This window comes from Mixophyes fleayi, chromosome 3, assembly GCF_038048845.1.
Source record: "Mixophyes fleayi isolate aMixFle1 chromosome 3, aMixFle1.hap1, whole genome shotgun sequence".
In the NCBI taxonomy this organism is placed as follows: Eukaryota; Metazoa; Chordata; class Amphibia; order Anura; family Limnodynastidae; genus Mixophyes; species Mixophyes fleayi.
Genome location: NC_134404.1, coordinates 333332580 through 333404668, shown reverse-complemented (window position 1 = coordinate 333404668; position 72089 = coordinate 333332580). Strand labels below are relative to the sequence as shown.

General features: G+C 41.8%; 2 protein-coding genes across 2 annotated transcripts; both read right to left on the bottom strand.

Moving 5' to 3' along the window:
- Positions 1-31121: 31121 nt before the first annotated feature.
- MTARC2 (mitochondrial amidoxime reducing component 2) lies at positions 31122-44767 on the bottom strand. Its single transcript, XM_075204283.1, has 7 exons — positions 44402-44767; positions 41430-41603; positions 38577-38742; positions 36138-36278; positions 34438-34502; positions 34283-34354; positions 31122-31709 (listed from the first exon to the last, which is right to left on the bottom strand). The coding sequence occupies exons 1-7, from the start codon at positions 44629-44631 to the stop codon at positions 31583-31585; spliced, it is 975 nt and encodes a 324-aa protein (XP_075060384.1). The 5' UTR covers positions 44632-44767; the 3' UTR covers positions 31122-31582.
- Positions 44768-46062: 1295 nt separating this feature from the next.
- On the bottom strand, positions 46063-61836 carry C3H1orf115 (chromosome 3 C1orf115 homolog). Its single transcript, XM_075204280.1, has 2 exons — positions 61385-61836; positions 46063-50358 (listed from the first exon to the last, which is right to left on the bottom strand). Exons 1-2 carry the CDS (start codon positions 61688-61690, stop codon positions 50236-50238), a joined length of 429 nt encoding a protein of 142 aa, XP_075060381.1. The 5' UTR covers positions 61691-61836; the 3' UTR covers positions 46063-50235.
- Between the last annotated feature and the right edge of the window lie 10253 nt (positions 61837-72089).

Sequence of the window (72089 nt, the reverse complement as noted above, 5' to 3'; positions counted from 1 at the left end):
AGTTTCAGTAGAATGTTGGGGGCGGAAGGGTGATTGCAGAGAGTGGAGAATGGAGTGAGAGGAGAGAAAGTGAGACAGGCGTTTGTACACTAATCGCCCAACTAGTTTGGAGGCAAAGGGGAGGAGAGAAATAGGGTGGAAGTTGGAGAGAGAGGCTGGATTGAGAGATGGTTTCTTTATAATAGGTGAGATAAGCGCATGATTAAAGGAGGATGGAAATATGCAAGTGGAGAGAGACAGGTCGAAGAGGTGAGATAGAGGTCGGCATGCAGTGGTGGAGAGGGAGCGGAGAAGTTGGGAGGGAATAGGTCTGAGGGGATAGGTTGCAGGGTGAGATGATGAGATGAGTGTAGAGACTTCATCTTCAGCAGTTACTGGGGTGAATGAATTAAGGGTGGATTGGGGACTGTAGGTGAAGGTGGGTAGAGTGGGTGGTGTGTCGGTGGTACTCCAAAATACGAAGCTGGGAACCCCGACACAAGTGAGCAGGACATATTGAGGGCGAATATTGAGGCGCACGACGTACTATTGTTTTCGATACCTTATTTTCCTGACTTGCAGTGAATGCGATTAAGAAAGAGGGCGGCCCCACAGAATGACGTCCGCATGGACGTCGACAGTAATGTTTCTACTCTTGTGTGTGTGTGTGTGTGGAATTTTGTGTGTGTGGAATTTGGCATTAGGAAATATCTTGTCGAATGGTGTGGATTTTTAATTTGAAGTAGGTGGAAAAATCATGGGCTGTGAGAAAGGAACTGGGGGGAGGTGCAGGTGGGCAGAGAAGTGACTTGAAGGTGATAAAGAGGCGAAGTGGGTTAAAAGACTGGGTGGATATTAGAGATTTGAAGAATGTTTGTTTGCCAATTGAAAGGGCAGCGCTGTAAGATGAAAGGATGAATTTATAGTGGAGGAAATCAGGATAGGAACAAGATTTCCTCCAGTGACGCTCTGCAGTGCGGGAGCACTATTGCAGGGAGCGGGTCTCTTTGTTTTGCCATGGTTGGGGTTTGGATCATCAGAGACTGTATATGGTAGATAGAATTGCATTGTCTAGGGCTGAGTCAAGTGTTTTGTTGTAGAAAGAGGTGGCTTGATTAGTGCAGGACAATGCAAACATAGGAGACAATAGTGTTTTAGTGAAGATGGAACATGGATAGATTTAAGGATATATAGGCGTCGTTGTGTCCATGTGGATTTAGGTGCAGTGGGGAAGACACAAGGAAAGGTGAGGCTGAAGGAAAGGAGGCCGTGGTTGGAGAGTGGGAATGCTAAATTGGTGAAACTAGAGATGGAGCAGTAGAGGGAGAAGACAAGGTCAACGGAGTGTCCATCACAGTGGGTGGAAGATGAGATTCACAGGGAGAGACCAAAGGAGGAAGTAAGTGAAAGGACTTTAGTGGCAGAAGAGACAGTGGAATTATCAACGGGAATGTATAAATCGCCTAGTATGAATGTAGACAGGTCAAAGGATTGGAAATAAGTAAGCCAGGCTGCAAAGTTGTCAAGAAATTGGAAAACTGAACCTGGGGGGCTATAAATGACGGCAACACAAAGGTAGAGAGGATAAAATAGACAGATAGTGTGGACTTCAAAGGAAGAGAATGAGAGGGAGGGTTCAGAGGGTATGACTTGGAAGGTGCAGCTTGGAAAAAGTAGAATGCCTACTCCACCACCTTGTTTGTTTCCGGGTCTGAGGGTATGGTTGAGGGAGAGTCTCCCATAGGAGACAGCTGTAGGGAATGTAGTATCAAAGGAGGTGAGCCAAATTTCTGTAATGGCCAGGGGGTTGAGGGATTTAGTGATGAATAGATCATGGATGGATGTAAGCTTGTTATAAACAGATCTGGTGTTCCATAGTGCACAGGAGATGGGAATAGAGGGTAGGGGAGATATGTGGAAAAGGTTGATGGGTTGCAAGTATGGGGTGGACAGAAAGGTTTGGGATGGAAAGAGGAGCGTGAGCAGAGAGAGGTCATTGTACGGGGTCCAGGGTTAGGTGAGATTTCACCAGAAGCCATGAGAAGGAACAGAGGGGAGTAAGAGGACCTACAAGGAGGATTTGTGGGTGTGAGGTTTATTTCTGTTTATGTAGGCTGGTGAGTGTGATGGGTGCAGGAGACAACAGTTCATGTGTGCAGACTAGCGAGGAGGGAAGTAGTGAAGGGGAAATCATAATAGGGGAGGGAGAACTAGGATAACGGAGAAAGAAGAGGAGTTTGAAGAGAAGTGTGCTAAATAGGAGACAGTGTATATTGAGTAGGTGCACAATGGAGAGATGTGAATGAATGTGTATTATCTGGGGTAACAGTGGAAAGGAACAATTAATCCAAATGGTGCAGGGCAATGGAAGAGTGGAAGGGTACTTATCTGCCCCCTGATTGGGGTTAATGGAGTAGGCAGTTTCTGTAGCTCTGACATGACGAAGTCCAGTTGGGTGCAGAGGGTCCAGCAGCCAAACAGAGATGGCAACAGCAATGACAGCTGAGCTCTGTGGGTCCTACAGCTGGACAGAGATAGTAGTTCAGTAGATCCTAAAACTGCTCTGTTTTGGGTATGAAGTCGATCCTCAGCACTGCTGTGACATTCGCCAACAGTATTCAGAAATATCCAGTGCTTTATATTTGCAAGAATAAGGAAAAGTGGGAGCTTGGTCAAAGAGCTCAGCCAGGATACAGCTTACTCCAACTGCCCAATCACATCTGTATGACTACAATACTCAGCTGTCTGTTTGTCATTTGCAGAACTTAATTTGCTACCAATTTAGCAATAAAGCCTCTGGCTGAAACAATTAGCTAGTAGACACTGAAACAGCCGTGTTCCCAAAGAGGGCAGTGTGTGATTGGATGTAAGCGTCAAGGTATCTCCTCACATTCAATCACGAGACCCTCTTTGGCCAAGAATGTCCATTTCTTAAATCACTCCCAGCTAATAACATTAGATAATACAATAGGCTGGAAGTAGAAAAACTCCTTAATGTTTTTCTTCACCATTTTGTTGTAGTGATTATTTTTTTTTCACTGGGGCTTAGCACAAAGTACATTGTGTAGTGGACAGGTAGTGCAAAATGTTAGTGCAGTGCAAGACATTCCGTGGATCTAAACCTGATAGTTGCGCCCATACTAATGGGCACAGGTTTCAGCCTGCACTGAATATACCCCTTGTACCCCAGTAGCTGTGTTGAGAGTTGTAGTGTTATTTATTTAATATATTGTACTGTTACACCATGTACTGACTTGTTGTTTGCCTTCATGTGACATCCTATAAATAAATATTATTAATAATAATAATAATAGATTATGTGTGTGTGTATAGGGTTTTATATTTTGTATTTATATTATCTATGTATTATTTTCTTGTATCAGAATATACAAATTCATGTTGAAAGGACGGTTTTTAAGAACACATTAAACAACACCTTTATACACAACCCAGCAACATGTGCTGCATATCTCCGCAGTCTACAAACACAAATATTCAACTCAGACATAACTAGCTTTAAGCTGAAATAGAATTTATCACATTGTCTGTATTCGAACAGACTTTTGTCTCATACCGCAGATACACAGAGACGTTTTCCCCCGACCCCAAGGAAAGAGCTCACAGCTTAATCCCATTCACTGGAAAACATTCCTAGTGTTTATCAAATTGATGTAATGTTATACAAAGTTGTAAACCAGGACAAGAAGTGAATCATATATAACCAGTCTTCAAGCAAAAAGCTGTGTAATCATAGTTAATAATGCCATAGTTTAGCCATGCGGTAGACATAAACTGTGCAGACGGTTAAGAACATAATATAGTTACGTATTTTCAGTCATCAGTATTTATGGCGTTTGTCTTCAGCTCCGAGAATGAGCTTTACATTGAGTTTTGTTTAGGAGGAGTTTCATGGGCTACATAACTCACAGGCAACATCAAAGTCCCCACTAAGTAACCAGTTGGAATGATTAAAATACCACCAAGGCATTATGGGTACTTCTGCGGTTGCCTAATGAACGCGGCCTCAATGAGTCTGATGTTGCATATTTAGCTAATTTATGCTCCAGTAAAAACGTTCCAGATTTGTGGTTAGATACGGCATAAACTTATTTAATGTGGGAAGTGACTAGACCATTAGTCATCGAAATATTGCAAGAATAATGTGATCAACTGTTTGAAGTCATTTAATTTAAAGATGTAGCGTTAATTATTATTGTTATTACAGTGATTTATCGTGCTCCACTGAGACGTTATTACACCTCCATTATTTACCCTTGTTGTGGCTTGTGATGAGCTGTGTTAAATATGTATAACTGCGAGGGCTGTGATTAGTGTTTGCCTAGAGCCCACTAGCAGGGCCGGGAAGAGGGGTTGGCAAGAGAGGCAGTTGCCTTGGGCATGACAATGTTTGGGGGCATAGGTGTAGCACCAACATATTTCATCACTGAATCTCCTCCATCATCCATGTGTTTTCTGAGTCCCTCTAGGTGCTTTTATCTACATGCGTCCTTCTCACATCTATGTAGGTGAATGACAGGGTACACATTCAGCGCACACAACGTGAGGGAGCGGGCACACACATGTAGCATTTTTTTTAGGAGACATGCTGCGGAGGTGGGACTGAAGACCCTTGTCCGCTAAGGGGGAATATGGCTTCTATGAGGGTCAGGATTTCAAGAGCCCCTCCTCCATCTTTGGTGGATATTTAGACTGTTATCCCCCTAAGGAGATTAAGGGTTCTGGGGAATGAGGACGAACTGGGCCCTTTCCCTTTTGGGAAGGAACCAAAGAGCCGAGCCCTCAGAATGCCCCCTAACACTGGCACAATCATGGGCATTATAGGCAAACCGAGGGGGTTTCCTAGTGCCTGGAAACCCCCTCCAAGCCTGGGGCACTGTATAATTGAGGTGGCTGGACCCTGCCCCCGCTTCACACGGCTCTGCTTGAAAAGGGAGAGCTGCGTGCACCTAACAGTAGTGCACGCAGCATTGCCCATGTATATTATGGAGATAGGAAGAGCTGGAGAGCAGGGAAGCACTGTCTAAAATTATAGCCACGCCCCCACGCATGCTGGTCACGCCCACTGGCGGCGTGGTGTGGATACCCCCTCTACAAATCCTGCGTTTGCCCCTGGGCATGCCAGGATTCTTGGGCTGTAGACCTATTCAGCTAATAAAGATTCTTTTATACAATTCATCATAGAACTCGATATATTACAAGAGTTAGGAGCCTGGCCAGTGGGTAAATACAGGTGAATTGAGAAAAGTTGGCCAAACACACCTAAAAAAACTCTGATGCTACAAAGTACATTTACAAGGTCCACAGTAGAGCTTCACAGACCGTTTTTTTTCATGGTACCGTTATTAATTGCTTTCTTTTTGTTTTAGATCTGTGATTGTCGGACTGCCTGTGTACATGTTTTAAGCTAAAATGTTTATAACATCCATCCACTAAAAATCCCACTCTTGCCTCTGAAAATAACGTATGATATAGGAAGTAATAAAAAAAAATAGTTCAAAGTTTTGGAAAGCTTTATTGCTGCTGGAGAAGATCAATATCATTATAGGATTCAGCTGTCTAGGACAAGACCTTTAGCAATAATCTTCAAGACACATAAGCTGAGCTGTCCTCACGGTATCCAGTATATTCAGTTTAACACCATCTATAAACCATTATGCCGTGGAATATAAGGCTGATATTTTTCCATGAGAGGATATAAATGGCGCTCCATTATAAATAAAAAAAAAAAAATAGACCAGAGATGGTCCCACATATTTATTACAGGCCTGACTTAGAACAGGGAGATACAAAGCTTTCATCTGCTGAAAGACTAAAACATCTGAGCTAAGACAAATTTCTTTGCAAATGTATTTTGGCTGCGTACCCTGTAGCAGTCTCCGTCCTAATTTCTTAACTTGTCTCTGACACTGTACACTGACACTTGTGCTGGATGAAAAGTACAAAGATTGGAAGTAAAAACTACCGTATTTCCCCATGTATAAGACGCACCTTTTTCCACCAAATTTTGGGTCTAAAAAAAGGTGCGTCTTATACACTGCAAGCGCTACTTACCTCAATGAAGAAGTCGGCACCTGGTGTGAGGATGCGAGAGATGAGTCCCCACTAATCAGCTCCAGCCAGCTCCAGCGTGTCCCCGTTATTCAGCTCCAGCCAGCTCCAGCGTGTCCCCGTTATTCAGCTCCAGCCAGCTCCAGGGTGTCCCCGTTATTCAGCTCCAGCCAGCTCGTGTGTCCTCGTTATTCAGCTCCAGCCAGCTCCAGCGTGTCCCCGTTATTCAACTCCAGCCAGCTCCAGCGTGTCCCCGCTAATCGGCTACAGCGTGTCCCCGCTACTTGGCAGAAGGACCTTTAGGTCCTTCAGGCGCCTCCCACAGTCTCTGAGCTGTCAGTCACTTCTCCCTGCACAGTTCCGATGACTGCCGATTCCAGCGTGTTTGACAGTAAGCTGCACAACGTTAAAATTAAGGTGCGTCTTATACATGGGTGCGTCTTATACATGGGGAAATACGGTACTTTCTATCTTTCGCTGGGGCAAATTTAGCATATAACATCTGTAAACGTATTCGTAGAAAAATGTAAGAGCAAAATCTGACTTTTTTTATAAGAAATTATTAAGGGTGTTGTCCGATGGGCGCTACGAAGGCTGGCGCTTCCAAAATAGAAGCGATTGTGGTACTAACACTTAAATCGCTTGGTGTTGACCCCCTGAAGTGAGTGGGAGGCACTTATCCCTTGTCAAATGGGAGCAATTAAGCTCTGAAAACGCTGAATGCAGCATTTACTGATATGCATCGGGAAGAAGGCTATTTTTTCTCTGCTGGTTAGAAGCTCAGCTTTTGTGATCATTAGACCTGGTTATATAGAGAGAAGACTGAACTGATTCTGCAGTCTTCAATGTTCTTTAGATTTTAGAAGTTCCGAGCTTGCTAATAAAAATGCTAAGCTCCTGCTGATAAAAAGAACCTCAAGATTCCATCTCCACAACTTCTAACTGTCTCCATTTAGGTAGGACAGTCCAAGTTTGATGCCCAGTCGACATAATAGTCAACACTTTTTCCTGCCCACCATGGTGTGGGGGCCTCTGGTGAGCGAGTGTTGCCCGCACCTGCCTCTGGTGTGCACAGCACCTCAAGAGTGCGGAAGAGATGCATATCAAAGCTCACCAGGTAGGGTTTTCATTGAATGGCCCATGAAGGTATTAGTTCTGTCATCATATTTAAAGCTTATTATTATTTATTGGTGGGGTTTTTATTTGAACTATCTTGTTTGTAATACGTTACCACTGTGCTGCTACCCTGTTCTTTGTTTAGATTATAGTATTCCTATTTTTCACCCATTAAACAATGTTGCTATTGCTCACACTGACACCTTTAATTCCAGATATACTGGACAGCTTATAAATAACCCAGTGTTTTGCTGCCCCCTGGTGAACACATCATCATCAGCAACATTTATTTATATAGTGCCAGCAGATTCCGTAGCGCAGCACACCCTACGCTTCATGGTGACATGGAATGAACTACAGTTTCCATCACTTCCTGGAGCAGTGCGCTCCGCCAGAAGGACGCAGAAGGAGGAGTAGGGCGGCCTCTTGCTCTCTTGGAGACCAGTCAGCAAAAGAAAGGAGCCAATTTCCTGGGTGTTTGTATGCAGAGAGAGAGAGTGAGTGTTTCCTGCTGTAGCCTATACTGCTGAGTGCTGCAACAGTCAGGGGAGAGACAGTGTCTCTTTCTGCAGCCTATACTGCTGAGTGCTGCAACAGTCTAGAGAGACACAGAGTGTCTCTTTCTGCAGCCTATACTGCTGAGTGCTGCAATAGTCTAGAGAGACACAGAGTGTCTCTTTATGCAGGTAATACTGCTGAGTGCGGCAACAGTCAGGAGAGGGAGAGAGCCTGAGCTCATTCACTATTGGACCTGACTTCCATGCTGTCGGTTTGGATGGAGTTAGTCACCACCCTCTCCCACCCAGTAGCCAGGCTCATTGGAGATCAGCAGAGCTGACTTACTAATCTATCTGATGAGACCAATTGACACTCCAGAACAGGCCCAAATGGCTACCATACTTGTCAACCTTAGCAAACGCCCTCCTGGGAGATCCCGGTGGGAAGGTCAAGTGTGTAGTGCTCATTGCCACGATCACGTCATCATGATGTGCCAAAACGACGCAATTCACAGTGAATCACATCATCGAGGCTCACTCCTCTAACAAATGGGGTTGGCATGCTCTTGTGGGAGTCTGGGAGGACTTCCCTAAATGCGTGCGGACATGAATTTCATGCAGTTGTGTTCATTGGCGTAAATCTCGTTCTGGCGCAGATCAAATTAACACAAGATACATCAGGCAAATGGACTTATACCCAAACATGAATAAGGTCCATTCTGTTGACACGGTTACTAACCTTCATTATTACTATACTGATTGCGGAAAGTGTTATTTTTCAGCCACACCGATCCTCATCCGTCATTCCTGATCATATAACATGTCTTTCACTGCATACACCCTAGTTTATCCCATAGAACACAGACACCTTCAGGCTTTAATATATTTGCAGACTGTGTGTTATTGGGCAAAGGACTCAATCTCCTGATTGTCCCTAGACAGACCTTGCTGAAGGCACCGAGATTAGACCGATCATGTGCCTTCACTACCACTTCAACCCAACAAGCAAACCAAGGATTACAGTAAAAATGGCTGATGCAGAGTTAGACGCACCTTGCAGAAAAAGGAAAATACATAAAAAAAGACAAATACATAAAAAAAATTCTGTTCCGTCCAGTCAGTTAGGTAAATGAAAGAAACTTCATAATTTTTTTAAAAAAAATTACATTTTGTATAATGTTAATATTAATCCTCCTACCAGATTCATGAGGGATTATTACATTACACATTACAACCAGCAGCCCAGTTTTCAGGGGCGGCCAATGACGAGTTCCCGGCTAGTTTGTACAACATGGAGAAGTAGACGGGGCTCGGCCTCTTCTGGATGTTTTTGCAGTCATCAGTAAAAATAAAAAACGGATGCAGAACCACCTATGACTCAGGTAACTTGGACGCCTTCTATTCAAACCATATATTTATTTTATAATGTATTTAGTAGACTATATGTAGCATGTTTAACAACTGTCCCAATTTACGTGGGACAGTCCTGATCCATGGATCTTCTCAGAATGGGGTCGTGGCTGGCAGCTTATTTGGCAACAGTTTTGCCAGGAAATGTTGGGATGTATGATAAGGCATCATGGGCATAACTACCAGGGAAGAAGGGGCAGCAGCCGATAATAGACCTGGCAGCTGGTGGGCATTAGTTAGCTCCCTGCTGTGGGACTAATAACACCGCAAGTCTTTTGAAGCCCCAGAATTTGAGCTGACATTTTAGGACTCTAATATTAAATTCTGTTTAGAGGGTAAGGTAACTGTTATTCCCTTCCCTTCTGAGCAGGAGCTGCAGAGCAGCAGATAACAAAAGGGGGCAGGTAATTGCCTGGTGAGATAAATGGGCGGATTCACTGTTCCTCATTAGAAACTTTGGAGGCCCCATCAAAATTGTGCAATGGGGCCTACAAATTTCTTGTTTCTCCTCCATATAGCATGCAATTGTTCAGTTACATGCCCTTTAATGACTCTCTTTCCACCCTCAGTTCCTGCCCCAAGATCACAATTCACCCTCAATTTGCCCCCATCGACCCTCCTCCCTTCTAACTCCTCCACTTCCCTTCCCTTACTACTTACCAGCTCCTAGCTTATCGCTTTAACCTCTCCCTCTCTTCTGGTACCTGCCCCTCTGACTTCAAACATGTTCTTATCTTCTCTTTTCTCAAGAAACCAGCTCTCAACCCTATCTACAACCCCATTTTCCTGCTCCCCTTTGCTGGCCCACTTTCTCTCTGTCCTCTCTCTCTCTTCAGGCCCTCTATAGTCTGGTTTCCGCCCTCTTCACGTCTTTTAAACTGCCCTCCCCAAAGTGACCAGTGACTTATTGCTCAATAAGTCAAATAGTCACTTCTCCTTTCTCATACTACTTGACCTCTCCATCGCCTTTCACACTGTCGATCACTCCTCTCTACCTCTGATCTCTGCCTCTCTTCCCCTCTCATTACGCTCGATTTCTCCTATGCTGCCCCCCTTTGGAACGCCCTACCCCACCTCTCTCGACTCTCCCCCCAACCTACAATCCTTTAGACACTCACTCACCTTTCAGTGCTTGCCTTTGCTACCACCTCCTGTCCATCACCTCCTCTTCCTTTGCCCACCATCTCCAATTGTTTAGTCTCACTGTCTCTCACCACCCCTCCCTCTAGAATGTAATCTCTCATGAGCAGGGTCCTCTCTACCTTTTGTCTCACGTCTGTCTACAGGTCGTCTTCCTCCTATGTCGTGTTATGTCTTCTGATACAATCTGTGTGAGTCCCCAATGTGTTACTCACACTCATCTGAGCTAATTATGTGTAATTACCTCATCTATTTGTGATTTGCTTACTGTACTAATTATGTCCTATCTGTATTATTCTACTCACTTCAACTTATAGTTATGGAATCCATTCCTGGTCTGTGTTACTGGTAATTTCACCTGTGGAATTTACGACACTTTACAAATAAATGATGATGATGAAGATGATGATGATAAATGTTATACTGTTTCTGATGAATGAGGGTCGTTTCACATGTGCATCGAAAATGTATTTATCCTACATTTGGGGTTTATAAATACACCTGAAGTATGTATGAATGGGTTGACGTGTATAATTGCTGCTCTTTGTGTATTTTTATAAAATCTGGAATACCAAGTGCCCAAACTCTACTTGTACAAGGATGCATCGTAAAATAACAGGGTTTTACGTGAAATTGCCTTGACAAAAATACATAAAACCTAACGTGGGAATGTTTATTGTAAACCAAGAGCATTTGTTATCGTCGTATCCAATGCCATTGGTTTACAATCAGAGATGCTCACTGACCCCCGTGAACTGATTTTGGTTTTGGCTGTGGATTAGCTTCGTGTTTTGGTTTTGGTTTTGGCAAAACAGCCCTCGTCTGTTTTGGTTTTGGGTTTCTTAGAAAAAATTTGCTAAAATCACATAAATTTTCTCTTTTTTTTGTTCCTACATTATTATTAACCTCAATAACACTAATTTCTAGTCATTTGCAGTCAATTTAGACCACCTCACAGGTCACTATATTATTTTCATACACTTTCGGACAAATACTGCAGCGACCTGGCTGGATGGTAAGTGACAGAGCAATGACACAAACACACGGCAGTTCCAAGCACATCTAGGACACATTGGCACACAGCAGTGGCAGAAAAGAAAAATGGTGCAAGATGGAATTGTCCTTGTGCCCGACCTCCCTCCCACCCACCGTTATGTTAGATCTTAAAAAGGAATCCAAAAATCCCAAGATCCGAGATCCAACGATGTAACAATGACATTTTGCCTCATTTTCAAATCCAAAAAACCGTGAAGGTACCGAGCTGGTTCAGATCCGCTAAGTTCAGGTATATTCGGTTCTCGGGAAACCAAGCCTGAGCATCTCTACTTACAATGCACATATTTATAAAATACACGGTTTTATGCATGGTGAAAGGGCCCTCAGTCTTAGAACATAATTTATTTATTTTTATTTATTTTCATAAGGCAAGTCTGCAAATAGATACAAAATAAATGACAAGCAGGATGGACGCTTCGGTTAAAAAAAACGTACAGGTCTTGTATCGGTTCCAATATCTCTGTTCCTGTACTGTTGCTGAGAATGTTAAAGGGATCATAGCTTTAACATCATAAGCAGCAGAGTTTTATTACCAGATTTCACCCCGGTTCTTTCAACATATCACAGCACAGCCAAAGTTTAACAACTGCTATCATTTCTTATTGTCACTTTGCTTATTGCATTTTGTTTCTATCTTTATTGCTCGGCCTTTGCTGTTCCGCTCACACAATTGTAATGTCGATGCTTGAAAATAGAATTTAGTTGTTTTGGTTTTTTCGCTCTATCCCTCTCTCTTCTTGACTGGCGGCCAATGTTCGGTCTCAATTGATTTGATATATAGCCGAGCATCAGTCTTGGCTGCATTAACAAGACCTCTTTTAAAAACACATTTGTATTTATGATCAGCAAGGAAAGATTACGCCTTTTAAAAACTTGTCCTTGTGACACTAAATGTTGGCGTGTTTGATTGTTTTTTTTTTTTTTTAGCCTAAACTATGATGTTAGGTCAAAGAAAAGGCTAAAACGCTGTCTTGAAGTATGTACATATTTCAAGCAGTTGGGTCTAATGTAATAACAAAGGTCATAATAACAAACCATTACAGCCTCGGTCTTGGCAACTATCTACATAGAAGAATTCTCAAGAAAGAACCATAATTTCTGCTGTGTTATGGCATTCGGAGGACAGCCCTGGTTCACAAGTGAGTCATTGGGAGGCAGAACGGCAGTAGCATTGTGAGTACCGAGCAATCAATTACTCATTTGTTTACTGGAAGCTTCTCCGAGATACTAACCAGGACTCCTTTAATAGAATAAGTTCCCAGCTGTCCTGGTGCCTTATAAGCAGCAACTCGCACTTAACGAGCTAGCCTAATGGCTGATTAAGTCATCCTTGATGTTACTGATGGAAGGCCCATGGCCCTAATTAGCCTGTATAAAAACTGGAATTGCCTGGGGAGCTATTTTATTAATATTGTATATATTATTATTATTTAATCAGGTGAATTGTTTAGGGCCACTAAACCCCAAAAGTGAAATGATGATAAAATACATTGTTCAATGTTACTCTGACAATTCACTGCAGCACCTTCCTGCTGACCAGGGCCATTTTAACAACATTATGGGCCCCCGGGCAAAGCAGTGCACCGGGGCCCCTAGATATAGATATATAGATGTATACAGATACAGATATAGATATATAGAGATAGAGATAGATAGATGTACTTGCTCAGTGACCCTTGTAGGTTTTTTTTGCAGGTTTTTTTCTTTTGCAGGATTATTTATTCTCATTAAGAGCCCTGCCTATGGGGCCCCCTTGCCCGTGGGGCCCCCGGGCAGTTGCCCACCGTGCCCAATGGAAAAGATGGCCCTGCTGCTGACACGGAATCCTGGTGCAGAGAGATGAGAGAGAATACGATTATTGATTAGACAGAGCAATGGTTTGTGCTGATTGGACAGAGACATGGCTTTGTGCTGATCGGACAGAGACATGGCTTTGTGCTGATTGGACAGAATCATGGCTCCATGCTGACTGGACAGAGACATGGCTTTGTGCTGATTGGACAGAGACATGGCTTTGTGCTGATTGGACAGAGACATGGCTTTGTGCTGATTGGACAGAGACATGGCTTTGGGCTGATTGGACAGAGACATGGCTTTGTGCTGATTGGACAGAGACATGGCTTTGTGCTGATCGGACAGAGACATGGCTTTGTGCTGATTGGACAGAGACATGGCTTTGGGCTGATTGGACAGAGACATGGCTTTGGGCTGATTGGACAGAATCATGGCTCCATGCTGACTGGACAGAGCCATGGCTCTGTGCTGATAGGACAGAGACATGGCTTTGTGCTGATTGAACAGAGACATGGCTTTGTGCTGATTGAACAGAGACATGGCTTTGTGCTGATTGGACAGAGACATGGCTTTGTGCTGATAGGACAGAGACATGGCTTTGTGCTGATTGGACAGAGACATGGCTTTGTGCTGATAGGACAGAGACATGGCTTTGTGCTGATTGGACAGAGACATGGTTTGTGCTGATAGGACAGAGACATGGCTTTGTGCTGATTGAACAGAGACATGGCTTTGTGCTGATTGGACAGAGACATGGCTTTGTGCTGATTGGACAGAGACATGGCTATGTGCTGATTGGACAGAGACATGGCTACTTGCTGATTGGACAGAGCCATGGCTACTTGCTGATTGGACAGAGACATGGCTTTGGGCTGATTGGACAGAGACATGGCTTTGGGCTGATTGGACAGAATCATGGCTCCATGCTGACTGGACAGAGCCATGGCTCTGTGCTGATAGGACAGAGACATGGCTTTGTGCTGATTGAACAGAGACATGGCTTTGTGCTGATTGGACAGAGACATGGCTTTGTGCTGATTGGACAGAGACATGGCTATGTGCTGATTGGACAGAGACATGGCTACTTGCTGATTGGACAGAGCCATGGCTCCATGCTGATTGGACAGAGACATGGTTTTGTGCTGATTGGACAGAGACATGGCTATGTGCTGATTGGACAGAGACATGGCTACGTGCTGACTGGACACAGGCATGGCTACGTGCTGACTGGACAGAGACATGACTTTGTGCTGACTGGACAGAGACATGGCTATGTGCTGATTGGACAGAGACATGGCTACGTGCTGATTGGACAGAGCCATGGCTCCATGCTGATTGGACAGAGACATGGCTCCGTGCTGATTGGACAGAGACATGGCTTTGTGCTGATTGGACAGAGACATGGCTTTGTGCTGATAGGACAGAGACATGGCTTTGTGCTGATTGGACAGAGACATGGCTTTGTGCTGATAGGACAGAGACATGGCTTTGTGCTGATTGGACAGAGACATGGCTTTGTGCTGATAGGACAGAGACATGGCTTTGTGCTGATTGGACAGAGACATGGCTTTGTGCTGATAGGACAGAGACATGGCTTTGTGCTGATTGAACAGAGACATGGCTTTGTGCTGATTGGACAGAGACATGGCTTTGTGCTGATTGGACAGAGACATGGCTATGTGCTGATTGGACAGAGACATGGCTACTTGCTGATTGGACAGAGCCATGGCTCCATGCTGATTGGACAGAGACATGGTTTTGTGCTGATTGGACAGAGACATGGCTATGTGCTGATTGGACAGAGACATGGCTACGTGCTGACTGGACACAGGCATGGCTACGTGCTGACTGGACAGAGACATGACTTTGTGCTGACTGGACAGAGACATGGCTATGTGCTGATTGGACAGAGACATGGCTACGTGCTGATTGGACAGAGCCATGGCTCCATGCTGATTGGACAGAGACATGGCTCCGTGCTGATTGGACAGAGACATGGCTTTGTGCTGATTGGACAGAGACATGGCTTTGTGCTGATTGGACAGAGACATGGCTTTGTGCTGATTGGACAGAGACATGGCTTTGTGCTGATAGGACAGAGACATGGCTTTGTGCTGATTGGACAGAGACATGGCTTTGTGCTGATAGGACAGAGACATGGCTTTGTGCTGATTGGACAGAGACATGGCTTTGTGCTGATAGGACAGAGACATGGCTTTGTGCTGATTGGACAGAGACATGGCTTTGTGCTGATAGGACAGAGACATGGCTTTGTGCTGATTGGACAGAGACATGGCTACGTCACTAATTCTCGGTGTATGAGCGTTCAATCGTGTCAGGCACATAAGGGGTTGATAAGTGTGGCAGAGCTATAGCAAGATATTTAAAGCTGTACACAAGACCCCCTCCAGGATTACGTCCACCACTTACTTGCAACCGGATCAGATAAGTGTTGACGTTCCCGACCTGTTCATCACACACAGAACTTTAATAAGAGTTAAATAGAGTTTCTTAGTATTGTTGTATGCTTGAAGCATATGGGTCGATGTTCCCTATTCTTCCCTACCCCTTCCGAATATTAAGACAATACAAAAAGGGACTAGACAGACAAACAACTCACAGAGCCATAGGCCTAACTCATTATCAATTACTTCCATTTCGTTGAGAAAAACAAACTTTTAACATTGATTACACAAACTATTATAATCAATTTCAGGACCATTGAAAGGGCTAATTGTAAGCAGTCCTATGGTAATGTGTATTCCTATATGATATTGCTGTGTGTGAACTAAGAGGTCGATGTGTAAGTTAACTTCTATATTGCGAGAAACAACTATTTGAGCTAACTTGATTTATTTGCTGAGTAATAAAAACTCTATCGTTTCCTACACCCAGATAATGAACATATTTCCTTTAAAGTAACAATTCTTCATGGGTCTTGCTTTGATTGGCTAATCCTTCACTCTCTGCATTGGATAGGATCCATCCTCTGAGGAACCGGAACCCAGGCACCAACCCACATCCCGAGTACCGCAATGTGAGTAGGGGTCGCTCTTATAATAGCGTTAGCTATGGGTGGAAAATCTCTTAAATGGAGAAAATTTATACCCTGGTGGCCTCTCCCAGGTTATCAGTCACACAGCCCTGTTTAGATTAACCCCCCCAACCCTTACTAGCACCTATTGTGAAATTAGAAATTGATTGAGCAATGTTCGCTTCTGTATTGTATTGCAACATACATGTGGTTAAGGTTGACATATAGTCAAGGATTGATCCTATATAACATTTCACCACATAAAAAGATATGTTTTTTTAACGGATTACATTTGTAAATTGCATTTTATTGCGCATCTTAGGATAAATTTTTATTTTTATTTTCTAATTGAAACCTGAGGTGTCTTCTCCAATCAGACCGGGCAGTGATCAGACCTTGCTGGGGGCTTAATACAAAAGGAGACGGACCCCACTCCTCCCCATCCCCCAAAGCCATAAGGCCTTTTAGGGGGTAGGGGTCTTTGGGCTGCCCTTCGCCAAAGCTAGGGAGGGATTTTTATTCCCCAGCCCCTGCAGAAATAAGGCCCCCGAGGGGGTAAGGGTCTTCAGGCCCACCTCTGGCACTAAAACTGCCTCTATATACCAATTATTACCAGGTACTCTGCTGTGTAAGACTGGAAGAGGGAAGGACTGTTGGTTGGCTGGTTGGTTGGTTGGTTGGTTGGTTGGACGGTTGGTTGGTTGGTTGGTTGGTTGGTTGGTTGGTCGGTTGGTTGGTTATCTCTGCCTCTCCCGTACAGCTCAATAGAAGTGTGGACTTCTTTAAAATAATGCTAATTTAAAGATTAAAGGAATAGCAAGCTATTTCAAAGCAAATGTTGATGCAGAATGATGTAGTACCAGCAGTCATCAAATGTAGACCTATAGTTCATGTACATGCTTAAAATTTTACACATATTTTTAGCCTGCCTCACTCTTTCTGTGTTCAGTATCCCAACCGCAGCTGTGTACGTGCCGGTTACCTTGTCTGCAAAGACGTAAGAAGCAGATTGTTAGTCGTCAGCCTCCAAAGTCTACAAATCCTATAGAACATTGAAACCTTTATTTGCACAACAATTCCAATAAGTCACTTTTTATCACAATAACATTTTACTTTTTTACATCTGGTGATACGCTTTCCATGTCAGTGACTTTTGCAGGATACAATGTTGTTAACTTTCAAAGACAATTTATTCAAGATATCATCTTCGTTCCATAATACCAAATTATTTTAAGACATTTCTCTTGGAACACTTATAAGAATGTGTTTGGTGTAGTTTGATACTCTGGTTGGCAATAACTTCTATGTAAACAATGAGAAAGGAAACAGATTCAGCAGCCATTCTTGTAGCTTAAAGACATGTCATTCTTTTGCCAACAAGGATCTGCTAGGCTGGTGTGGACTTCTAAATACAGGAACCTGGGTTATTGGTGAGGAAGCTATTGTGGCATCTTCCTCTGCCATTCTTGTCATGGTATGTCTATGGAAAAATATATTGTCAGCTCCACTAATTCATTGCCTAATAAAGTTATAGCATCGTACACAGATGCATGGTATGTTGATGCAATATATAGACATTAATATCCCCAAAAAATGTTTTTGGTGTATTTGTCTATTTAACCAAGACCACAATAATATTGAGTAAATCGTTGTTAAAAGAGATGGACCATCAAATAGTTCTGTGATACGGAAAGACAATAAAGATGAATTTGGAATATTTAACATTACGTTATTAACAACGCTGTATAGAAAATCAATGTAAACATATATGTTGTCTAATAACATAATATATTATGCCCCCAGGACTTATATTTAAAGTAGTAAAAGTTTATCTTGGTACCAGGTAGAAAGAGGTATAGAGACTGGGGGTATATTTACTAAACAGTGGGTTTGAAAAAGTGGGGATGTTGCCTATAGCAACCAATCAGGTTCTAGCTGTTATTTATTTAGTGCATTCTACACAATGACAGCTAGAATCTGATTGGTTGCTATAGGCAATATCCCCACTTTTTCAAACCTGCAGTTTAGTAAATATACCCCCAGAAGTAGTAGTGCATCAGTATACAGAAAACAAACCAGTGAAGATGCAATGAACAAGGGCAGGCAGCGGGGAGAGATAACCAGAGACGTGTACCTCAAATTAAGATACATTTCAAAGGGGGTGCCCTTAACTTGCCTCCAAACCCCATAACTGTACTGCACTCACACGTCAGTGCTCCCGACCCAGCTCGTCAAGAGAAACTGAAAGATATGCGCAACTCTAAATACGGGTGTAAGTAGAACACTAGTGCAGAACCTCAATTTTGCATCAAGTCGCATCTGTTTTTAGCAAAGCGCTTGTGCAGCTGCTAATTAGCTCATCAGCTGTGCACAATGATTCAAATATTATTTTGAATTCTCTATTTTTTTTGTGACCTGGTTTGACTTTCAATGCATTAAGTATCACAGATAAAAATGATTAAGTTCTAGAAATCAAATGGGTTGGGTACGATACGGCAACCGTGAATATGTCAACATTCTTTCCAAGCTCGGACCATGGCATTAAATTTACTATGTTTTTTTGTGGACAAGCATGGATAATGGGAATTATTATAGATGAAGAGCCTGGATGTTGGCATTATTGGGATTTTAATTTTTTCCCAATAAAATTATTTCGGCAATGAGTGTGTGTTTAATTACATTTTCTCTTAGTGCAGAACAGGTCCCAGCGGGCCCCTGGTGCCAGGGCATGCTGGCACTTGTGGTTTCCCAAGTGCCAGCATGTCCTGGCAGACATGGGTATGTTGGTGCTTGTAGTACTTCAAGCACCAGCATGCGCAAACTGTCAATGGCAGCCTGGGCTTGCTGTGACCTGTAGTGCTCCAACACAAAATGGTGTCTTTACTATAAATATATATTTTATTACCCCACACCCACCGCCCAGGAGTGTGGATAGAGCCCTAAGTGCCGGCGGGCATTGCCCATTAAATGTCGACATTGTGACTGTCGACATTACTACTGACGATATTACTACTGACGACAGTTACAATGTCACCATTTTGGCATTAACCGTATAACTGTCGACATTCACTGTCGCCAGAATGACTACATCCAATGAGTTGAAAACCTTGGCAAGGCGCTGTGTGCATGGTTTAATGTTGCTGCAGTATTAGCCAGTTTGTGTTATGAGTTATCTCGTTTCCAAACACTCACAACTGCTCTGTTAATTCCTAAAAGCAAAAATAAACATTTTCCCCCCTCAATAAACACAGCAATATGCCACTGATACAAACACATTCGCACATTCCCTTGAATAAACTCAGCTTGAAGCGATGACGTCATGTTTTATCAAATGAACCACAGTATCCTGATGTACAGCGCCATCTAGTGGACAGTGTTGTAATAAAATACAGTAAAATGTCTTGGGGGGGGGGGTTATTTATTTATTTATTAAGTTTATTTATACAGCATTAACCTGTTACACAGCGCTTTACAGGTAAGAAGACAGAGATAGATTTATATCTAGCAGAGGGTAAAGAAAACAAGAACAAGAGGTTGCCCGTCACAGCTTCACAGTAAGGTGATAAGAATTCTAAAAATCAAAACCAGGCACATATTAGTGCATTAGGAAAACAACTAATGGCACAAATTTTTCAAATGACATCCTCCAACATATATTTTGTGCGGCGCACATGGGGACAGACATGCATCAATTTTGTGGGAATCAGGTACAAAAATTAATCCTGGCATCTGTGTCAGTACAGTCATGGCCAAAAGTTTTGAGAATTACACAAATATTATTTTTCACAAAGTCTGCTGCCTCAGTTTTTATGATGGCAATTTGCATATACTCCAGAATGTCATGAAGAGCGATCAGATGAATTACAATTAATTTCAAAGTCCCTCTTTGCCATGACAATGAAATATATCCCAAAAACAACATTTCCGCTGCATTTCAGCCCTGTCACAAAAGGACCAGCTGACATCAGGTCAGTGATTCTCTCGTTAACACAGGTGATAGTGTTGAGGAGGACAATGCTGGAGATCACTCTGTCATGCTGATTGAGTTAGAATAACAGACTGGAAGCTTTAAAAGAAGGGTGGTGCTTGAAATCATTGTTCTTCCCTAGTGGAGCTATATAACTAAATTGTGATGATGATGATGGTTATCTGCAAGGAAACATGTACAGACATCATTCCTTTGCACAAAAAGGACTTCACAGGCAAGGATATTGCTGCTAGTAAAATTGCACCTAAATCAACCATTTATTGGATCATCGAGAACTTCAAGAAGAGAGGTTCAATAGTTTTGAAGAACAGAGAGCCCAAGAAAGTCCAGCAAGTGCCAGGACCGTCTCCTAAAGTTGATTCAGCTGTGGGATCGGGCACCACCAGTGTAGAGCTTGCTCAAGAATGGCAGCAGGCAGGTGTGAGTGCATCTGCACGCACAAAGAGGCAAAGACTTTTGGATGATGGCCTGGTGTCAAGAAGGCCAACAAAGAAGCCACTTCTCTTCAGGAAAAACATCAGGTATAGACTGATATTCTGCAAAGGGTACAGGGATTGGACTGCTGAGGACTGGGGTAAAGTCATTTTCTCTGATGAATCCCCTTTTGTTTGGGTAATCTGGAAAAACGCTTGTCCGGAGAAGGAAATGTGAGCGCTACCATCAGTCCTGTGTCATGCCAACAGTAAAGCATCCTGAGACCATTTGTGTGGGGTTGCTTCTCAGCCAAGGGAGTGGGCTCACTCACAATTTTGCCTAAGAACACAGCCATGAATAAAGAATGGTACCAAAACATCCTCCAAGAGCAACTTCTTCCAACCATCCAAGAACAGTTTGGTGAAGAACAATGCCTTTTCCAGCATGATGGAGCACCTTGCCATAAGGCAAAACTGATAACTAAGTGGCTCAGGGATCAAAACATCGAAATTTTGGGTCCATGGCCAGGAAACTCCCCAGACCTTAATCCCATTGAGAACTTGTGGTCAATCCTCAAGAGGCGGGTGGACAAACAAAAACCCACAAATTCTGGCAAACTCCAAGCATTGATTAGGCAAGAATGGGCGGCCACCAGTCAGTCAGTATGTGGCCCAGAAGTTGATTTCCAGCATGTCAGGGCGAATTGTAGAAGTCTACAAAAATAAAGGGTCAACACTGCAAATATTGACTCTTTGCATAAACTTAATGTAATTGTCAATAAAAGCCTTTGACACTTATAATTTTATTTCACTTGTAATTTTATTTCAGTATACCATAGCAAGATCTGACAAAAAGGTCTAAAAACACTGAAGCAGCAAACAGTGAAAACCAATACTTGTGTCATTCTCATGGTGCCACAGTAACTAAGTGGTTGGCACTTCTGCCTTACAGCAGTGGGGTCGAGAGTTCAATGCCCAACCATGGCATTATCTGTGAGGAGTTTGTATGTTCTCCCTGTATGGGGCGCACGCAGGGGGGGTTTCTGCTTCTCCAAAAACCCCTCCCCTCCGTGAAGATCGGGGGCTAAACAGTGCCCCTACATAGCGGCACTGTACTGTACAGCAACCGCGGCGCTGTCAAAGAAGCGTCCGCGGCGGTGCAGTATTGTACTACAATGCTGCGGAATTAGTGGCGCTATATAAATAAATGATGGTGAGTCTCAAAACTTTTGCCCATGACTGTATATGTCACAGTATCAAAAGGTTAGGAACTACTGTAGTAAAGGTTAAAAACCAAAAGCGGAGTTGCTATGGGTTACCGCACCTTGTTCATGTGCAGCAATTGTCATAAAATCATTCACAACATTTATGATTGAGGAATTATGACAGAGTAGGTGTGGTCATGTTAAAAGGGGCGTGGTCATGTCACATTGGAGGCGTGTCCTGCTCTTTCAGAAGCACCTCCCCAAAGTACACCCCTTCAACGCTGCACCCACCTGGCTCTGATATATACTGCATTCATAGCCAATCACTTAGTGGGACATATCTTCCAAAAATCTGGACAAAAGTCCTGACACTGAGGATGGTGGGACTGTGCCCACAAATTAGGGCTGTCCTGGCTAAATTGGGACTGTTGAGAGATCTGAAAAAAACACCGATATTGTCAGAGTATCATCACACCCAGCACAAAACTACTTGTTACATTAAACACAGTTGTCTTTGTTTTAAAACTGGGGATTTTTTCATTAGTGAACAGCGAGAGGAGCTGGTGATAAATGTTACCCTTCAGATTACTGTACACAGTTGTATGAAACATCTCACTAGACCCAACAGAAAAGTCTTACCCTGATTGCTGGTATATTTATTTGAAAGGACTATAAAAAAAAACGAAACCTATTGAGAAATTATCTCTTCAGTTGTTTATCCCAGAGCAAAACATTCGCTAATTGCTGTCAAAATGTATTTTACTACTTATTCCGTCTGCTGCGTGGTTTATGGTCATTTCAATTATAATGGAAAATTCTAAGATGAAAATATTAGTAGATTACTGAGAGACAACACATTCCCCAGCTAAGCTCGGTAATAAAATTAGTCCTGAAGTCCTAACACACTCAGATGCATCATTTGGTAAACACTGATTCATCGTCTCAGCTACACAAATCTTTTAAAAAAAAAAATCTTAAAACAAACATTTGTTTCGGGTTTATAACCTTGGAAAGTTGCTGCAGATTTTGTGAGAGCCAGGCTGGATACATATAAGTGCATCCTGTGGGAACAGTACCTTCAGCATTTTAGGTAGCGCCCCATTGACCACTCCCATTTTGCAAATAATATGCGCATAGCCATAGCCATAATTTATCTGAAATGTCATATAGTAAAACTAGGTTTCACAAAATGGTGCCAGCCCCTGTACATACCACCCAACATTTAGAATCATGAAAGAATAAGCCCCACCCATTCCACCAAGACTCCACCCACAAAAGAGCACATTATGTTAAAACTCCACCCACTTTCTTGTTAAGCCCCACCCCCTTTGTGGGCCACAAATAGGGATGTCCCTCCAATATTGCGACCATTGGGTGGCATGCCCTTATGACACTTTGAAAACCACCGTTGTGGATTACAATACAATGTACCGATGGTCTGCAGACTACAGATCTGCTATTTATCTTTATGGGAAAGTAGGTTCCATACTGTATTTATCTACTTTGGTCAACCTTTTGTCTGTTTTGCTGACACTTTGAAACATTATTAAACTAAGGGGTCTATTTAACAAGCAGTGAAGAGCCACAATGCCGATATAAACACTGATAAATGTCTCTTTCACAGTTTTTTTTATTATTTAACAAAGGGTTAACACAGGAGAAATCAGAGATCCTAATACCTGGTGCTCACCTCTGACCACATAGACCTCTACGGGGACAGCAGTAGGCATCTCAGGATGGTGTTACTTGAAGATCTCAGACTTTGAATCCCTCACAGATCAAAGCAATATTGCGTTGCGTATGAGGGGTTTTTATTTTGTCAAGGCGAGGATCCCTGGATTTATTACAGATGAAGAGCCTGGATCTAGGTGAGAAATGAGGTGAATGAGGGATGTTTTGGGGTGTTTTTAATTTCAATTATTTTTATTTAAATAATTCCTTGGTGCACTAGAGGTCCCAGTAGGGCACTCTGGCACTTGTGGTTCCCCAAGAGTTAGCATGTCCTGGCAGCCATGGATATATTGGTGCTTGCATGCTTGTCGTACTGCAAGCTATAGTGCCACCAACAGACGGCTGGCAAAGCCTAGCGCTGGTAATACTAAAATCGGAAGGGGGACCCCACACTTTTTTCCCTTCTGATTTTGCTAGTACCAGCCTAGGCTGGCAGCACTAGGGTTAGTTAAGCTGTTTGGCAGGGGGACACTCCGTTTTATTTTTTACATGTTCGAGTTGCCATTTTTACTGCTTACATCTGTTTATTTATGTTGACATTTTGAATGTCGACTTTACAACCCTGTCCACATTTTACATGTTGACATTATAACTGTCGACATTATAGTGTCAACATTTCAACTGACTTTTCAACTACATCCCCACCAAACTGCTCCCCACAGTAGATTTTGTTGTGCAGCGTCCGTGGGCATAACCAATATTCATAAGAAGGCAGCTTATCAAAAAGTAGACGCCACCATTTTTAAGCAACATTTAGGAGAATGCAGCCGGTCAGTTTGTGCTTCGGTGAGGTTACTGGTTCCTGGTAACTAGGCTGCAAGAATTTTGGTTCTAGCCAGAGAATGTCTGCATGGTGCCGGATGCATTTAAAATGTGCTGCAGCTTATAAGTATTTTTATATGTTTATGCAGATTACAAATGATTACACTGTTAAGAACAGTCCTAACTGAGCACTTTAAGTAAGAGTTCAATGTAATTTAGGCAAAATTGTTACATAATCATCAATGACATAAACGCCTTGAATGCCACCAATATCTGTGTCATTTTCCAGTCTTAGGGGTAGGGTGGAATAACGAGCAACCCCAATAGTTTTTAAAAAATTGGCTCCTGTGATCAACAATATTCAACCAATCAGATATCATATTAAAAGTCTAGGGTGATCAGACAGATATAAGCTATTATCTGATTGGTTCTTTGGGATTACAGTCTATCTGTGGTACGCAAACTAAATTGTTGTTGTTTTTTCTTTTTCTTTTTATATATAATTCCATATTTACATTTTTACCATCTGATTGGTGGTTGGTTTGATGGGCGGATATTCTCAGCATTCAGCATGTTCTGTGGGGTCTTCAGCTTTATGGGTTCCCTTCTTCAATATCCTTTTAAGATTGCCCAAACAGCGGAGCTGATTTATACACGTCCTTATCCCCAGTGTCACAAGGGCGATAGCTGCAAGAAGATACAACATTGTTAGCAACAGCCAAAGTTCTGCATCTGAATCATTAAAGCAACGTGCGTCAATATTACTAATAATACTGGTGTCACAATTTGTTTCCAGGTCGCACTGCAAAACTAAAATAAACCTCAGATTATCTTTTTTTAAATGTATTTTTCTACAATGCATTAGGGGATTGGGTATTTTGCTATCAACAAAACTAAGAGCTGCCATACTTATTAGTTTGTTTTTAATTGAAAGTCCATTATTAGTTCTTTTGTGCCCATAGTACAAAAAAGGATGTAAAATGTGCAAGAGGGTGCAGGAAACTTCAAGCCTTCCTGTAAAGAGTGAGGGCCCCTCTGTCCCCGAGCTCTGCAGCCAGAAGGCCCCATAAGAGTCAAGGGTCTTCAGAGCACCCTTCGCTGATAGGCTAAGAGAGGAGGGGGGGAGGTTCAATCTGGGTCTTGAAACTTGCCCAATTTGGGAAGGGAGGGCATCAAAAGTTCAGGGATGTGGGATCCTCAGCGCCAAGTGCATCTGAGAATTCCATGATGTAAAGAACCACACTGGAGTCCTGTAGAGGCAGCTGGGAGACGGCTGTCCCAGGATGTGGTTACACCCTGGAGCAGTAATCATAGACGTTAGTTTGGACAGGAAATTTAAAGATTAAGAGGCATAGGCAAACTGAGGGGGGGTTTCCTCGTGCCTGGAAATCCCCCTCCAAGCCTGTATAATTGAGGTGGCTGGACCTTGCTCCCGCTTCACACAGCTCTGCTTGAAAAGGGAGAGCTGCGTCCACCTAACAGTAGCACACGCAGCATTGCCCATGTATATTATGGGGATAGGAAGAGTTGGAGAGCAGCTAAGCACTGGCTAAAATTATAGCCACGCCCCATGCATGCTGGTCACGCCCACTGGTGGCGTGGTGTGGAAACCCCCCTCTACAAATCCTGCGCTTGCCCCTGAGAATCAGATGTATCAATGGATGAAAACATATATTGCCACTGATATCAGGGGAAAAGACTTCCCCATGCCTTTTGCGTGCCAAGAATCCTGACGGTACTTGTACCACCACAATATCGGTTCTGTTATCGCCAACTCAGTTACAACTTGCACCAGTAGGAGTACTCAGTAACGGCAGATTACTAATGGCAAAAGAAACCCTAAACAATCTATAAGCAGTGGTAAAGTAAGCCCATTCTGCCCCACGTCCAGATTCAGGTTGGCCAGAAAGGACAGAATTTAGCATTTTTGTGGGCATGACGTCAGTAAATTGTGTACATGGTTGGGCAGATCGGAACCATGTACAATTTTTGACCCACGTTTTATTTTCTCTATTATGTTGGAGGCTATATCATGTGTATACTATACACGGATTGAGAATATAATGTGCCAGTTTTCCCACGGCAAGACACGGAGGTAATGATCGCTAAAATTCCCCCTTTTTTCAGCAGGGATCTGTAGTAACAAAACCTGTGCAGCACGGTGGCTCAGTGGTTAGCACTTCTGCCTCACAGCACTGGGGTCATGAGTTTAATTCCCGACCATGGCCTTATCTGTGGGGAGTTTGTATGTTCTCCCCGTGTTTGTGTGGGTTTCCTCAGAGTGCTTCAGTTTCCTCCCACACTCCAAAAACATACTGGTAGGTTAATTGGCTGCTATCAAATTGACCCTAGTCTGTCTCTCTGTCTGTGTGTGTATTAGGAAATTTAGACTGTAAGCTCTGATGAGACAGGGACTGAAGTGAATGAGTTCTCTGTACAGCGCTGCGGAATTAGTAGCGCTATATAAATAAATGATGATGATGATGAGTGTATCCAGCGGCTCCTTTATATTAATGATTCCGGTGTCAGGATCCCAAGTGATCAATATACATCTACAGAAAACAGACACAATTCAACAGGAGTCAATGAATAAAAAGTGATATATGCTGTGAGTTAGTATGACACGGTCCTTGGACAAGGCATGACGCGTTTCAGAGTCAGATCACTGCCGATTTGGGTTTCTTCTCACATATCTTAGATATTGGGAGGAAAGAAAAACAAAATGTTGCGGTATATGCACTAAATGTACAACGGGAAATATCAGAGCGAGAGTTTCTAAAGAATTGGTTAATTATGAAAGAAATCACCTGGGGTCTGGGGTGATTCTGTTTCGTGACCAGTAATGTACACTGAATAATTAGGATTTGTTTTGCTTTTAAAGCTCAGACAAGCAGGATTCTTTTAATGTTGTTGTTTGACAGCCCACAGACCAGAAAGCACTTTTCTATCATATAGCATTAATTTTTTCAGCAATTTGTGAATAATTTGTTTACCTCTTCTGTGGGATTGAACCAGACAGGTTAATCTTCTCTCTACACATGCGTTAATCAGCCTTGGGCGTCCCTGACCCCGTCACTGGTTCATGAGTTGTCCTTCCTTGGACCACTTTTGGTAGATACTAACCACTGCATACAGAGAACACCCCATAAGACCTGTCATTTTGAATATGCTCTGACCCAGTCGCCATCACAATTTGGCCCTTGACGCTCAGATCCTTACACTTATCCATTTTTCCTGCATCCAACACATCAACTTCAAGAACTGACCGATCATTTGCTGCCTAAAATATCCCACCCCTTGACAGGTACCATTGTAACGGGGTAATCAATGTTATTCACATGACTTAACTTTTCACTGAGATAAACATGAATTAGGTAAATAGTGCTCTTAGTCCACTGAAATGATTAACTATTACTCCTGTATTGATTTTTCTACTGCTGAATGTATTTCCTGAGCACAACAAGACGTAACTCTGTGCAGGGGTGGACACACGCTATACAGACGTCCCTGTGTTTTAAAGACAATCAGAGCGGCCAGGCAGGATTCTCTGTCTGCCTCTCAGCCAACAGGTTCATCTATATAGTGTGTGACCGCTGACAGCCCACTTCTGCTGGGGTGGGGGTGATTATCCCCCTTCCCCCCATTGAACCGCCACTGACTGTACATCCCACCGTGCATTGCTTGTGTGCACCTTATTATCTCTGTGTAACAGTCAGGAACCATAATAAGTGGTACCTGGCTGTTAGATCAGTCTCTCACAGAGCCCCCACTGCGTCCCCCAGAAAAGGAACTATCATTTGTTCTAAAACAAACAAACAAAATCAGCATCCTCGTCTCTCCCTTTCTGTCTGTGTGTGTTTGTGTGTGAGTGTGTGTGTCTATATTAGGGAATTTAGACTGTAAGCTCCAATGGGGCAGGGACTGATGTGAATGAGTTCTCTTTACAGCGCTGCGGAATTAGTGGCGCTATATAAATAAATGATGATGATGATGATCTTCCTCGGGTTAATGATCCATTCAAGCTTTTCAAATACTCATATGTAAATGTTCTTTTATTTCATCACTAGATGGCACTAGAGAGCAACGATCAAAGCACAAACGCTATATTGTGTTATCTACATGGGGTTCCAAATATAACTCCAATACAATGTCTCCAGTGATGATGTAAAAAGTCCTTTATACTTGGCAGGAGATAAAAGGACATCAAAAAATTGAAAGCTTAACAAGCTGTAAATAAAAGTAGTGAGTAATTTTTGCAGTTTGCAAAGATAGTGACAAAATTTGTTAAGCAAAAAACAATAGCAGTGAAATCTATGATTTACAGGTCAATTTTCTAATCACAAAATCTACTAAAGGAAAAATCGACCTGTAAATCAGTAGTTTTCCCAAACCTCACAAAAAAAAACTTCCAGATATCACAAAGCGTTTTATTAAATCGCTGTGGGAACTACTAAAAAGGTTTCACCAGTTTCAGACACTCGAGATTATTCAAAATCAGCAAGAGGGGAAAAAATGTTTGATGAACATACATAACTTTTAAAATTAATTTCTAATGCACATTCATTTCAATGGTATTTCCAGTGTGTCGGCTACATGTAGAAATCCCATTGAAATGAATGGGTCCATTGAAATGAATGGGAAAAGTTTTGGTAATACTGTCTGCTTGGGATTTGCTCCCCAGCACTTCTGAGCTTTTCCCATTTATTTTTATGGGATTTCTTCACATAGCGTACATGCTGGAAACACCATTGGAATTAATGGGTCATTGAAAAAAATATGGGAGAAGCTTAGAGAGTTTTAAATTATTGCTAGTGAAATCACATTTTATAAATCAATTGAAATTGCTACAAATCGCACAAGTTTGAAATAAAAATCATTGTTCAACAAATCAGAGCGTTAGCCGTTTGTTGTTTGTGGATTATTCCTGATTTTCCTGCAGGAAAATGGGTGTTGTCTGTTCTCACCTCTTTGTCTGTTTTACCCAGTTTGTTTATTAGTTTACTATGTCTGTCCCAATTGTAAAGCGCTACGGAATATATTGGCGCTATATAAATAAATGATGATGATAATGATGATGGGTTTGACATGTGATCACACCAAAATTTGCCTGTGATTGGACGAGGAGACCTGTGCTAAATCAATCCAGTTTAAAGGAAGTAAAGTCCGTCTCTCCCATTATTACATATAAAATGCTGTGTTATGTTGAACACAGTATTTAAAGCTTAATGCTGAATAACATATCTGAAATAACCAAAGTGTTTATACCTAAATATATCCGCCATTCTCTTTCTCTTATCTGCAGCAGGCTGCAATGTTAGGGGATGGGTTTCTCTAATTATCGTGCCAATCAACCGAAATAGGAGCGGTCGGTCAGATGTCTCGTTAGTGTGTAGAATTACACAACGGTCGAAAGTTGTTCCAAAGTGCTGATTGGCGTTACTTTTGGTTGGTCGTACCTTTTAATAATGTTGTTACAATCCTCTTCTGATCATGCAGTGTGTATGCTGCCAGTGGCGGATCCAGGGGGGGGGGGGGGGGGGCGATCGCCCCCCCTAGCAGACACTTGCTGCCGACGGCTGCACAGTATGTGCAGGTCCGTCCAGCCGTGACAGGCAGGGACAGTGTGCTGCCCGGCTGCTCTGACTGTGTTTAAAACACAATCAGAGCAGCCGGGCAGCACACTGTCCCTGCCTGTCACGGCTGGACGGACCTGCACATAGTGTGCAGCCATCGGCAGCCTAAGATGTTAGAAAGGGGTGGGGCCTAAATCGCCCCCCCCCCCCCCCGCCTAAATCGCCCCCCCCCCCCCTTAATCGCCCCGGGTACAGCATTTTTATAGATCCGCCCCTGTATGCTGCCCTCATCTCAATAGAGTTTACAGAGTCAGGCTCTTTTTCAGCCTACACCAGAAATGTGCAGTTTTGGTGACTAAATGTAGAGAGTGCTGTAGATGGAATAATTTGTCACTTTCTTTTGAGACTAAATATTTTGTTTCAGAGTCACAGAAGCGAACGAAATTTTGTTATGACTTGTGGATAGTTATAACAAGGTTTTAATCAGAATGAATGAGTGACTATTGTGTCAGTGATTACGTATGTATCGCCCGAGCAATCGGACCTTAAATCGTTAGTGAAATGGTTGTAGACAACACATTGGTTGGAAAATTCTTCAGCTACAGGGCTGGTCTAAGTCCTGATGACGGCTGTGCCTGCTATAACATGTGCTTGTAATCAGGAGCAACTGTAAAAAAATATTTTATGTTCACTGAACATTAACATCCTAATAAAAAAAAAATTATGGAACAAAAGAAATGATTAAAAAAAACAAACACATTTTTTAAACTGTTTTTTTCACTAATGACTATTTTATTAACAGGTGACATTCATTTAATTTTTTGTTTCTGTGTGCTCTTATGCGACTTTATAATCCACATAGGTATTGGACGTATCCTGCAGCCTCTTGTGTAGTAGAGGACAGCAGACCTGTCTCCTAATTCATCAGCGCACAGATTCATAATTTATTTATATAGCACCACTAATGCCGCAGCGCTGTACAGAGAACTCATTCACATCAGTCCCTGCCCCATTGAAGCTTATTATCTAAATTCCCGAACATACACACAAACACAGACCGAAAGAGACTAAGGGCAATTTAATAGCAGCCAATTAACCTACTAGTATGTTTTTGGAGTGTGGGAGGAAACCAGAGCACCCGGAGGAAACCCACGCAAACACAGGGAGAACATACAAACTCCACACAGATAAGGCCAGGGTCGGGAATTGAACACAGTCTGGGTTATGAAAAAAAGAGAACAATTCTGCCCTGCAGCTGTATTTGGCTTCTGTCTCAGGGACAGGCGTCTGACACTATATATTCCTCATACATTTCTTTAGCACAGGAAGCTTCACAGGGAACACACACACAATCCAAAATTTACAAATCTTTATTGAAACAAATATAAATTGAATGCAAACTGCTCAAAGCTGGCTCATAAGTGCTGTCAGATAATCCTTATTGGTAGTTACAGTCCCATTGACCCTTAAAATACAAGTTGGCACCACGTGCATTTAAAACACGGTGCAGCTTATAATTGTTTTTATAGGTTTATGGAACTTTACCACCTATCATGGTTAAAGGCACATATTATCAACAAGAATAATCCCATTCAATTAAATGCTCAAAAATGCTTCAGATACATGGGGATTTATACAGAGTAATGATATAATGTCACCCACAGATTAATAGCTTAGTGTAGCGAGACCGATTGAAGCCATTTTCTGATTGGCAGTTTTGGATTGCAGTTTATCTGTTCTAAGCATACCATTATATGTTTTAATAAATTCCATATTTGCAATCTTATTGGCGGTTGGTTTCCATAGTCAGACCATTTAGCATGTTACATGGTAAACGGGGTCTCCAACTTTAAGGGTTCCCTTCTTCAGTATCCTTACAAATTGCCCGAACAGGGGAGACAATTTATACACGTCCTTATCCGCAGTGTCACACAGGCGATAGCTGCGAGAAGATACAAGGTTGTTAGTGACAGACAAGGTGCTGGGTCTGAAGCATTCAAGCAACGTCCAGCATTATTACTAATGTCACATGTGTATGTTTTAAAGTTACATTAAGATAATTTATTTTTCTATAAAATGTTCCTCACGTAAGAGGATTGGCTATTTTGCCATTAATATACCAAGAAGCGGACATGCTGTTACCATAATTGATTATTACACAGTGGAGGCAGCCATTTTGTAGGTTGAAGCAATATTCAACCTATCAGTTTACTTTAGTGACAGCATGGCGGTACTTTGTGCCTCATGATTTCACTAGCTCTCAGTGAAGCGATAGGTTGCCTTTTCATGAATTTTGGTTTAACCCACAAAATGGCTGCCTCCACTGTGTGTAGGTGATAAATAGCCTGTAAGACTAAATAATACCGGAAAAAGGGCGTAACTGCCACTTATGACCATGAGATGGCACTGCAGAGCAACCACTCTTCCAAACAATGTGGCTTCTATATATTATTACAAGCGTTTGTCATTTGTGCATGTGTGTATATATACCTCCCAGCAGTCCTTATTTTAAAAGGATACTACTGTGGTCGGGTCTCCATTACCCACAGCCAGCATGATCTGTGCTCCCAGTGTGCATGATAATCGGATTTGTAGTCAGTACTTGTGCATAATACTGTACTGAGATATACATATAGTGATACTGTGTGTTTGTACTTAGATACATGTAGAGCATATGGTTTATGTGGTGACCAGTACATTTTAATGGTGAGAACTGTAGTACTTTTGCCCTTGTGATGTGTTATGTGAATGAGTATCTATTTGCTCTGCATGAATGTATAGCAGAATCTGTGTGTAAGTGGTTAGAAATAAATGAATATGTACTGTGTATATGATTGTAAGTCCCACATCTAGGATGTCTGTTATGGTATATATGTGAATAAATATAGTGGTACATACATCTAACACAGAGTTTAGAGCAGAAAAAAGTTGTATTTCGTGGTCAAACTGCAAACTACGTTTTACTGTTAATGAATATGAGAATAGTTGTTAAATGGTCATTAGCGTATTTGCCTTGCTATTGCCCCTCAGTGCTATTAGCACAAACATATACATTAATTAGTAAATATTTTCTACATCTTGTTAAAACTGGCCAGTATTCTTTTGTTAAATTACAAGGATAACTGATTTTCTATTGCTGCAATAAGCAGCCAAAAAAAATAATCAGCTTTCAGTATTGGTTTGTGAAACAGCTCTTTTAAAAGTCATTTCTGAGCAATAAATATTACTGCCATCAGAGATCCTACTCTGCACCTGCGAGACGACTTTACCTGCTGTATTGCTGTGATTTACAGATAAGAGCTGACACTCTAATCCATCCCACAGCTGTCCTGCATTGAAACTAGAGATGCTCAGGCTCGGTTTTCTGAAAACCGAACCCACCCGAACTTAGGGGATCCGAGTAGGCTCACGAGCCGGCTCGGCACTTCCGCTCGTCCTCAGATCTGAATCGAGGCAAAACATCATTGTTGCGTTGTCTGATCTCGTGGGTTTTGGATTCAATAAGTACCTCCCTCCTCAAGACATCCAGCGCCATTGCTCACAGAAACAAGGGTAGCAGTGTTCTTGTCACTCTCCAGTCTCCAGTGACATTGCTCAGTGCCATTGCTCATACAGAAACAGGAGGGGTAGCAGTGTTCTTGTCACGCTCCAGTCTCCAGTGCCATTGCTCATACAGAAACAGGAGGGGTAGCAGTGTTCTTGTCACTCTCCAGTCTCCAGTGCCATTGCTCATACAGAAACTGGAGGGGAAGCAGTGTTCTTGTCACTTGACAAAAAATTACTGGAAAGTAATGTTATTGAGGTTGATAATATAGTAGGAACAAAACAAAAAAAAAGAGCCAAATTATGTGATTTTAAAATAGGGATTTTAGAAAAATATAGGGATCCAAAACCAAAACATGTGAAGGCTGTTTTGCCAAAACACGAAGTTAACCCAGATCCAAAACACGGGGACAGTGAACATCTCTAGTTGAAACCAGTTTCACGAGTCAACAATCTGTTTGGTACCCAGCAGTCGTGATCCTAAGTAAGCGGCCAGGAGGAACCAGCCGCCATCACAAGCTTAGGAGGTGCTGTCGCAGTTACAAACACCACCCAGACGCCAGCGGTTTCGGATGTCAGGGAAGAAGCAGGCAGCACCTATTGCCCAACCACTGGGGGCACCACAATAGTGCACAGTTGAAACATACAAGGAGTGGGTGGCTGGGCAAGCAGCACCAGTAGGAGTGGTGAGGAGCGACAGGTTACCGACGATGAGACCGAACCATCTGTAAAACCCCAACAGGGTGCAAAGTAATCCCAATCAGATTCAGGGTGGCCACAAGGGGCAGAGGTTAGCTATATGGGGGCATGGCCTCAGTACAAAATGGACATGGTTGGGCAGATCGGATCCATAGACAATTCTTGTGCCAGGTATTTTCTCTAACGTTGGTTGCTACGAGTACATAATGTGTATACATTGGATGGATTGAGAATACATTGCGGCAATTTTTTCATGATAAGGCAGTAACCAACCTGCGCATCGTATTCAGCGGCTCCTTCATATCAATGATTCCGGTGTCAGGATCCACGGTGGTCAATATACATCTGCAGAAATCAGACAAAATTCAGCAGGAGTCAATGAATGGAGTCATACATGCTGTGGCTTTCCGAATTAGTACGTTACAGACCTTGGACAGGGCATGACGCGTTTCAGGGTCACAGAACTGCCGATTTGGATTTCCTCCCAGGTGTCCTAGATATTAGGAAGAAAGAAACCCAAAATAAAAACAAACGTTTATGTATGTAAACTGTCAGGATATATAGATAACCTAAACCATCATCCTATAAATACACACTACCAACATTAGTCAGCAATATTATTTTTCTATAGGTACCAGCACGGCTATGGGTGATATCCTATAAAAATTGGGCCAAACATAGTGTTGAAAAAAACCTAAATGAATTAAAATGACAGCAATTTAAAAGAGAAATGTGTCACTGATAACATGTAATGTTTCTAAACGAATTTCTTGCTGATGTACAATCCAAATCTCAACAAAAAACAGAAGCATTTTACAATTTGTTTTAATTCCATTTGATTTAGCTGTAATATTTTTCTGTTTTGCTCTGTATAGCTTGTGTCCAGTATAGCGAAATGCGTGCATTCATTTAGAGGACATTATGCACAAAAATGAATTGATCAAAAGGCGACAAAGCTCTATTGCGTTTTCCGCCAGCCATAGGTTTTTGTTTGGGTTTTTTTGCTTTACCCCATACATGTAAGTGGTTATCGTCGGCGCTAGGTATTTACATGGAGAAGCCTCTTTATGATGTTCTGATAAGATGTGTGTTCTGGTAACTATTCCCTTCCCTTGACTATTAATTGGTCATAAATAGTTTAATGAGCCATTCAAGCTTTTCAAATGCCGAGATGTAAACATTCTTTATTTTATCGCTAGAGGGCGCTAGAGGGCAATGATCAAAACACAAGCGCAAACTTATCTACAAGGGATTCGAAAGATGACTCCAACATAGGGGGAAATTCAATTGGCCGCCTTACTGTAAAAAGTAACGTGGTCTGTGCACTACTACCGATATCATGGTAATAGTGTGCATAATTACCGTTAATACGGTCATCTTTAAACCTGGGTTTTGCTCGCAGCTCAGGGAGCCGGGAACAGAAAGCAGGGTTAAAATTACCATATTAACGGTAATATATTTAGCGCCACATTAGTTGCGGCAGAATTGAATTCCCCCCATAAGGTCTGCAGAGTTATTCAGATGTAAAAAGTGCTGTACACTTGGCAGGAGAATACATAGAAAATTAAAGAGCTTTAGTGAGCTGGATACCTGAGATTATTTCAAAACCACTGAAACCAAGATAGGAAACAAAAAAATGTTTGATGCACGTTTTCCACGTAATGTCTATGCCACATTAATTTCAATGGTGCATCCATCATGTGTTCTACATGTAGAAATTCAATTGAAATGAATGGGTCCATTGAAATTAAGGAAATTTGCTCCGAAACACAATTTTAAGGGTTATCCCACTATATTCTTTGGCATCTATTGCCTTTGCAAGTGCATACTTTCTTTTATACTATAATATAATTGTTAACATCCCTCGACCGTCTTCTTTTCAGAGCCCTGCCTCTTAAACACAAAGGGCTAGATTTACTAAGCTGCGGGTTTGAAAAAGTGGAGATGTTGCCTATAGCAACCAGATTCTAGCTTTCATTTATTTAGTACATTCTACAAAACGACAGCTAGAATCTGATTGGTTGCTATAGGCAACATCCCCACTTTTTCAAACCCGCAGCTTAGTAAATCTAGCCCAAAGTATTAAGTTCAACATAGCAAATAAGCAGGTAAAACCAAATACTTTTACCTCAGCAAAGGCATCACATCCAGAAATCACAATATTAGGACGGAAATTTCGGACTGTGACTTTCTTCTCTAGTTTTGCGTTTAGATTGTCCACCGAGGCTTCAGAGAGCAGGAGAAGGGGGCTGAGATCAGGATACGCCACCTAGGGGACAATGTGGTAACAGCAATGTATTGTCTACAATTGAAGTTGACCTTATCTCCAAAATTAAATGTTAATAATGTTTTTATAATAATATTAATAATAATGTTATGTAATGTTAATAGTCATAACAAACGGGGGTCACTTACATTGTGACAAATATTAAAGCTTCTATCTTGTTAAGAATTTTCAATGTTCACCTCAGTTTTGCCCTCAGACTAAACTCACAGCGAGTCTTTGATTCATCTCATTATCACAGTCACTAACCAGAATGGAGCTTTCGGAGAACAAATTCTGTCTGGTAACAGCTACCTACAGGAACATCTGCTTAAGTCTACTCCCGCAGGTATCTATATAGTGCTACTAATTCCGCAGCACTGTACAGAGAACTCACTCACATCAGTCCCTGCCCCATTGGAGCTTACAATCTAAATTCCCTAACACACACACAGACAGACAGACAGAGACTAAGAGCAATTTGATAGCAGCCAATTAACCTACCAGTATGTTTTTGGAATGTGGGAGGAAACCGGAGGAAACCCACGCAAACACGGGGAGAGCATACAAACTCCACACAGATAAAGCCATTGTCGGGAATCGAACTCATGACCCCAGTGCTGTGAGGTAATGTCATTATTGCACTCCCAGAACCAGAATATAATTCTATTATATAAATTCTGTCAATTTCAGAAAACCACTAGTTCCTCTTTAAGAATTTCTCAAGCAGCTTTTTTTGTTAGTTAAACAAGGGCACTAACATTAAGGACAAATAAAGAAGTATTTTACTCAAACGTCATGAATTGGGCCCAGAATGGTTACTGATGATTACACACACACTGCCGGCTACGGACAATACTTGGATAAATAGAGTGTCAGGAATCACTGGTGTAAAAACTAGGACTGTAACTGGATCCACGTGACAGGCCCACAGCCCGCCATTCTGAGATTATCCAGTCTGTACGTCACAATTTACGTCTATTCTAACCAGTCAAATCCAATCAGATTGGGATCACATTGATTTTGCAGACAAGCACTGTGCAATCGTTAGGTACACGATCTGCACATTTGTAACAGCTTAATAAACAACAATTTGTAGTTCAATATTAATGACTACTAGACAAGTGCAAGCATACCTATATATACTGTAGTGTTCTCAATAGGATGATATTTATAAAATAAGAAATGCTTCATAAAAACTGCAGTATATATTTTCATACTTGTCCTACGACAAGGTTCATCTGATGTATATTACACTTATTGCTGCAGCTAGGCTTATCTTCCTCTCGCCGCTCCACCTCTCTGCCAAACCTTACACTGGCTCCCCGTCCTCTACAGAATCCTCATCAATCTCCTCACACTCACATGCAAAGCCCTCTCCAACTCTGCTGCTTCCAACATCTCCAACCTCATCTCCATACATACCCACTCCTGCCCTCTCCGATCGACCAAAGACCATCGCCTTTCCTCCGCTCTGCTAATCACATCTCCCATCCTTCTCCAAGATCTCTCCCCTGCTGCCCCCCACCACTGTAACGTTCTGCCTCATTCTATCAGACTATGCCCTAGGCTGTACAGCTTCAAATGGTCATTTAAAACCCACCTGTTAATAAAAGCCTACCAGCCCTCCACATAACCATTTTACCATGTATTGTACCTCACTCACTCTCATCCTCCATCTCCCCACTCTTACTACTTGCCCTCAGATCCCCTTACATTGGCTCACCCCCATATGCCAGCCGTATGTCTGCTCCTTTCCCTTTAGAGTGTAAGCTCTGGTGATCAGGGCCCTCTCCCCTCCTGTTCTCATTACCTATAACCGTTGCTCACCAGCTACACAGCGCACCTCCTCCCTGTGCACTCTGTCCATTGTCTCCTCTCCTCCATTGTCTGTGCACCTCTTTCAGGGGCTCTAAACCTGTTAATTGCCCCCACGATAATGGGCACAGGTTTCAGCCTGCGCTGAATATACCCCTTGTACCCCAGTAACTGTGCTGAGAGTTGTAGTGTTATTTGTTTTCTGTATTGTACTGTTATACCCTGTACTGTCTTGTTGTTTACCTCTGTACGATGCTACTGACCTCACGTGGTGCCTATAAAGGTGAATAATAATAATAATAATAATAATAATGTACATAATGTTGTATGGTGGAGCCACATCCCACTTACCACAGAAGGATAAGACTATAATAGTTGTGCACCATCACCCTATGAATATGATGCATTCCCCTGCAGCGATTCTAGAGAACATATTAATGTGTATATTAATAAATATACATAACCCGATCGCTGTCACTGACTGACCTGATCATTCTCACTGTACGTTGGATATTCATTCTTTGGATTCCTGAGCTTCATTTTGTCTTCAAACTGCACCAACCGATACTTCTCGACGCTCCGCAGGAAGCTGGTTATCCAATCAGACGCTTCGTCTCCGCAGTCCCGGCCTTGAACCAGATTCCCATGAACTCTGAGAAAATGAAAGATGTCTTCACTTTCTTCTATAATATTATAACAGTTATATGTATTCTTAACCGCATGCTTTTACACTGATATACAGAACTACAAGGTGAATTCTAATGTCCTGATATTTCCCAGAAGGGGGTGCATTATTGAAAATATATGAATAGCAGGTTTTGCATCAAAATTAAAACATTTTATTATTTTTATTTTTTAAACATTATGTTTTGTTTTACTTTTGTTATTAGTTATTTTTATTTATTTGTAAGGGAGAGTTGAACAGTTGTGTTTTGTGGGATGATTATGTCAGTGACAGGATGCTGGATGTGGGAGGAGCTAGGTCAGGGCAGAGCAGTCACTGCCCGAGGTTCCAAGTTTGAGGATGAGAGGAAGGAAGCAGAGAAGCTGCAAGTATTGTTTAAATGCATTACTGTATTAACAGTACAAACAACCATCATCAACATTTATTTATATAGCTCCAGCATATTCCATAGGGCTTTACAATAGGGAACAAACACAGTAATAAAACAATACTGGGTAATATAGACAGACAGAGAGGCCCTGCTCACAAGCTTACAATCTATAGGACAATGGGAGTCTGATATATGAGGTTAAGTGCTACATATTGCATATCGGTTGAGCTAGAGTACAAAGGTAAGAAGTACTTAGTACTTCTTATGGTACTTCTTAGCACCATTATGATTCAGTCACACAGAAATGTTGGTTAGAGAGTCAGAGTTGTTGTCTTGTGTGAACTATGTAAAGGGTGGTAATAGGGTAACCTAGTGCGGTTAAGAAAGTGGTTGAGGAATATTATAAGCTTGCTTGAAGAGGTGGATTTTAAAGAGAACACTTCTAGGTTGAAAACAGTCCAGGAATGGGAGGAAGTGATGAGAGTGGATGAGAGACGCAGATCTTCTGCAGAACGGAGGCGTCGAGTTGGGAGATATTTTGAGACAATTGAAGAGATGTATGTTGGTGCAATTTTGTTGATGGCCTTAGAAGTGATTTATATTGGATTTGGTAATAAACAGGCAACCAATGTAAAGACAGACGGAGGCGCTCAGCAGTGGAAGAACGATTTGCAAGGAAAATCAATCTAGCTGCTGCATAGATTGTAGGGGGTGAGAGTCTGATTCGGGGGAAGGCCAGTAAGAAGGGAATTGCAATAGTTAATACGGGAGATGACGAGTGCATGAATTAAAGTTTTTGTAGCGTCTTGTGTGAAAGATGTCCAAATTCTGGAAATATGTAACAGGTTGTAGATAAAGATCAGATTTGGAGAAGGATAGTTTTGAGTATAGGATCACGCCTAGGCAGCGTGCTTGTGTTGTAGGATTTATTGTCATATCAACAGAAATCAAGATGCCAGGTAGGTAACTTCTGTTGGTGGTAGGAATATTATAAGCTTTGTGTTTGAAAGATTGAGTTTGAGTTGGCGAGAGGACATCCAAGAAGAGATGGCAGAAAGACAGTCAGTAACGCAAAACAACACAGATGGTATGAGATCAGATGATATATAAATTTAGGGTATCATCAGCATAGAGATCATCATCATTAACATTTATTTATATAGAACCAGCAAATTTCATTGCGCTTTACAATTGGGATGACACTGAAATCCAAATATGCTTATTAGTTTTCCCGGTGAAGTGGTGTAGATAGAGAACAGCAGAGGTCCTAGTATTGAGCCTTGTGGTCTCCAACTGATGAGCACAGCAGAAGGGAGGTGGATCCAGAGAAATAAACATTGAAAGAGCGATTAGATAGGTAGGATGAGAGCCAGGATAGGACAGTGCCTTGAAGACCTAGGGATTGTAGCTTTTGTAAGAGAAGAGAGTGGTCAACAGTGTCAAATGAGAGATCCAGGAGAATTAGAAGAGAGTAACGGCCTTTATATTTAGCAGTGATTAAGTCACTGACAACCTTAGGTAACGCAGTCATTGTGGATGGTTGGAAATGAAAGCCTGACTGACGAGGATCCACAGGTTATGTGAGGATAGAGGGTGTGTGAGGCGAGTGTAGGCAAGTCTCTCTAGAAGCCTGGAGGGACATGGGAGCTTAATGATAGGAGAGAGAGGCAGAGAGGAAGATTAAAGACCTTAGTTACAATTGGGATGGGTACAGGAGACAGATGTACTGATTTGAGAGGGTATAGTTACAAGAGGACAGGTAGTAGTGTAGGGAGAGAAGAGAGGATTTATCATCTTCAATTGTGAGATCAGATGGAGAGAGGGTGTCACAGGGTGCTGGGAAGGAATTGAACCGATTGCTTGTCCAGGAAGAGGAAAACATTTCAAGTTGGATCTTATCAATCTTGTCCTTGAAGTAAGGAGCGAAATCGTGGGCAATGATAGTAGTTGGAGGGTTCGGGTTGGGAGGATGGAGAAGAGATTTAAAATGTGTTAAAAAGATGTTTGGGGTTAAAAGCCAGAGCAGAGATGATAGAATTTGGAGAATGTTTGTTTAGCAGTGTTTAGAGCATTTCAATAGAAGTGGTAGGTAGATAGCCATATATGGTATATTATGTATGTCACTCTATGGCATTAATGATGCATGTCTTAAAATGTTATTTTCATTTATTACCATATTTACAAACACACTGTCACCCTTTATGTATTATACAGTTATTAAGTTATTGTCCCTTGTGGACAAACCAGAAAACTAGTTGGCATTACATGCGTTTAAGTTACCTACTTGCAATTAAAAATTGCATTCGCTTTAGGAAGTTTCAGAGGGACGTCCAGATTATCCACTCCCGGTGCAGTGAGGGTTAAGTGTCCTTTATCACAGTTCACGGTTATCAGCACCATTCGTGGCTCCTGGCGAGCTGTAACGTGCACTTTGTCCTCCTTTACAACAAGCCAATGTCTGCAATGAACCAACAGGTGAACATTACTCCCTCCGTTATCAGGCAATGAGACCCCTGTTCCATTCCGTTATCTATGGTCAGGAAAGAAAATACTCAGAGACAACGAGTAAGACAATTGCTACAACACTCCAATGTTCACAGGTCTATTCTTGTTTGAGAACTTTAGTAAATTATAACAGGTACAATATTTTCAAAAAAGATGTCAGTATTATCGAAAGCATTATTATTGAAGTCAGCGGTGCCATTACTTTCAATGGGGAAACAACTGTCACTGAAGTAAATGACCATATCCTATAATAGTGGGTTGCAGTAAAAGACATAACATATCAGAAAAGGCCGAAATGGTATGAAAAGTCGGTAAATATCCCCATTTTCAATAAAAGGAAATATAGATTGCACCTTAGGAAGAAGCTTTTCCGCATAAAAAAAAGGTTACTTTCTATCATTAAACTTTTGGGCGGCAAGATGTGAGTAAAGGTGCAAGAGAGACAAAAATCACATATTACACTGGTAAGACCCGAATAAACATCTCAGAATTTTGGGTTTCTTGCACTTACGGATCAGTTCCAGCAAATGTCCTGACCACCCGGAGCAGTGCAGCACAATGGCTCAGTGGTTAGCACTTTTGCCTCACAGCACTGGGGTCATGAGTTCAATTCCCAACCATGTCCTTATCTGTGAGGAGTTTCTATGTTCTCCCCGTGTTTGCGTGGGTTTCCTCCCACACTCCAAAAACATTCCACTCTATGATATCTACATGCTGTTTTATCGTTTTGTGTCTAGTGGACTGACTTTCATCATTGTAGAAGAACTTAAGCATCTTCCACACCCAGGACACCTATCTGAAGACTTCTAGAAAGACTTTTTGTGCTGTTCGATAGGATTTATTTTTGGGTGAATTATTGTAAAGTCAACCCCCTCTCTCTGATTTCTGGTGTTGGCGCATGTCAGCAAGTTCTATGTTATCTGTTTTTTCTGTTATTGGTATGGTTCGGTGTTACCTACTTTGAATTTGCTACAAGCTGCTTTCTGATTGTATCATTGTTGCGCCATTTTTGGATTTGGTATACTTTAATTTGCCATACTGGTAGGTTAATTGGTTGCTACTTTTGTCGTGGAGGCGGGGCCAAAATGACGAAATTCCCCGCAAATTATGTTATTTTGACCCCCGACGGGCTGGATACGGGAGACTTGCCTGCTCTCCAGAGAGTCCAGGAGACCTACCCGGAACTCAGAAGTCTCCCGGACATTCCGGGAGAACTGGCAAGTATGATGTTCCATCAACATAGTATCGTGAGTGATTATATTCCCTCATATCAGCATCGAAACACCTCTGCAAACTATTTTTTTCTCCATTTCTATATTTGGGAGGCCTCAGGGGGGATAATAAACCATTTTCACAAATATATCAAAATATATGAAATATGATTATGCATATGTAATACCCAGCAAATCACAGGTATATTATTGCTGATATTGTTGAAACAAGATTTCTAAATTGTTATTCATTTTGTGACATGTTGACTCATATCGCATATTGAAGGTCTCGTGGTATTACTTACTTACAATACTGCTACTTATCTGCCTTACGCCACAAGCAAAGAGAATAAACACAAGTTTATGCAGTCTTAGCCCTGTGCCCCTTGTTTTATTCCAAAACTATTGGGGGGACCTTTGCCTCTCTACCATTCCACCAGGCCTGTGGAATCCTTCTTACACTAATTCTAGGGTACCAACCATCCACCCAGTTACACATATTTAACTCAGTCACATTAATCATAGCACTGTCTCCATTATAAAGTACTATGTGTGCATCTGCTTTTTAGTAGTGATAGCAATATTGTTTAATTTGAATAATGTCTGTGATGCACTGGAATAAAAAATAATTAAATATTACCTCTTCAAGGAAGAGGAAATGGCAACACACAGGATAACAATTGTATTTTGCACTGATTATATTTTTACTGGTCACTATATGCATAACATGGAAATTAAATTGGCTAATATAGTTTTGGCACAATAAAATTTATACCATAGAAAATCCAGGTTTACTAAGTAATCCCTGGACTTTACATATTCCATAATTGCCATAATTAGTCCCAGAGGGGAGGTAAGTGGTAACTATGGTGGTGGGGTCGTGGTGCGGTGATTCATGTCAGTTTGGTCTTGCGCCTGTGACACAAAGCCGCGAGTGCATAATCGCACTGCAGGGGGTGGGACAAAATTATGCAAATTACTGAGGCCTGCGTCCCGCCCCCTTCACTAGAAAGTGGGCAAGATACGGAAGGATGGCCTGCGCTCGCGGGAGTTTAGGAGAACTACCTGAAATTTATAAGTCTCCAGAGCATTTCATGGGCAAGTATGAGATATTCAAGTGCATCAGTACAGATTATTTCTGATATATGGAACATGTGCAGTGAACCTCTAAAATGTCATCCTAGATATGTCTCAACATTCAGATATGAAAAACTGTGCAAATTAAGCCCCACTCAGATTTATGCACACCCATCCCCTGATCCATCCCAAAACTTTAAGTTTGGGTGAATTTTGTTAATTTCCGTATAAGCTCCGCCCTTTTTGAAGACTGGAATTTGGGACTGTTCTGCTGAAATCTGGACCGTTTGGAGGGATCAGAACCGTCACTAAACATTTTAGCGCCTGGGACGAGAAACAAAAATGCCGACCCCCTTGTCCTCAATTTTAACCAAATGAAACTAAAATATTCATAAACTGCATCCCCCTCTTGATTACAGAGCCTCTAATTGTCAGCATTGCAGTATGTGGGGACGTTTGGTACCTGTCTCTGAGCTGGTTACTCCTCAGTCCATACTCCATACATTCAGCCACATCCAGGGGGATTCCTTTGCACGACTTTACAGGATACAGGAAAAGATGGGAAACTTCCCCCACCTTCCTCAGCTGCTTTTTCTTTTTCCTCTTAGCTATAAACAGCCAGGTGACGGCCACGGTGGCCCCTAACCCAGCCACACAGATCAGGAGAGTGCGGTGCTTAGCGATGGCCTCCATAACCGAGCACGGGATGGACCCTCACACAGTCTTTCCTTCCCTGTGTTATGAAATCTGAGGAGGGAAAATGAGCATTAAACGCAGCCCACGAAAACAGGAACTGCCCTACAGCTGGATTTGGCTTCTGTGCCAAGAATAGGAGCCTCCCGCTCTGTTAACTATTTACCATACATTTATTTAGAACATAGAGATTCCCAAGGAACACACAGAATTCCGTAATATAACAAAACTTTATTTAAATAAACAAATGCACATAAGTGGGAGGCAAACTGCTCACAACTGGGTCATAAGTGGTGTCAACTAATCCAGTGTTTCTTAAACCTGGTCCTCAGGACCCCTAACAGTGCAGGTTTTCCATATCTCCTTGTTTTAGCACAGGTGTATTCATTACTGACTGACACATTGTAACAGATCCACAGGTGGTATAATTATTTCCCTTGTCACCTGGAAAACCTGCTCTGTCAGGAGTCCTGAGGACTGGGTTTGAGAAACACTGATCTAATCCTTATTTGCAGCTAGAGGCCCATTAACCCCTAAAACACAAGTTGTCTCTAATTCAGATTTTAAGAAAAATCAGAAGGTTTATTAGAATAAGACTGTTGCATCATTCCCAGCATACATAAGAGAACATGTCCATCGATCTGACTCATTTTTATAAGGAGACACCAGTAGGACTATTGTTCTGCTTTTCTCACATAATTTCCAACTGCAATAACCTGGACTGAATTGGTTCAGTGATGTTAAGAAATAAATACCTTTAAATGCCAACCACTTTGAAAACCACATTCTTTGCTTTGCTTTGGTAAATGGTTGCTTTCATTTTGATGTGACCCAGCACTGAAACTTTGTTTAACATTTGGACACACTTGTACATTTGTTATTTGTTTGACTACTTTAGTTATATTTAGTGTTTGTTTGTTACAATGTTTGTCACTCCCAAATAAATATTTATAACAAAAAAAACTTTTAAAGTTAAAATTAATTTAATAAATGTAAACAATTAAAACAGTACATGCTGTATTTATAGATGTGAAAGTGAAAAATCAGCAATATTAGCCTCGTCTGAGCTGTAATACATATTTGCCTACTCTCCCGGTATTCCCGGGAGGCTCCCGAATTTCGGGGAGTCCTCTCACGGACTCCCGGAAGAGTAGACAAAGCTTCTGCATTCGCCGAAATTCACAGCAGTGAATGGAGGGGGTGGGGCTTAATTGCATCATCAAGCTCCGCCCCCCTCCATTCAATGATACCACAACTATTGTATACGACATTGTTGTAAATGTGAATGTTATTAGTGTCTCTTTTATACAAAGCAACTAATATTTTACATTTAGTGGTAATTTTATATAGCATCCAAGCTAGTAACTACTAGTTACTGGATTGCTTATTGTAGATATACACAAAGTTGTATTAGGAAAGAAGACTTGAAAATGAAAGAAAAAACAACTTTATTTTTAGAAGGTATTTCAGAAATGAATACAATGTACAGTACAAGTGTTAAGGTATTTGTAGCTTTTTCTTGACAAAATGTACAGCAATAAGCATGTCAGTATTTTTCTTATGCATTCAATGTTAACTTACAATAACAACATTCATAAGAGAGACTATAAGACTTATTTCATAAAGTGGTGCTCTGTGCACAAATTTGCTATAACCCATAGAATGCACCAATCAGATGTTCTCTTTCATTTTCTCAACTGTACAAGAAAAATACCAACGTTGCTGTATAGATATTACAACATTACCAGTTACAACATTTAATCATAAACTGTCATACAAACAATTACAGTGAATTAAACTACAATTAAGGTTGCTCAAAGGCAAAGAAAATACTGCTTCAAAAAGGTCATTTAAATTTGTTGTTAACGCATAAACAAATTATACATCAGCATTATCCTTCACAAATTCTGCAGATACTCTGTAAGAAAATATGAAACTCACAGTATTTCTATCCAAAATGTTTATTTAATAACAGTGGACCTGCTACAAAAGTGTTATAACCTGTAATAATTAGACATATAAACCTTAAAACTCTTCACAGTCATCAGTAGCAACAATAATGCACAAAGATATATTTTAAAAAAATCATATAGTAAAGGGTGTTGTTATCATGAAGGCAGCCATTTTGTGGCCTAAACAAGTATTCACATAAATGCAGGCTATGGAGTAGAGTTATCAATCCTTCTAAAAAGGAAACAATGGAAGTGTTGCCCATAGCAACCAATCAGATTCTAGCTCTCATGTTCTAGAATGTATTAGATAAATGATAGATAGAATCTGATTGGTTACTATGGGCAACCCCTCCACATTTCCTTTATAGAAGTTCTGATAAATCTACCCCTATCTATTTACAAGGACACTGACATCACTGAAGCACATGGCCGGCATTGTGTGACAAGCATGAAGGCATGTCTCTGTCAATTCACTCGTTTCTGGTGTATTCATAGGCATGAATACTGGTTCACCACACAAAATGGCCGCCTCCACTTTGTGTAGGAGACCGCTGCACTTCAAAGCGGATGACAATTATAACAAGACAATAAATATAATTCAAACTATGTATTTTTTTTTTCCGTGTGAGCAATAAAGAATTTTATTTATTTTTAAACATATTAAAAGTTCCATCCCAGTGACAGGATTCCTTTAGTTTCTCACATTACTTGATGTAATCAGGATAAAATTTTAGTACAAAAAAAGCCTCTATATTTATTGATAACACATTTATTTTCTAATAATCGGTTATTTCTACCACATATTGCGCAGTATATTTCAACAACAATTAAAAACACTTTTTTATAAAATATTACAATTAAAAAAAAAAGAACACAATTGCTGTACATGTCTGATATTCTACATCATTCCAGCACATACAACACACAGTAAATGAGAACATCTATATTGCACATTTCCTGAATGCGTTATTCTACTTTTTAGGATTTTTTTTATACGCAATTATTTTACAGGAGCATCACTGTAAACATTGTTCACAAATTAACAATAATGCAATGGGACTAGTGACATACAGAAGTCACAGAACATTACTTAGGGGTATATTTACTAATCTGCGGGTTTGAAAAAGTGGAGATGTTGCCTATAGCAACCAATCAGATTCTAGCTGTCATTTTGTAGAATGTACTAAATAAATGATAACTAGAATCTGATTGGTTGCTATAGGAAACATCTCCACTTTTTCAAACCCACAGTTTAGTAAATCTAGCCCTTAGTCTTGTTGTGGCCTGACAATTAATAAAGTAAACTATAGATTGTCCAGTAATTAATGGCTACCTCTGATTTGAAAGCATTACAGCGCCGGTGCCTATACGTGTCTCTGGCACATGGACCTACAATGGGAACACTGGTCACCACCAGTTCTGTGTATTCCTAAAACTGTTTTAAAATACTTTCATATCAAACTCACAATTAGGATATTCAAGACCCCCAGAGACATAAGTTTAAACGGTGTGAAAATGTAATGTCTGGTTATTGCATATTAAAACTTCCTCATTACTTCTCAGAGTCTCTCATGTGCAGAAAATAGACAAAATGTGTGAAAAATCAGAATTGGACAGAATTTCCCATTAATACTTATTTTTCTGTCCTTATCTGGTCGGACAAAAAAAAAAAAATGTAATTTCAAAAAATCTTTTTAGCTACATAAGGCTGTGTGGACACCACTAAACACTTTCTGTTACCCCCTTTAACACACAACAAAATCCTTCAACTTTATCTCCTCCTACGGCCGCCATCCCGGATCCCGTTTCACTTTCCCGCTGTGTGAGGGTGTGAACTGCGTCGTGACGCAGCCGGGGGGTGGGGCTCACTTTATCCCTTGGACCTCCTCTCTGGGATCTCCGAGGTCCAAAATTTAGGCAAGTATGCCTATAATACATCCTAACGTACAGCTGTCCATCTTCTACATGCAAGTTCCATCTAATTCTTCCCTTAACGTGTACCCATCACCTATACATATTTTGATGACTTGAAAAAGTATTCAGCCTATCAGGTCACTAGAAACTGGTCACATGGCTGAGATCTGAGGCACTTTCTAGTGAACTGATTGGCTGCATTATCGTGAATATTCGATTAAGCCCAGAAACTGGCTCCCTCCACTGTAATATTACATTACACAGAGGTGTGGGGGCTGTTACTATAGCCGGGCAATGTACAAGTCCCAGACACGGCAGAGCCAGGGTTTCCCAACTCTAGGTAATTATTAAGCCTTTGTGTCAATATACTTTGTGCATAAAATCACAGGAACTATATACAAATACTGTCATAGTTTTACGCAAGATTCCTGGTATATATTTCTCAGTATAATTACCTTTGCTACAAATAGTGTTTTGCGCCCAATGTGATTTTATAATAAATAAGATATTATGGACTGTGGCCGTTGCAGGGGGAGCAGAACTAAGGGGGGGGGGTGCGGCAATGGAGAGTGACCCTAGAACAGCAGAGAGTGGGCCTCTACTGAGCATGCTCGGGTCCGGCACACACACACACACACACACACACAGGGCAGCACCAATGTGCCACACCCAAGCATGTTTCAGAAGAGGCCTCGTCAGGCCCTCCCCCAAATTTTGCTATGTGGCTCACTGATGTCATGTTCTGCCCCAAATGTGCACTCTCAGACTAGGCTATAATGCCATAAACCATATATAAACCATACCTCCCAGCATGTCAGGGGGTGTGGCCATGGCAAAATGGGGGCGTGGTCACATCACTTTGGCCATGTCCCCAGAGGGCTGCCTAGCACTGTAAAGCGTTATGATGTCCATTACATACCTCCCTTCCCCCAAAATTCTCATCCTCGGGACAGACCCCTACAATCGGGCTGTCCCACTGAAATCGGGACTGTTGGGTGGTATTCATAAACAGGTCCAATACAGACCGATCTCTTCTATTTTTCTACTGAAAAACCTTCAGCAAAATGCCTCAGATATTCTGCCTATACTCTGTTCAGCCGTATTTGGGGGTCAGTTTTCTAACATGGCAGAAAATGCACCAAAGCAGCGACCACATTCACGTAACATCCAGCAATCAGCATTATTGGTACGATAGCCAGTAAACCTGACGGTCATTTCTAGCCAGCAAATTGTATCTTTTGTAAATACTCATAGAATAACCTGAGCATCAAATCTCCAAACCTAAATAAAAAAACAGCCACAAATCCATTTTTGCTTTTGAAAAAAAATTATTATTTGGTAAAAAAAAATGTGTCCACTTTGGATTTTCTGAAGCCATAATTTTAGGCAAAGAGCCAACCTGTGTTGAAATCTTGGTGCATATTGAAAAGTACTTCTGTAATTAGGGCACACTCACAACCTCGGAGCTCCAGACACATTTCATGTCACGTGGATGAACCAGAACAGTGTTATCTGAGGACAATGCATTGAGTGAAAGCAAGCATCAAATTTATAGCCAGTAGCATTCATTGCAAGCCACCAGCGTGCATAAAACCCTAGGATTGGGCAGTGTATGGTCCAGTATTGCAGAGTTTGATAGAGTTTCTGAGACCAGCGACGTCCATTTTTTTGGCCAATGTCTAATTGTCCGGGAGTAGTTTTGGGCTTGAAATATCAGGACACAATTTTCCAGGTTGTTTTAGCGAGACATTGTTGATAGGACCACTGAAGTAACACCAAACGGGGAAGCGTAAGCATTCGCCAATCCTTGGAGTCCTATTAGCAGGTAGCGGCACCCAGCCCTGACAGCCTTACCAACGTTCTGCAAAGAAAACACAACGAGAAGAGTCAAATAGACCAGCAGTGGATTAATAGCATCTTAGACCTTAGGCAGTAATCACTACATGGGTCACTACACCAACCCTCTATGATGGTCAAGCGTCAGTAAAATTAATGACAGCCAGTAGAGAAAAAAAAAATACAGAGATCAGTAAAAATATGATCATGTAACTGACACTATTGTATTGGGCAGCACGGTGGCTCAGTGGTTAGCACGGTGGCTCAGTGGTTAGCACTTCTGCCTCTCAGCGCTGGGGTCATGAGTTCAATTCCCGACCATGGCCTTATCTGTGGGGAGTTTGTATGTTCTCCCCGTGTTTGTGTGGGTTTCCTCTGGGTGCTCCGGTTTCCTCCCACAGTCCAAAAACATACTAGAAGATTAATTGGCTGCTATCAAAATTGACTCTGTGTGTGTGTGTGTGTGTGTGTGTGTGTGTGTGTGTGTGTGTGTGTGTGTGTGTGTGTGTGTTAAGGAATTTAGACTGTAAGCTCCAGTGGGGCAGGGACTGATGTGAATGAGTTCTCTGTACAGCGCTGCGGAATCAGTGGCGCTACAGAAATAAATGGTGATGATGATGATGATACATAACATATTATTTGTGACTGAATATGGTTCTTAATCCCTTATGTTCGATCTCTGACCTCCGTTATCCTCAAGATCTTAATTTCATTTGTTATAAATATTCATATAATTATTATAAGGTAAAATTGGTGGTTATCGGTAATTTTTTTTAAATAAAATAATTATTAAAACACTTTGAAGGCTCAGCAAACCCCTCCCCTCCCCACCCACACTGATTCCTGATTAGTATAATTATGCCTTATTATAATATGATATTAAACACCCCAAATTAATGTAATATACTCCAATCTGATATAAAAGCTCAAATTGTAATATTTTGTTATGTCAGAAACAGACAGCAGCCATAACGATTCATCCTTAGTTACATTAAAAGCATAAAAGTTACAGTACAACACTCAACTCAGTGAGGCAGTACGGTGGCACATGGGTTAGCATTGTCATGTCACAGTGCTGGGGTCATGAGTTCGATACCTACCATGGCCCTATCTATGTGGAGTTTGTATATTCTTCCCGTGTTTGCGTGGGTTTCCACTAGGTGCTCCATATTGCTCCCACACAGGCTTTGTAGGGTAACCTGCAGAGAAGCACCAGCAGTGCATGCAGCTGTAACTTGCCGCAACTTTCTGCATGGCCGGACCTGATCAGAGTAAATAAAAACCTGAAGACGCCAGTCATACGGGGAACAGAATGTGGCGTTTATTAGGGTAATTGAAGCAACGTGAAAGCAGAGGTCTAACTTGCCAATCTCCCTAGATGCAGCTATTACTGTGTACTCTCAGCAAGGAAGGGATGACAGTCAGGATTGGGTGTAAGAGTTGCTGGGAGGAACTGCCGTCCCTTATATAATCTGCTGGTTATATAAGAGTACGGGAAACATAGTTTGGCATTGTTGCCTCATGTACCAAAGCAATTCTTTTTAACACTAGTAGCATTTAACTGTCCCGTGACATGGCTGCAAGCCATAAGAGGATTATTGAATTTTGTGTTAAACCATATCTGCCGGTTTGGCAGTCTTTTTAGGACTATATACATTGTAATTTGCACCAATTAGGTTTAAAATGGCTTATAAAAACTGCAGTGTGTACGGGAACCTATAAAGACCCATGGGTATATTTACTAAACTGCGGGTTCGAAAAAGTGGAGATGTTGCCCATAGCAACCAATCAGATTGTAATGATCATTTATTTAGTACGTTCTACAAAATAACAGCTAGAATCTGATTGGTTGCTATAGGCAACATCTCCACTTTTTCAAACCCGCAGTTTAGTAAATATACCCCACAGAATGTTATCAAAATTAAAGATACTTGAGATAGCTCTTTCAGTTCAGACAATGTGTATTTTAGGTGCAGTGGCCATTTAAGATAAAGTTGAGTACAACAGTTCAAATAACATTCTTTTGACACTATAAAACAGGATCTGATAAAGAAACAAAAACAAAGTGGCTACAGAATGAGTCACAGATATTACTGCTGAGGGTTCAACTTCAATAATCTTCAGCTCATAAAACAACTGATATCCCAAGCAGTTCCCTGTGACAACATTGGTTTAATCTATGTTGCTGTCAAAAAGGTCACACGAGGGCATTTAAAGGGACACTCTGACTCCATAGATATTTCAGATTACATTCGGGGTGGCAGCTGATTAATACATATATTCCACTAAGTGATGATCTATGTGATGTTAAATACTTTTGTGTCAAAAGGACGAAAATATTATAGGAGTGTTAGGAACCCCTCCAGCCGGCACGACACAACCCGGAGTCTACTCTGCCAATCAGGTGTTCACTGGAGCCCCTGATGGTGGGGACAGACTGGGCCGCAGACTGACAGAGGGTCGTGAAGTGTGTACCGGCTGGGGAGAACCCAGGTAAGCGGAGTGGATTCCAAGCAGAGGTCAAGGGCCGGCAGCAGATAGCAGATCCGATAAACAAGCCGGGGTCAGGGGTCACGAGCAGACAGGATGGTCGGTATACTAGCAAGAGGTCAGGGTCACGAGAAACACAGGCAGGGTCCAAATCCAGGCAAGGGGTCATACACGGGTAGTCAATAGAATTTCCAAGACACAGGAACAAGGCACAGAGCAGGTCAGCAGACTGGAACAGAAACTATAACCGGCAGTGAGGCTGCAGACCTCACTGCCTTAAGTACATGGTTAGACCAATCAGAGCCTAGCTCTGTAACCACACACAGGTCCCTGTTAATTAATTAATTAAATCAACACCTAAATAGCCTCCAGGCTATTACATAACCTTGCGCATGCGCCCGCCTGTCCCCTGTTGCCGGAACGCAGCGCTATACTGTGAGGCGTCCGGCCGTTGTCTTGACAACGTTGTCGGCGTTGCAAGGGAAGTGACGTCCCGGTCGTCATGGTGACGGCCGGGACGCTGGGGCAGACAGGAAGCGAGCCGCGGCGGCTGTGAGTACCGCCGCGGCTCGTGACAAGGAGTGATACCTTTATTGGCTAACCAAAACATTTTTTTTATTATATTTGCTAGCTTTCAGAGCACAGAGGCCCAGAGTTGTTACATCAAGAAATGTGTACAGGGGAATACATCATTAAAATAAGCTAAAGCCCCAGGCCCAACTTGTTGAAAGGCTCCTTCCCAAGGGCCAAGCTGTTTGGAAAAAAAAAACCTTGGCCGAATCAAGCTATGTGCAAGATCCCTCTCTCCCCGCAGGCTAAGGTGCTCCAAGCTCCAATATCTTTTCTTCACTGGCCAAGCTGTTTGAGCAGGACTTGTCCGTGAGCCGCTCAACTTTCTCTCTATCCCCAGGCCAATGTTGGAAAACCTTTCCGGGGCCAAACTATTTGAGCAGGACTTTAGGTCTGCGAGGCGTCTGGGTCTCTCTCTTCCTGGGCCAATGTTTGAAAACCTTTCCGGGGGACAATCTGTTTGAGGAATTCCTTTTCCCCAAGGATAACCAGCTCCCACGTGCCAAGCTGTTTTCAGAAGTCCCAATGAGAATGGACTCCAAAAAACTACCATATTTGGGAACTCCTTTAATTACACCTATTCAATTCTTCTCCAAAATACTGCTTTTGAGAAAATCGTTCATGTCTTGGTATTATTCTGGTAGAATTGCGTCTAGAGTTCGTCTAGTACAAATACTGGAGCGCACTAAATAAAAGTTCAGGTCAATACAACAGGAGATCTCGCAGAGCTTGTTCTGCAACATTCTGCGCTACACAGTTTAAATAACTTTATCACTCATAAACGAAATCCTCATTTCCACAACACTAGTCAGTCGCTCGTCACATCTTCTTTTCAGCTAATTTAGTTTGACAGCAAATATTGGTTGTAATGGAAATCTTCATAAAACTGAAATATATTCTCTAATGGGAATCTATGGTATTAAAATGAATTCAAGTTTGGGCATCCAATGTTTCTAGGATGAAGCTGTAGCTTATTTTGTATGACGCTTGTGACCACACCAAATACACCAACAGCTTTTTCCACTGGTAAAGTTTACAGAGCCCACTTGTGCTAAATCATGATAATCTGAAAGTCTGCACAATAGAGCAGTCCTTAATGATTTTCAGCAAGGACCTAAATTATTTCAGCATATTCCTTTTGGAATCCACAGTGTTGTTTTCAAGGGTTATTAATCAGGTAAGATATGTAAAATAACATAATATAAATTACTTGCACTACCACAATTCTCCGATCTGGTTCCGGGATGTCTCTAAGGCAAACTTGCCAACTTTTTCTCGTTGGCTTCAGGGAGATCCCGGGGGAGGTGGGCGTGCGGGAAAGGGGCTTGACGAATTGCATCATTTTGGCCCCACCCCCTAAACGATTGTCACAATTTTGGCCAATTACAGCAAGAGGCGGGGGTAAGATGACACGATATTTGCTCCATTAAGGCCCGCCCCCACCACTTATCTATAGTTGGGGCAAGAACCGGGAGGTTGCCCTGCTCTCCCGTGAGCCCAAGAGGTCTCCCAGAAATGCAGGAGTCTCCCGGACATTCCGGGACAGTAGGCAACTATGCGTTAAAGAAAAGCAGCTAATGAATCTCTAGAGATTGAAGTGTCTTCTACATTTCTGTCTACATTACTAAAGTCATGTTGTCTTACCTGTCAGTCTTTGATTAAATCTTGGTCTCCATTAAAATGGCCACCTCCATAGGCATCAATACATGTACATAGGACACAATTTCTGAACTGTGTCATCATGCCACAGATGGAGAAGCCAACCACGTTTTGTACTGGCTCAGCATCAGGGAGAATGCCAGACTCTTCAGGGAGTGAGGGAGATCACCCCTATTTCAGGGAGTCTCCCTGACATTCAGGGAGAGTTGTCAAGTATGGTCTAAGGGTCCAAGTAGAAGACACTCTCTCCTGCTTGAGGCTTGAAGAGTTGTCAAGGCCCCTCCCACCATGAGCTTTCCATTAATCAGAATTTTGGTTAACACAGATTCTAGGACCACAACATTCTTGCATTATGATAAACTAAACAATAATCTAATATGACACTATCTGTATATTGTGGTTATAATACCAGGGCTGAGCCTGTCTGTAGAGACAAAGGTCATGATGACAGAACATGATTCCATACTTTGATAATTTTATTACTTAACCACATTTAGTTATTTTGCTTTTGAAACATGAAAATATGAGAAACCTTGGAGGTCGACTCTGTTTCTTCTGGACTATTTGGATCTACTAATATAACTTCCTCTTTAAACCCTCTTCCTGTTCCATGTTACAGATTCTGTGACTTCCCTGCTATCCAAAATTTGCACCTAATATTTCTAGTAGGGTGAACCAGCTATATTTGTCCAAATTCAAAACCAACTGATGGGAGCTCAGATGAGTGCATTTATCAAGAGTCTTCCACTGGAGCTCCTGATCTCAAGATTTTCACTAGCAATGTTCCAAATTTATTAAGAAGACAGGGTAAATGTCTAATTTTTATTCTCCCATGTTCCTGTTTCTGGAGAATGTAACTCAAATTTGTTAATGCAAACGGCAGCGATGATTTGTAATGAAAGCAAAAATATAATAATAGCTTACACTCTTTAGACTATGAACGGTGATGTCATCTAGAGTTAGATTATCAGTTTTATTAAACTGCTGTCTTGTGGCAATAGTCTAAAAGGGCAAGGGATAGAAAATGAGAGATAAAGAGAAGGAACAACAGGAGAGAAGGAACCCATCTAAAGTAGTGAAGAGCCTTTTCCAATAAGTGGACAGACAGGAGGGGGTGACCACACTCTATTTGGTAAAAAAACCAAGGAACATGTCAAGTAGTCTCAAGTACACAGCCCTATAGCAAGAAATGTGACTATACATAATATCCATCATATTTAAGGTTTTGGGATGTGATAAAGAAAATAAAGAGACAGAATGAATCTATGAGACTGGTTTGCGCCAATTTGGCTGCTCTGAATGAGAACATTTCTTTCAATTTTGGCTTTGAGATCAAGCAGACATAGGTTCTTTTTGAAGTGATAAACTTCTTTAAACACTTGAAATATATGCACATTACCATAGAAGATTAAATACTGTTCCTTATTTATCCAGCCTATAACCATAACTTTCAAAGCCTGGAATATTCCAAACCTACAATTTCACATTTCATATCTGCAGGACGTGAAAGATTCTGGAAAAGGAGCAGAATGTGGGATCCTTTTTACATTTCACCTGCACAGTTATATACCCTGTGTACATAGAGGAACCAGGTATGGAGCAATCACAGCATACAATTTTACTACTGGGAATTAGATGGCAGACAAGTATTATTTTGTGGGTTATGGCTAGATGGATATGTCAATGAGGAAACAAAGGTTCTACTGAATGTCTACTGAATGTCAGTCAGCTATCGGCTGGCAAACCATGTTGCGGCTTGTCACAGGTTGCCCCGGCACTGTAGTTGGGGGGGGGGGGGCAGTTACTATGCAATGGCACATCCAGAGGTGGGGCAATGACGAAAATCATGTCATCTGGTCCTGGCCAGAGGGTGGCAAACTCTTCCGGGAGTCCAGGAAAACTCCTCGAAATTCGGAATTCTCCCGGATGTTCCAGGAGAGTAGGTAATTAAGACGCAGTGTTACATTTGATGATTAAGTTTTCAATAGTCAGCTGCTGTGAAATAATATCTGGGCTAGACAGCGGAGTTCACTACAAATGAATCAAAGGTTAGTTGATCAGCTGTTTGCTTTAGGCAATTAGCTCCCTAAGTGCCCTCTCTGTGAATCATTACCCATGATTTACCAGGCCAGATATGTTCAGATGAATGAAGTGTTTAGTATACTCAGCACTGGGTACATTGTGCAAGATCAAAAAGCTGTAAATTGCCTCCTTGGTATTGTGTAACACTGTAAAATTACTAATCACACCCATGGGGGGGTATTCAATTGTCAGCAAGTTGTTTTTTTGACCGCGTTAAGTCCTTTTAACGCTGTTTTCGAGCGGGTTAACTTTACCCGCGATTCAATTCCATTTTTAACGCTAACTTTTTTTTCATCAAACGGTCCTCTCGCGCTCCAGGTGAAGGTCTATTGAAAGTATAGGGTGTGCGAGAGGCAGCCGCTTTAAAACCTATTCAACTGTTTTTTAATGCAGCGCGTTACACAGGCCAATATGGTGTTTTATCTCGCGCCTTCTTGGGGTGTGTTAAAAATAAAAAACCTCTAAAAAATATTTGAAATCATGTAATAATGTGGAAAAAAAGTTAAACTTATGTTTATCACTAATGCCTAACTTGTGCAAGTTGATTTTCTTGTGAAAAAATAATGAAATAAAATAAACATAAAAAAAATAAAAAATCAAATCACTAATTAATTATATTTATGTATGTTTTTAGTACAAATATGAATGTAGTAATGTGTTTTGACACGGTATAGATGATTGTAAGGTAAAAAATAGTTCAATTAAAAAATATGCTAAAGAAAGTACTGTAATGTAGATATAATCAATGTGTAATGCAATCTAATGTATGGAAATGTATGCAAAACCTTTTTTTGTGTTATACATGACCGCATTAAAACTCCCCTTCACTCCCCTAAAACCTAGCAAACACAATGTTTAACGTGCGGGGGCAGCGTTCCCTCTTTTTCAATTGAATAGCACGAGTTGAGGTATTAGAGTATGGAAGGAGCGAGGGCTTTAAAATTAGATGGTGGAAATCTGCTTTGAAAAAAAAAAAAGGTAGTTCAGCTCACGTGGCCAAAAAATTATTAAAATATAATAATAATCATTATTATTATTATTATGGCTAATTATGGAGAATTAATAATTCAGAAATGCCAAATTTTGATGACTAAAGTCATCAAAAAGTCTTTGTGTTTAGTCAAAGATGACTGAACACAAAGCTTTGGGCAACTTCATAGCTGGGAGCACAAGTCAATAAAATCTTACTTGATGCTTAACACAAACAAACTCCAGTCCATCTATTGTCCTATTAAACACTGAGACAATCTCAATGTTGACTGAACAAATAACACTTGAAAGCAACAATGTTTCCTCAAACAATGAACACACAAACATTAAAAAGTACAGGACAAACTAAAGCTAGGTACACACTACAGGGTTTTCGTCCAATAATCGGCTCAATCAGCCGACATACGACCGCTCGTTCAAAAGTCGGGTCAGTGTGTGTAGTGACACGATGGTCGAAAGTCTGCCCAAATGGACGATTATTGCCTCATTTGGTTGGTCGTACCGTTAAATATTTTCGTTCCAATCTCGTTTCCCTTGTGTAGTGTGTATAAACTTCTGACCGATCCACAACAGTGAGTACGAAATTACAGTCATTGCTCACGACAACATGGCTGTAAAAAGTTGCTAACGGGACGTCCGCTCTTCCCTTTATCGTCTAAAACAAGGATAGTGTGTATGCAGTCCCTGGACCGACCGATCGGACCATCGATCCGATGTAAAATCGATCGGCATAAAAAGTTGGTGGAAAATTCTGTAGTGTGTACCCAGCTTAAGCACCAACTCCAAAATGGGACCTATTCTTAAGGTGGAATTAAAATTAATACAAATGCCATTTAACCAGCATTTCATCATGTTCCATTGATATATGGCTATTTTATATCATATGCATCACTTTTACAATTTCAGTCTTTGGTTACGTGGCTATTGTACCAACACCCCAAAAAAAAATTATAATATCACAATTGATTTGCACTATTTTTGTGATATGTATATAGTTAAAAGAGGGAAATAAAAGTCTGCTGTGTTTTACATCGCTGCTAGCAAACCTGCCTATTCATTCATCAAAGTCAGTGACTAGGAGTGTGGGATAGACTTTTCCACAAAATATGGCAGCATGCAGTCAGCACTGTGTTCAGAAATTTACAGCGACAATAATGACTAAGGTATAGAACAAGAATTATTGGCGCAAGTAGAGGGAAAGAGAGATATCAGATTGTGAAGCTGTTCCGTCAATAAAAAAATCAGTGACAACATTAGTGTCCGTGAATGTGAGGCAAACAAAGGCAAGATTTGGGATCATTGATCCCTACGTAATATTAAGCTCAGGTATTTTTTAAGAATGAAAGTGCTCAAATGTCAAGAATTCATTGTTGTTTTACTGAACCAGGATCAGATTTGTTTCTAAAACCCCCTGCTCAAAGAACATCCACGTTACACAGGGTCCTTAATCCTTGGATAACCTAAAGGCGACGTCAAGGTAGGGTTAAACAAATGGCAGAATAAAGCTCATGTACAGGGGGAGGAGGAAAAAAAAGCTAATAATAACAATAAAAAAAAAAAAACAATACAAACCAAGATAGGACAGTTCCTGGGATTCTGGTCCAAAGAGGCTGCAGTATATTTGGGAGATGGCATTATATACAGGGAACTGACCACAGCCATAACTCCTAACATACTATACGGCAATATACTAGATGAGCTATTATATTTTATAACAGTACAATTGCTGTTTTCATTGCTATCATACTGTGAGGATCTGACCCTGAGGGGAATATTCAATTGTTGGCGTTACATGTAAAAGTAACGCAGCGTGTGCTCTATTACCATCATTATGGTAATAGTGCACGTAAATACCGTTATTACGGTACCTTTAATGCTGAAATCCGGCTTAGAACTACCGTAATAACGGTATTATATTTAACGCAGAGGGAAACGGCAACAATTGAATATGCCCCTGAGAATGAACTGTTTTAGGTATTATGGGGTTTTCACTGGTTATACACACTGTACACACATACACCCTCTCTTCCCTAAGTTTTGGTGGGGTGCCTCTCTCACCATGTGTTATATTGTACTTATTATATTGGTTCCAGCACTTACATATATATCCTCTGGTCCCTGGCAGGAACGTCTTAACAGCATTATAGGCCCCCGGGTAAAGCAGCGCACTGGGGCCCTACCTACACCACCACTCACCCACTTACGTACAATTAGTACATGTACGTTGTTTTCGTCAAGGTCAAGATATGTATTCACACCAGCAAGATCACATGTACATATAACAGCTGATACCGAGGTGATTAGTCCACCTAAACGTTTAAATAAAGAGGGTTTGAAGGTTCTGAATAAATCTCCCGGAATAATATAGTGAAAAGTTGGCAAGCCTATGGGGCCCCCAGGCAACTTCCCAGCGCGCCCATGTGTCAAGACAGCTCTGGTCTCTGGCAACATCGGGGGCACCAGTTACATTTATAAGACGCAGCTGACTGATGGGGAACTCGCTGTGTCCAATCTCTCATGGTTTTGAGGGACTCGTAGATTGCTGAGGGTGAGCTGGCTATAAGTTAGTGGCGGAATACAGCTCAAATGCTGAGGGTCCAACAGGAAGGACCCACCCAAGTATTATTCAAAGGAGTGGTGGGGATTTAATATAAAATAAATAAATGTTCTAAAATGGAAATAATTCTCAACCCCTCAGCCCAGAGCCCTCACTTCATATCTATCCCTGACTTTCTGCTATCACATGAATATTCAGTGATTTACATCTACAGGAAGCCCCCAAGTCTGTGGTTTTCATACTTATAATCCACATAGATACAATGGTTTAATACACCTGTGAGCTATTTTATATGTTTATTTCAAGAACAAGATAAATTCTTAATGTCAGACCACAGGTTCAAGTAATTATTTATCTTTCTCTGAAAACAGATGATATCTGACTGAAAGCTCCAAACTGTCCACCCCAGGGTCACAGGTGGCCCAGAATGTGTTTACAACAGGTGCTTTTATTTATCATCTAGACACTAGTTTGCTTATAAATATATAACACAACATAAAGACTAGTTGATACTTGTGTGACAGTGAATGATCCTGGATACTAGCAGCGATGCAGCTGTAATGTGGAACTACAAGACCCAGCATACCCTGTAAAACACCTGGGGCCCCACAGCTACCTCTGAGTAGCAGTGTGTATGTGGGCAGTCTATATGCTAGTTACCAGCAGGGCAGGGGTGTCACACCTGCCCTCAGTCACGTCTCACCTTTGCATATTTCTTGGCTTTCTGCTTCCTCTTGTACTTCTTCTCCTCCCTGCTCTCAGTCTCCTCTACAGTCTCTTCCAGGGGGTCATACCTGTCTGGTAGAGGGGACAGGTGCACCTTCTTACTGCTCCTCTTCTTCTTAGTCCGGGGAGCTTTCCTCTGCTCTGCAGATCCTTGAGGCTCCGGCAGCCTGCTGCTCCCCTCTGTCTGTGCACCCTCCTCCTGCACCCCAGGCTGCTCCCTCTCGGGGTGCAGTTTTCTGTATTTGTTTTTCTTCCTGCCTCTGATCTTGTGTCGCTCCACCATTGTGACAGCCCTGCTCCCTCTCAGGCTCACTGCACTGGGCACTGGCCAGGTAAATATCCCACAAATAACAACTGCATGGACTTTGCTACTCACTGCATAAGAATGTCTCTGCTCTCCCTCCCCACCTAGTGGCGACTCTATAGAACTGCAGCGTCTGGCGTTTCCTATGTTGTTCCCCAGGGAGTGGGCTGGCTGGACTTGTTTGGGAGCAGAGGTTTTGTTTTGTGACACAGTAGGGGGGGGATTCTGCGCATTGTTCAGTTAGGACAGTGTTTATTTACTTTGCTTGGTCCAGGATATCCCCTCCCTGCCAAATGATTGTTTTGGATCCCTCAGATCCTTGATGTGTTATCTGAAAACCATCCTGATGTTAATCCCATCCACATAAAAGCATTCTACAAATAGGGACTTGTGTGCAATAATAATGCTGCCTAAAAATAAAATGCACTCTGTTAAAGGAAGGGATTATTTTCAGTTTATGCGTTTGCAATAAAATAGTTCCACATTTGTCACTTTGCACAGAAAACCTCATTGTTACCAACAGTTTAATAACATTTCCTGAGATTCTTTGACGGTTCAGCTGAATGGGGTTACCTAAAAAAGACTTAATACAAACACCTACATACTGGAGTGGAAAATGAAGACAGCCTCATTCTGGAAAAGTTAACGCCTATATCTTTTTAAGAAGATACAACGTAGCCTAATAATCGGGGTGAAGCCAGAAATTTGTGGGGGCTCATAGCAAATTTTTTACTAGCTGTTTCTCCTCCATGTCAGTAGCTGGAGCTCAGTGTGTGGTCGTTCTGAAGACAAATAAGACACTGGTTGACATTATGTCACTCTGGTGCCCTAGGGTGTATGTTCACCTAGCGGCAGTACTTGCCCTGCTAGTAGGATCAGATTTAGAGCTTGGACTACTGTTAGGGTTATGTAAAATTACTCATACATGGGCGGCGATGTAGTGGTTAGCACTTCTGTCTCACAGTACTGGGGTCATGAATTCAATTCCCGACCATGGCCTTATCTGTGTGGAGTCTGTATGTTCTCCCCGTGTTTGCGTGGGTTTCCTCCGGGTGCTCCGGTTTCCTCCCACACTCCAAAAACATACTGGTAGGTTAATTGGCTGCTATCAAAATGGACCCTAGTCTGTGTTTCTGTCTGTGTGTGTATGTTAGGGAATTTAGACTGTAAGCTCCAATGGGGCAGAGACTGATGTGAATGTGTTCTCTGTAAAGTGCTACAGAATTAGTGGCACTATATAAATAAATGATGATGATGATGACCTCGCCATACACATGTAATGGACCAAACTGGACACATCCAGACATTCGTCACTCGGACCTCATGTGCCACAATTAGTGCAGAGTGTCAATGTCTACACCCATGGGGGTAAATGTATGAACATGCGGGTTCTTCAACACCCGCGTGTTCGGCGATTAAATTTCAAGCGGCACTGCATGGTAAAGGGAAAGTTCCCTTTACAATGCAGCGCCGCTTGAAATTTAATCGCCGAACACGCTGAACACGCGGGTGTTGAAGAACCCGCATGTTCATACATTTACCCCATGGTGTGGTCTAAAGCTGGGTACACACTACAGGAAATTTCTCCCGATGCGATATCTCTGACGATTTTACCAAAGATTGAAAGCCCCGATCAGCAGCCGATTCCATGTGTACACACTATACACGTTTTACCTTCAGATCTGTGCTCTTCATGTGTCATAACCATCGGCTGAAAAGATTGTCCACACTCCACAGGGATCTATGGAAACTGCTGGTTGTGAGTGCCTACACACTTCCACATTTTCCCAACATCGTTCCATCGCTGATAGTGATTTCTATTCCGCTTATAAAATCAAATCAAACAATATGATGTGTTTTGGTTTGATAAAACATGATCATGGGAGCGTACACACGAATGCGATGGACCTAACAGTGGTTTATCGTGTGATTGGCACGATAGTTGGGTGAAAAACCTGTAGTGTGTCCCCGGCTTTAGACTCTGCATTTACCCACCGTCAGTAAGTTTACTGACAGTCAGTACAAGAAGTAAAATGTTCTCCCATATCTGTAAGTAAAAGTAGTGGACAGATCCCACCTTCTGTTACCACAATAATATACACACACGATTTTGAGATTGAGAAGGCTTGAAAAATACAAATTTATTTAAAATCCCTAAGTCTGATTCTGTTGATGTTTCTGCTACTTTTAGTTCTGATTTAATGTTGAAAAAATATTTTAAAAGGCAGGTTGGGTCACAAACTATGTCAGCACCATTACTAAGACAAGACAGACACAGATATCATCATCATTTATTTATATAGCACAACTAATTCCGCAGCGCTGTACAGAGAACTCATTCACATCAGTCCCTGCCCCATTGGAGCTTACAGTCTAAATTCCCTAATATAGACACACAGACACATAGACAGAAACAGACAGAGAGAGACTAGGGTCAATTATGATAGCAACCAATTAACCTACCAGTATGTTTTTGGAGTGTGTGAGGAAACCGGAGCACCCAGAGGAAACCAATGCAAACACAGGGAGAAGATACAAACTCCACACAGATAAGACCATGGTTGGGAATTGAACTCATGACCCCAGTGCTGTGGGGCAGAAGTGCTAACCACTAGGCCACTGTGCTGCCCAGATATAATAGTAATGGGCCGTTTAGTGTCATCCATTCACTCTTTAAAGGGAAATTTCGACTTTAAAAGGTGCTTAGCACCCTTCCTCTGCATTGTGTGGGAACTTATGGTGTCCACAATGCTGTAACCAATGGCAGAGCATTCAGTCCTGTCCCGTTTGAAGTTATTACGCTTTAGTCAGAGACTTTCACGTTATCACATCAGCAGCCTTGAGCAACGTAATGACACTATATATTATGAGATGTACATTGTTCCTAGTGTAACTATGACTGCATCAAATCTGATTACTGCCCACTGAACTAAGGAAGTCACAAGGAGACTGTGCTATGGACTTAGGGACCGTTACAAATATACCAATTTTCTCTGAAGTTTTTTAGTTATTGACATGTAGAACCTGCCACTCTCTGTGGATTAATCCAGTCAGAGTACTGTGTGCCAGAGCTGATGGAATTTCATGCTTAGCCAGTTGAGACCTTGTGACAGACTCCTGATGCAGCCGAAATCCTCGTTACATATCAGCATGGTCTTTGGCTTGGAAATGTGTTAATTGCTGACTGTGAATAAAAGTTGTCACAGGGTGCAGGTTCTCAACGTAAGGTTGTTTCTGGCGCATGTTTTTTTTATTCCAATTTACAGCATTTCTTTAACCAAAATTCCGTTTTGGCTAAGTAGTTAGCACTTCTGCCTCACAGCACTGGGGTCATGAGTTCAATTCCCAACCATGGCCTTATCTGTGTGGAGTTTGTATGTTCTCCCTGTGTTTGCGTGGGTTTCCTCTGGGTGCTCTGGTTTCCTCCCACACTTCATAAACATACTGGTAGGTTAATTGACTGCTAACAAATTGACCCTAGTCTGTGTGTGTATGTATGTTAGGAAATTTAGACTGTAAGCTCCAATGGGGCAGGGACTGATGTGAGTGAGTTCTCTGTACAGTGCTGCGGAATTAGTGGCACTATATAAATAAATGGTAATACTAAATAATAATAATAATATGCCTTGGATAAGAGCAAACACTATATTACGTCCGCTTTTTTTAGGCGTTCTTAGATAACTTTCATTAAAGTTCACTTGTCTGCAGCATACTTGCCTACTGAGACTCCCATATTTCAGAGAGTCCTTCCGGAGTAGTAGTAGAAGCCCTGCTTCTCTTTCTTGTGAAGTGGGAGGGGCCTTGACAACACAATTTGTGTCATCGGGCCTGTAAAGTGTATAGATGAAAAGTAAATGTATATAGATGAAAACTGTCCAGTGCAATTCAGACAGACACAGGCAAGTTGCTGGTTGATTGCTGCGGCTTAGTGCATCTTTTCCACCCACGTGCGATTTTAGTGAAAAGCAGCCGAATTGAATGTTACAAACAAAGTTGAATAACACTCCAACATGACCTATTTTACCTGATCCCAAATGTACAGGTCACCACACCGCTTGCAATTATGAATATATTACCGCGGCATCTCTACTACAACCAGCGGACAGCAAACCTTTATATTGACCACACACAAAGATGTCAAGTTGGGCAATTGTGTCATATTCAATGTAATTGTTCTAACATTACGCAACCTATTGGGCCTGTGGTCAACCAGGTTTCTATAGACATACTAGTAACTCTGGTTAGCCAACGACATTGCCGTGTGTGTGTGCTGTTATTGGCGGATCATACGGCAAAGGGATCCTGCATGATCTATTCTTTTGGAGCAAACAACTGAATCTGGCCCAGTAGTCATAGATCAAACCATTCAATCAGCATAAATGACTGTATCGGTCGCTGTGTGACCAGCAGGGTTTCACTTTGTTGAAATATTGTTCCTAACTCTGGAAAAAACAGACTGTCCCCTAAGGATACAAGAGGGAGTATAGAAAATAAGGTCTAATACTGTGCAGCCAGAGGATTCGTACAGTACATGGCGCAGCGCAGAGCCGTAGATTAAAATTTTAGCACCTGGGCCGAGAAGGAAAACTGCGCCCACTTTTAACCAAATTAACCTAAAATATTCATAAACTGTGCCCCCCTTCAGCATTGTGCCCTGGGCGATCACCCCTACTTACAGCCCTGGCACAGCGTCTATAGGATCTGCATCCCGCTGCCAAACGGTGAGTGCGCTTTCTGTAGTTCACACAACCAGGTACAGAAGCTCCGCTCAGTTTGCTGCGCATCTCTATAGGAAGCGGGTACAAACGAGCAGAGATTTCATCCTGAGCATCGGAACCGTTCCAGAGACAAATCACAGTGAATTGAATCTCTCCCAATATATCTTTTACTTTTATTGTCATTTTAGAATATGGTGAATAAGAAAGAGGCTTTTGATATGAGTGTAACACTTTGTGGTTTACTATACATCTCGTTTTCTTTTTGATACTAGAGCAAATATGATAGAAATCTAATGAAGTGTCCGGTCACCTGATCATTGTAGACTGTATATGTCTCACCATAAACAGGTGAATGGAGAGATTGCACGAAGACATTGGACACATATCCACAAACAATACACAGTATATTTATTTATTCCTTGGTCAGTTTTTGTGCATGGTTTTGAAGGAAGATTGAGACGTCCAACATCTCCCATCTGTGACCTGGATCCTTGAACACTCATATGGGGGGAGATTCAATTAGCCGCAATGTTTCTCAAAAGATCGTGGCTGCGGGATTTTACAAAAAAATCTCTGCTGATTTTTTCTTGCGCCCCATAGAGTTGCAATGAAAATTCAGCAGAGAATTTACCATTGTAACAGTAAAAATGTGCAGCCGCGATGTTCTGAGGAAAAGAGCAGCTAATTGAATTATTGTGAGAATTGACTTTTATTTAATGTGTACTTTCAATGTATACCCACTGAAACTTGGCATTGTTTCCTTCCAAGGGAGAAATACGGTAAATCAGGTTCCGTAGCAAAACTTCAAAGAGGAAAGAGTTAAAATGGTGATTTATCACACCTCCTAAAATGGAAACTTGGAGGTGTTGTCCAGAGCAACCAATCAGATCCTAGCTATCATTTACCTAGTACATTCCAGAGAATGATCACTAGAATCTGATTGGTTGCTATGGACAATATATTTAGAAGGTTTGATAAATCTACCCCTTAGGACAATAAGATGACATGCAGGTTATACATCATTTTTTTTATTTATTTTTGTTGACATCTCCTTTAAATGTGCCCCACCTTTAGTGACAGCGAAAAAGCTGCTTAGGAAGGCAGAGGATCTCTATAACACATCACTTCGGGACAGTGTAGAAGCTTGAGTCTAAGTGACAGGTTTATAGACACTAGGTTGGGTTCTCACATGTCCCGATTTTCCCAGAAAAGTCCCCCTTTTTTCCACAAAGATACTTGCACTAAAATGATTTTCTTCCCATATTTCAGACTCCCGATGAGCCCAAATTGGCAGAATAAAAATATCACTATTTAAGAGTTGACCCCCCCCCCCAAAATAAAAACAATCAACCAGTGATGTCAAAACAAGTTGCAATCTAAGACCACTTGAGCCTTAGAGATAAAGTTTAAGCCTGTCCGGCACCTCCTTTAACTCGGATAGCAATAAAGGGGCCTCATGTCAGTCAGTGGTGATGTCACAAGTTTGTAGCCAGCTGAATATTGTTTCTGTGCAAAGAATGAATCCATAGAAAATACTAAATTGCTAATAATTCCTAGTGCCTGAAAACCCCCTCCAAGCCTGGGGCACTGTATAATTGAGGTGGCTGGACCCTGCCCCCGCTTCACACGGCTCTGCTTGAAAAGAGAGAGCTGCGTGCACCTAACAGTAGTGAACGCAGCATTGCCCATGTATATTATGGGGATAGGAAGAGTTGGACAGCAGCCACGCCCCCATGCATACTGGTCACGCCCACTGGGGGCGGGGTGGTGTGGAAACCCCCCTCTACAAATCCTGCTTTTGCCCTTGGTATAGGGGACGCTATTTGTGCTGTTTGGGAATTAAACACATTTATAGAGTATAATAACCTTTGTAAGCTGCAGACTTGCAATAGAGGATGTTGTCATTATAATTATATTGTGCTAATTATTGATTTTAATTCTGGAAGTCTGATTGTTTTTTAATTGTGTTTTATTGCTTTATGTAATGAATCTATAAAAGTATGAATTATAAAGGACTTCAATTTGTTTTGCTCGTTTTTTGTAATAAGGGAGCTCTCATTTTGGAATTGCAGACTGTTACATCTACAATATAAGGCGCTATTTGCGTTCATTGCTGGCTGGGAATAACGATTCCCGCAGACAGGGCTGCCATCAGAAATTGTGTGTAGTACTAATTAATCTGGCACGGCCCCACCATACATGTCTCCTCCCTCTTCGCCATACATGAGCCCCCATCCTATCCCATCACAGTAAATGTCCCCCTCTCCCCCATCACATCACAGTAAATGTTCTCCTCTCCGCCCATCCTATCACAGTTAATGCTCTGCTATCCCCTCCATCCTGTCCCATCACAGTAAATGTCCCCCTCCTCCCAGTCACATCACAGTAAATGTTCAACTCTCCCTCCCCAGTCACATCACATTAAATGTTCCCTTTTCCCCCCATCCCATCACAGTAAATGTTCTCCTCTCCCCCATCCAATCACAGTTAATGTCCCCCCCATCACATCATAGTAAATGTTCTTCTCTCCCCCCCATCACAGTAAATGTTCACCTCTCCCCCGTCACAGTAAATGTTCCCCTCTCCCCCGTCACAATAAATGTTCTCCTCTCCCCGTCACAGTAAATGTTCTCCTCTCCCCCATCCCATCACAGTAAATGTTCCCCTCTCCCCCATCTCATCCCATCACAGTAAATGTTCTCCTTTCCTCCATCCCATCCCAGTAAATGTTCTCCTCTCCCCATCCCATCCCAGTAAATGTCTCCCTCTTCCTATCACATCACAGTAAATGTTCTCCTCTCCCCCATCTCATCACAGTAAATATTCTCCTCTCCCCCTATCCTATCCCAATAAATGTTCCACTCTCCTCCATCATATCACAGTAAATGTTCTCCTCTCCCCCATCCCATCACAGTAAATGTTCCCCTCTCCCCCATCTCATCCCATCACAGTAAATGTTCTCCTTTCCTCCATCCCATCCCAGTAAATATTCTCCTCTCCCCCACCCCATCCCAGTAAATGTCTCCCTCTTCCCATCACATCACAGTAAATGTTCTCCTCTCCCCCATCTCATCACAGTAAATATTCTCCTCTCCCCCTATCCTATCCCAATAAATGTTCCACTCTCCTCCATCATATCACAGTAAATGTTCTCTTCTCCCCCTATCCCATCATAGTAAATGTCCCATCCAAAGTAAATGTTCCCCTCTCCCCTCCCAGTCATATACCAGTAAATGGTCCCCTCCCTCCCCCATCCCAGTAAATGTCCACCTCTCCCTTCTCTGAAATCTCAGTAAATGTTTCCCTCTTCTATCTCCATCTCCCCTATTAAATTACTAAACAATTAACGTACCTTCTCCTCAGAGATGCTGTTGCTCCCAGTCACTCATAGACAGGGAGCACATTGCGCAGGGATGACATCACAGCCCCGTGACAGGGGGGGCCGCAGCATCGCGGAGGAGAAAGGTCACATTCAGTCAAAGGGCCAGACAGTCCAGGGGGCCCAGACAGACGGAGATGTCTGTCCTAGCCTCTTACAGCTGTACCGGCCGTACCCCCGATTGCGGCCCTGCCCTCTGGACCAAAGCAATTGTTGTGAGGTAGCGATTCTGTGAGCAACAGTTATGTAGTGACATAAAGTGTCTGATCCAGGTCTCGCTTACTGGTGTGGGCCTGCCAAAAGCAGGGAGACACCTGGCTTTCACCTCTGCCAACTCAGTAGTAGACCTGTGAGGAGTGGTCACATAGTGAGAAGGCTGAGGTCACTGTAAATTCATAGGTATGGCTGTGTAGTCTGAGGCCAGTTTAAGTAGTTATATATGGTTAACTTGATGGTGGATATGCACTTGTTTATTTGCATTGACAATCTGTCGGGTGTGTGTTCCTAATGAGGTCAAGGTACCCCAGGATCTGTTTCCTAGTTTCTCAATAGGGCTTTGAATTAGTTGTGTAGCCACTCAGCAAAACCTGAGGGGACTTGGCCACGGCATTCCTGCTTGGGTATCTTCACAGGCCCCCTCACCCAATTCAAAACCAAGTGGGTTTAATTTTATTTTAAAAAAAATTCAGCGCACACGCCAAATACAGAAACACGTCCCTCGAAAAAGCAGACGGCGAAACGTACGTCCATGCAAACCTTCTATGATTTAAGCAATCTAATCCACATATTGATGTCCACAAATAATCTATCATTCGGTAGACATTACATAGTATCATTGAACATGGGGCAATCTTGTGGCACTATATAGGAGAGTTTATCTCGGAGACTCACACAGATGAGAAACCATCATAGTCACTAGCTGATGAATAGCAGAATACATGGGGAGTTAACTAATAACCAATGGCATCTTATCCATATACATCTCCTTAGTCTAATCATTAAGTCTCCATTCACCATAGAGTCTTTCTGAGTCATGAAATAGATGTTACACGTGAGACATGTATAACATTATCTTAATGGGACAATTTGGAAAGCATGCGCTATTAACAATTTGATGATAGTGACTCATATCCTTGTAAATTATATTAATATGCTTACAATGGCAGTGAACGTGCAGGATTAGGGTATGCTAATTATAGTTAATATAAGGTGTTTTTGCCACACTGATTAGAGTCCATGATTGGCTCTTTCATGTTATACCTATTAATGGAAGACTACTCACGCTATTCCAGTGGAGACAAGAGCTACTCATGATTCTATCATCATAGGAAATATCTCAAGTTTATTTCTGAAAGACAAACGTTGATATTTCACTTTCAGATTTGTATCTCACGGTGGCCGTTACTGAAGGGTACTATTTATTTTAATATTTTCCTACTTTTTTCACCATTTTTATTCCAATATTTCGCCTATAATCTCTACATAAAGGCTTTGATATATATATATATATATATATATATATATATGTTTTCCAACTCTTCTTCTTTGATCCATTTCCTCTGTGGACAGTATTAAGAGCTTCTTGTTTTTTTTAGTGGGGGGGGGGGGGATCTCCTAGTTCGACTCTAAAGTGAGGAGAATAACAACACACACAGCCAATAGTATTTACCAATATGCCCAATCGTTGGGCATCAGGGTCCTCTTGGGGCCATTTGCAATTTTATGCTCATTTTCAGTTAGCTAGATCTAACTAGACATGCCGTGATGCAACAAGATCAATGTACAAAATGCGGTTGACCAAATTCTGCTTTTCAGGACTTGGCCCCATATGGGGGGAGGGGGTGTGACGGATGACTGGATTTAAAGATATTGCGTCTGTCGGGGTACACGGTGGTCATCATAATCGTAGAGCCAGCCACAAAACACTATGATACTCGCAGTCAAAATTGGGCAAGTGGCAGGGTGTATGACCACCCAAAATCCAGGAAGCTCAGTTACAATAAGACTGAGATTGATCGGCCCGTCAACAGTCATGTTGGTAGATGTGTTTGGGAGATGACGGCTGTTGGCCTATGTGTGATCGTTGTCTTCTGACTCTACCAATGGGTTCCAGTAACAGTGGAAATGATGAAGCTGCTCGGCTCATACAAATGACCTCTTGCGATTTGACCACCTATGTTTGTGGTAAAACTGACCGTAGATCGTGGTGCTCTGCACTACGGCTGGGCGGGGGCGGGATCATCTCAGCTGTGTCCAGCTTTAATTACATCACTTGGTCAGG

Bases quoted from the DNA above. Each gene is read 5' to 3' on its own strand.
- MTARC2 (XM_075204283.1), bottom strand. From the start codon at position 44,631: ATGGAGGCCATCGCTAAGCACCGCACTCTCCTGATCTGTGTGGCTGGG. The intron at 38,743-41,429 runs GTAGGTAACTTA...TCATTTTCTCAG, and splicing joins AATGCAATTTTTAATTGCAA to AGTTCATGGGAATCTGGTTC. The intron at 36,279-38,576 runs GTCAGTCAGTGA...ATTGTCCCCTAG, and splicing joins CGTACAGTGAGAATGATCAG to GTGGCGTATCCTGATCTCAG.
- C3H1orf115 (XM_075204280.1), bottom strand. From the start codon at position 61,690: ATGGTGGAGCGACACAAGATCAGAGGCAGGAAGAAAAACAAATACAGA. The intron at 50,359-61,384 runs GTGAGACGTGAC...TTTTCTTTGCAG, and splicing joins AAGCCAAGAAATATGCAAAG to AACGTTGGTAAGGCTGTCAG.